The sequence below is a fragment of the Heterodontus francisci genome, chromosome 10, assembly GCF_036365525.1.
Source record: "Heterodontus francisci isolate sHetFra1 chromosome 10, sHetFra1.hap1, whole genome shotgun sequence".
Lineage (NCBI taxonomy): Eukaryota > Metazoa > Chordata > Chondrichthyes > Heterodontiformes > Heterodontidae > Heterodontus > Heterodontus francisci.
Window position 1 is genome coordinate 90,916,435 of NC_090380.1, and position 72,089 is coordinate 90,988,523.

General features: G+C 41.9%; 2 protein-coding genes across 3 annotated transcripts; one reads left to right on the forward strand and one right to left on the reverse strand.

Annotated features, from left to right (window-relative positions):
• Nucleotides 1-2,658: 2,658 nt before the first annotated feature.
• Nucleotides 2,659-30,651, forward strand: LOC137374628 (charged multivesicular body protein 2b-A). Of its 2 annotated transcripts, none has more exons than XM_068041041.1 (6): nucleotides 2,659-2,911; nucleotides 6,416-6,507; nucleotides 11,317-11,511; nucleotides 18,738-18,840; nucleotides 23,294-23,400; nucleotides 25,740-30,644. In XM_068041041.1, the coding sequence occupies exons 1-6, from the start codon at nucleotides 2,878-2,880 to the stop codon at nucleotides 25,848-25,850; spliced, it is 642 nt and encodes a 213-aa protein (XP_067897142.1). In that variant the 5' UTR covers nucleotides 2,659-2,877; the 3' UTR covers nucleotides 25,851-30,644. The 2 variants fall into 2 exon arrangements, with proteins under 2 accessions (XP_067897142.1, XP_067897143.1); XM_068041042.1 differs by lacking the exon at nucleotides 2,659-2,911 and adding an exon at nucleotides 3,217-3,271 and having other exon boundaries at nucleotides 25,740-30,651.
• A 567-nt stretch (nucleotides 30,652-31,218) lies between these two features.
• pou1f1 (POU class 1 homeobox 1) lies at nucleotides 31,219-52,163 on the reverse strand. Its single transcript, XM_068040007.1, has 6 exons — nucleotides 52,148-52,163; nucleotides 49,979-50,137; nucleotides 43,933-44,178; nucleotides 41,485-41,649; nucleotides 37,633-37,693; nucleotides 31,219-31,432 (listed from the first exon to the last, which is right to left on the reverse strand). The coding sequence occupies exons 2-6, from the start codon at nucleotides 50,082-50,084 to the stop codon at nucleotides 31,219-31,221; spliced, it is 792 nt and encodes a 263-aa protein (XP_067896108.1). The 5' UTR covers nucleotides 50,085-50,137; nucleotides 52,148-52,163.
• Between the last annotated feature and the right edge of the window lie 19,926 nt (nucleotides 52,164-72,089).

Below are 72,089 nucleotides of genomic sequence, written 5' to 3' on the forward strand. Positions count from 1 at the left end.
CTAGCACACAGTCCAACATCCAAGCAACTGTTAAAGAATCTTCCAGAATTAGCTCTCTTCAGGCGGCATTGAAAAGCAATTAGCAGGCCTTCTCGAAATGCAGGAACAAGATGAAATGACACACACTGAACTTCACAGTCTTTCAGGGAATTTTGAGAAAACGAGCTGGGTTGTAGTCTTCTGTTCTTCTTGGAACTCTCTCCTTTTTCAGTCCTTTTTTGACACTTTAACAGCACTTGACTTTTGTCTCCTTCCAGAAAGTATCTCACACACATGCACTGACTGACAACCAAACAGCTTGACAGTTTTCTGCCCATCCAGATGTTCTCTGTTGCTCCTGGGCTAGTCCAATCAAAGTAGTGCTTGTCAATTTCTGCCCCTGTTGCCATGGCTTCTGCTCTAAGTCTAGTCTGAGCCAGCTGACAAACAGAATCACTGTTACCAATCGGCCCTCACTGTCCTCTTGATTAAAAAAACATTTATTTAGCCTAACTATAAATTCCTTTAATTTTTTTTTAACAAAACCGAGTCACTTTCATAACAGAGGCAACAACACCATTAAGGACTTTGGCGAGGAATAGGAGGTTGGAGTTGGGGTGGTAGTTTGTGAGTACAGAGGGCTCAATGGTGGGTTTTTTTTGGGGGGGGGGTCATGACAGCTGATTTATAGGAGATGGGGACAGTACCTGAAGAGAGGGAACTGTTAACAGTATCAGCTAACATGGGGGCTAGGAAGCAGAGTTGGGTGGTCAGCAGTTTGGCAGAAATAGGGTGGGTCTCACGGGCAAGATGAGCTCAGAGAAGCTATGAGGGGAGATAGGAGAGAAACTAGAGAAAGTTGCGGGTTCAGGACTCTGGCTGGGGGTGGGGGGGGGGGGGGGGAAAGACGGGCGAGTTGAATCATAGAGGAAGTTTGGCTTGGTGGACTAGGGGAAGGGAAGAAAGTGACAGAAGCAGGTTAATGGTTGGTCACAATTTTAGTGACAAAGAAGTCCTCAGCCCTCACACTTGAGAATGGAGGAGACAGGGGAAAGGGGTTTAAGAAGATGGTTTGTTATGAAGAGAAGCCGGGGTTATCTTTGCATTCCAAGATAATCCTGGAATAGTGAGCAGTTTTGGCAGAGCAGAACAGGACACAATAGTGCTTTATGTGTTTGAGGGAGATATGGTGATGAATGGCTAAACCTGTTGTTCACCATAAGCATTCAAGGCTTCATCCCCTGGAGTTAAGAAAGCAGAGATAAGAGCCGTACCAGTAGATTAGCCAGGATGAAAGAGAATATTGTTTCTGCTGGGGAACAAGGGCATCAAAGGTGCATGTGATTGAGCAAGTTTGGTAGCTGCAGGAATGTTTTGTGAATGGAGGGCCAAAGGTTAATTGAGGTGTACAAAGTTATGAACGGCCTATATAGACTGTAGACCTGTTTCCCCTAGCGGAGAGGTCAATTACCAGGGGGCACAGATTTAATGTGATTGGTAGAAGGATTAGAGGGGACATGAGGAGAAACCTTTGGTGCTGGTGAGTGTCTGGAATTCACTGCCAGGAATGGTGCTGGAGACAGAAACCCTCAACTCACTTAAAAGGTACCTGGACATGCACCTGAAGTGCTGTAACCTGCAAGGCTATGGACCAGGTGCTGGAAGGTGGGATTAGATTGGGCAGCTAGTTTTTTCGGTCAGCACAGACACGATGGCTGAATGGTCTCCTTCTGTGCTGTAATTTTTCTATGGTTCTATACTTCAATCTCCAATATTTTTATAACTAATTAAAGAGAGTATTGAGAGACAATTGAAAATTTTTTTTTAATGCCCTTACAATTTATCTTGGTTTGTTTGCAGTAGTGTCCAGAAGATTAATCTTTAATTCCTGGAGACTTCTAGACAATCATGTAATGTTGAAATCAATAAATGAGGCTGTTAGTTAGAAATGCAACTGTAGGCCTGACAGATCTGAAGCTGTGCATGAATTTCGTCCCCTTCTTTATCAGTAGTCAGTCATAACAAGCAGTGGGCCTGTGTCAGGGCATGTTAATCGATCAGAGTAGGAAATACCAGTGACCCTGAGCCTGGACGGATGAATCAGTGATTTCAGGAAGAGAGCGAAATTATCTGTGGCAGAAGAGAAAGGAGAATAAGTTTGGAAAAAGATGAGAATAACAACAACAGCAACTTGCAATGAATATAGTGTGTTTAATGTAGTAAAACATCTCAAGACGCTGCACAGGAGTAATTTCAAACAAACTTTGACACCAAGCCACATAAGGAGATATTAGAACAGATGACCATAAGCTTGGTCAACGAAGTAGGTTTTAAGAACCATCCTTAAGGAAAGCGAGGTGGAGAGACGTGGGATGCAATTGCAGAGTTTAAGGCCTTGGTAGCTGGAAGGCATGGTTGCCAATGGTGCTGCAATTAAAATTAGGGATGCGCAAGAGGCCAGAATTGATTAAAATTGAGGGAGGTTATGTAGTCAAAATGAACTACTTTTGTTTCCGTAAATTAGTCAAGGTGAAGGGTGGGTGGAGAGGGTGTAAAGAGGTTGCATGACATTGGAGTGTAGAGGTTTAATGACATGGAGGTGCAATGTGTCCCCTGGCTCCAGGTGAGACAGCGAGCCTGTTTCTGCCTGTAGTCCTCCCTACCGCTGGGGGCGCGGTAGCCCGGCCCCCAAGTTCCGAGCCAACTGCGGCTGGGAGATGAACAAGGAAAGGTGAAAGGGGAAAAAGAAATATAGCAGAGCGGAAACAGGAAGATATATATAAATATATAAAAGAAAATAAATGCAAATATTTCCTCCTTTCGCTCACCGTGTGGTGTTCTGACTGCGTGTCGCTGGGCTCGCCGTTTCCAAGGTGACAGGGGCAGACGGAGCAGAAAATGTCGCTGTTCGGGAAGAAGAAGACGGCGGAGGGTGAGTGGCAGCATATCTCTGACACGGGGCAACCTGAGGTTGGGCCCGGCAGGCTGAGCCTAGGCCCGGGAAGTCTCACACCAACTGCTTGCTCATAAGGGATTTTTGTTTCTTCATTATTATGTCAAGATATTCACAAGTGTGGGTAAATTCCTAATAGTTTGGTCAGCAAGTGTGTGACAGTGACTTCTCTTGAATTTATTTGTTGCCTTATTCATATTTATTTGAAACTTGTTAATTAACAAATATACATGGTGTGGAATATTATGAAAAACTTTATCTTGGGATCTAGGGTCTTGCTTTTGCTGGTAGCCGTGGCAATTTCCGAAGCCACACAGATTTGGAGCCCCTGAGATGCAAGTATGTGTTGGTGGTTTTTGCATATATGTAGTAGAATATGTCTTGTATTAAAAGTTTTTATCTCATTGTCTTCACTTTCATATGACTGTCTATGCCCTTATGCTGCTATAATCCTTATGTTGGTCACTATTTTTGCTCCAGTGTCCACCTTTTCTGGCCGCCTAACCTCCACCAACAAAACCTAGTCCAAAACACAACCACTGATATACTGCAGTAAGTTCTACTCGCCCATCACCTTTTCCAGCCTTATGCATCATCCTGTTTGGTTGTTCTGACTTTGACCTTTAATTCCCTTCACTCCATTGTTAGTGTCGGAGCTCTTCACTGCCTTGCCCCCACTCCCTGGAATCTGCTCCCTGAGCTCCTCCACACTTCTCTTTTTTTAAATGCCTTCTCAAAGTCCATTTTTTTGATCAAGCTTTTACGTGTGCCTCCTGATCTTTCCCTGCCTATTTTTCTTTAAACTTGTGATTTTATTTGATGACTCTATGACTCTATTGTAACTCTTCCAGTTGCATAAGCTAGCACAACAGGATCATTATTTTTGAAGTTGTTCCAGCTGTAGTTCCAAAGGACCATAGGCATTTCTCTCCATTAGAGAGAGACAGTTGGTAATGTATAGTTTGAGGGGCACCACTCCTCAAGCGTGGGACAAGGCAAGAAGGCAGGCCTCCGCAGTTGGTATGGGGATTGAACCTGTGCTGTTGATGTCTTTCCTGTATGCACTCTAGCCGCCTAGCCAACTGAGTGAAAAATACATTTTGATCTTGATTCTAAAGGATTGCTTTGTGATTTTTTTTTTTCACTGTGTGGTGCAATGTTACATAGATTTGACAAGAGTTGACTCATTGTGGGGTGAGTCACTGGCACACTGATACACCCAACTGTGTGATGTGATTGAGACTGTTGTAAATGAACAAGAACAAAGAACAGTACAGCACAGGAACAGGCCATTCGGCCCTCCAAGCCTGCGCCGATCTTGATGCCTGCCTGAACTAAAACCTTCTGCACCTACGGGGACCGTATCCCTCTATTCCCATCCTATTCATGTATTTGTCAAGATGCCTCTTAAACGTCATTATTGTACCTGCTTCCACCATCTCCCCTGGCAGCAAGTTCCAGGTACTCACCACCCTCTGTAAAGAAATTGCCTCGCACATCCCCTCTAAACTTTGCCCCTCTCACCTTAAACCTATGTCCCCTAGTAACTGACTCTTGCACCCTGGGAAAAAGCTTCTGACTATCCACTCTGTCCATGCCGCTCATAACTTTGTAAACCTCTATCATGTCACCCCACCACCTCTGTCGTTCCAGTAAAAACAATCCGAGTTTATCCAACCTCTCCTCATAGCTAATTCCCTCCAGACCAGGCAACATCCTGGTAAACCTCTTCTGTACCCTCTCCAAAGCCTCCACGTCCTTCTGGTAGTGTGGCGACCAGAATTGCACGCAATATTCTAAGTGTGGCCTGACTAAAGTTCTGTACAGCTGCAGCATGACTTGCCAATTTTTATACTCTATGCCCCGACCAATGAAGGCAAGCATGCCGTATGCCTTCTTGACTACCTTATCCACCTGCGTTGCCACTTTCAGTGACCTGTGGACCTGTACGCCCAGATCTCTCTGCCTGTCAATACTCCTAAGGGTTCTGCCATTTACTGTATATTTCCCACCTGCATTAGACCTTCCAAAATGCATTACCTCACATTTGTCCAAATTAAACTCCATCTGCCATTTCTCCGCCCAAGTCTCTAACCGATCTATATCCTGCTGTATCCTCTGACAATCCTCATCACTATCCGCAACTCCACCAATCTTTGTGTCGTCTGTAAACTTACTAATCAGACCAGCTACATTTCCCTCCAAATCATTTATATATACTACAAACAGCAAAGCTCCCAGCACTGATCCCTGCGGAACACCATTAGTCACATCCCTCCATTCAGAAAAGCACCCTTCCACTGCTACCCTCCATCTTCTATGACCGAGTCAGTCTGTATCCATCTTGCCAGCTCCCCTCTGATCCCATGTGACTTCACCTTTCGTATCAGTCTGCCATGAGGGACCTTGTCAAAGGCTTTACTGAAGTCCATATAGATAACATCCACTGCCCTTCCTTCATCAATCATCTTCGTCACTTCCTCAAAAAACTCAATCAAATTAGTGAGACACGACCTCCCCTTCACAAAACCATGCTGCCTCCCGCTAATAAGTCCATTTGTTTCCAAATGGGAGTAAATCCTGTCCCGAAGAATCCTCTCTAATAATTTCCCTACCACTGACATAAGGCTCACCGGCCTATAATTTCCTGGATTATCCTTGCTACCCTTCTTAAACAAAGGAACAACGTTGGCTATTCTCCAGTCCTCTGGGACCTCACCTGTAGCCAATGAGGATGCAAAGATTTCTGTCAAGGCCCCAGCAATTTCTTCCCTTGCGTCCCTCAGTATTCTGGGATAGATCCCATCAGGCCCTGGGGACTTATCCACCTTAATGCTTTGCAAGACACCCAACACCACCTCCTTTTTGATAATGAGATGACTGAGACTATCTACACTCCCTTCCCTAGGCTCATCATCCACCAAGTCCTTCTCTTTAGTACCTCGCCCATTTCCTCTGGCTCCACACATAGATTCCCTTCTCTGTCCTTGAGTGGGCCAACCCTTTCTCTGGTTACCCTCTTGCTCTTTATATACATATAAAAAGCCTTGGGATTTTCCTTAATCCTGTTTGCCAATGATTAATCCTGTTTGCCAATGAATAGAAATTCAATTCTAACGCTCATCAGCAGGTGTATCTTCCGGAGCCAATTCTAACCTGAAGAATCACTAGTTATCTTTTCTCTCTCTCTGTCTCTCTCTGTCTCTCTCCGAGAGAGTGAGTGAGAACCATCCAGATTCATAGCTAAGGATGACTTATTTGGTTTTGTAATATTTTCGAAAAGTGCATTTTTTGAAATCAGTTTGTTATTTTGTATGTATTTCAAATATGTATATTCCCTTTTTTAATTATGAACTGTGGCTTGCAAGATCAGTGATATTTAGTTATGACAGTAAATGACTTGATACAAGCCAGTTGTTTTTTGTACAGTACAACATTAATAATTTTGGTATAGTATTTCAATCGCTCTTAATTTCTCTCCAGATATAATAAAGGAACAGAATCGAGAGTTGAGGGGAACTCAACGATCTATAGCTAGGGACAGAGCGGGCTTAGAGAAACAAGAAAAACAGCTGGTAAGTTGGTCAGAAATCACCTTGATGGAAATTCCAGGCTGAATTAGAGTCTTGATTGCAAAAAAACGCAGTATTGAAAATACTGTAGATTCTGGAAATCTGAAACAAAAATGGAAAATGCTGGAAACACTCGTCAGGTTGCATCTGTAGAGATGATGATGAAGATTCAGGTAAAGATCCTTTTATCAGAATTGAAAGATAATACAGATTAATAGTATTTAAAAAGGAATGGTATAAGGGGGAAGAACACATACACACAAAAAAATAAAATTACCTATAAAGAGCTTAGATGGAGATAGTTAAATGGCAGATGTGATATAAATACGAGGCAAAAGAAGCTATGAAAGAAATCAAAAAAATTCTGAGACATACTGTGTGTGAATAGCTAAATGGATGAGGGATAGGAAAGTGGAAGCATGAAAAACTGGCAAAGTGGAGCCAAGAACTTGGCAAGAGTAAAACAGGTTGACACTAAGGGTGCAGGCCACTGTGCTCTGACTGAAGCACTCCACTTCATGCAGTAACCTGTTCTGCTTCGTATGACTTCAATAGAGACTGCTAACTTTAAAACAAAACATATGAACTTCCCAGTGACCGATTGAAGAATTACATAAGATTTCACATTTGAAAACTTTTACTATAACTGCTAAACTAAAAATCAACATTAACTAAACAGTACTTAGTAGGTAGCTAATGCACTAGATTACGGAGAAAGGTATTTCCCATTAACTTCCTAACACGCTCGAAAATCCCACGCCAAGTTTATATGTTACAGTGTTCTTGTCAAACAGGTATCCTTGCAGTTAAAAGTCTCAAACTCATCCCAGCTGCGATGGGTTGGATTTCTCAGTGCCCCTCTCAAAGCCGATGTTCTCTTCACTCATTCTTCCGTGCACATTTGACTGGACGTCCGTTAATAAGGCAATCTCTGGTGACCCCATTGGTCTTCTCTCCTCTGCAAATCCCGAACCTTTGAACTGAGTTCAAATCTAAGCAGCTTTTTGTTGTATCGGTGATCTGAGAGCGGTTGTCTGCTGGTCTTAATTTCTTCCTTTCAGCCCAGACCTAGGGAAGCCCCTTTGAATTTATCCAGATCAAAAGTCAACAGTCATTTTCCTTTTACAATTCTCGAGAGACCACAAGTCTGACTACAGGCAAACGACCTGGGCCTTCCTTTGTTTCCAGGTGTTAAAAATTGCAATCGAATCTGCATTTTAGAGCCTCTGGCTCCCTGTTTACAATCTGAGAGTCTGGGAGAGCGAAACCCACTGTCCGTTAGGTGTTTCAACCTTGCACGCTGCTTTTAGAATGGTCTTTGATCTGGGTTTCTTGTTTTCATGGTAACCGAGACCCCTGGCTTGTCTCTGGGCAGGTTTTGAATGAAGTCACATGTTTCCTCCAAATGTCCATTTTACACTATTAAAGATCGCAGCTTTTAAAACATAACCATACTAGAAAGTCCAGCATTCATACCACACTCCAAGTTGTGAATGCATTATTCAGTGCACTACGGAGGGATCATTCCATTGTCACATCTACCATCCTTTGAATTAGACATTAAGCAAAGGTCTCATTTGGGTCATGATTGTGCAGAACATTTGTGACAACTATTTGAAGAAAAGTAGGGAGTTCTTCCAGCATCCTGGACAATCTTCCTATTTCAATGAGCACCACCCAAAAAATATAAAAACATTCATTCATATTGTTGCTGTTTGTGGCGTCCTGTGAGTAAAATGGCTGCCATGTTTGCCTATTAGTGCCTGCATTTCAAAAATTATTGCATTATATGTGAAATATCTTGAAGTGTTTCTGAGATGCGATAAGGTGTTCTATAAATTCTTTTGCTCGTGTTGCCACATTCACTTCTGTGTATCCCAAGTCATTGGAACAGAAGTAGGCATTTAACCCCTCCAGCCTGTTCTGCCATTCAATGAGATCACTTTACATCAACACAAATAGCAATTTAGCTTACTTTAATACTGAAATTTTATGAATCAGTTTTAGTTGCCACAATTCCCATTCACTTTATTGCAGCAGGTAAAGATGTTCAAAAATTCAGAAACAAGAACAGAAATGCTGGAAATACTCAGCAGGTCAGGCAGCATTTGTGGAGAGAAAAGCAGAGTTAACATTTCAGGTTGATGACCTTTCATCAGAGCTGGCAAGGGATAGAAATGTAATAGGTATTGAGCAAGTGGGAGGGGAGGAAAGAAGGGGAAGGTCTGTGATAGGGCAGAGGGCAGGAGACATTAAATGACAAAAGGTTTCATGGTACAAAGCCAATTAAAAAAACAAAAGATATGTCTGGATGAGGTGTAGATGGCAGTATAGCATCCGTCTAAAAACAAAGTATAGGGATGAAGAAAGAAACAAGTTGGGGGTGGGAAAAACAAACAGCAAAAAAAAATCGAGAAAAGAAGAAAAACGGGGGGAGAGGTTATGATCTAAAATTATTGAACTCTATGTTGAGTCCGGAAGGCTGTAAAGTGGCCAGTTTTAAGATTAGGTGCTGTTCCTCGAGCTTGTGTTGAGCTTCACTGGAACACGAGCAGACCAAGGACAGAAATTCCGATTCAAAAATTCTGATTCAGAAATCATACCAAAGGTTTGTTGAGAAACTGTTCAATCCAGTTCCTCCCATGAATTCTCTTACTACAACTTTAAAAATACCGGCATTGTTTGAAATCAGTTTTAGAAACACTTCCTTTGATACTGAAAGATCTCAGGTACTTTCTTTTTAAACATTAGTTTATACTACCTCTCTGCTTTAGCATTTATCTTTAAATAAAGTTGTGGAATTATACATGGCCTGCCAGAACCTCAGGATGTCCCAAAGTGCGTTGGAGATAATTAAGTATTTTTGAAGTGTGGTCGCTATGGTAATGCAGGAAATGCGTATCCAATTTGCTTATAGCAAGGTTCCACAAACAGCAATGAGATAGTGATCAGATAATGAAGTGGTGCCGTGTGATCTTTTGCGTCCACCTGAGAAGGCAGACAAAGCTTCAGTTTAACATCTCTTCTGAGAGATGGCACCTGTAACAGTGCAATGTGCCCTCAGTGCTGCACTGGAGTATGGGCCTATATTTTGCACTCAAGTCTCTGGAGTGCAGCCTTGAACCTACAACCCCTGATTTGACACAAGTGTGCTACCACTGAGCTGCATTTGATATCTTACAACAAATTATTACAATGCCTTTGCACATTTGCTTTTAAACCTACCACAATAGCTTGCATTTATGTAGGATCTTTTAATATCATAAAATGACCCAAGCTGCTTCATAAGAACAATTATCAAACGGAGACGTTGGGAGAGGCTTGGTCAAAAGGGTAGGTTTTAGGGAGTGTCTTAAAGGAGGGAAAAGAGGTGGAGAGGCAGAGGGGTTTCGGTAGGGAATTGAGAGCTTGGAGTCAAGCAGCTAAAGGCACGGCTGCTAATGGTGGAGCGAAGAAAATCAGAGATGTGCAAGAGGACTGAATTGGAGAAGTGCAGAGATCTCGAAAGATTGTAGGGCTGGAGGAGGTTACAGAGATAGGGAGGGATTCGAAAAAAAAAAATGAGAATTTTACAATTGAAGTGTTGCCGGAGCAGCCAGCATAGATCAGTAGGCAGGTGATCGGTGAATATGACTTGGCATGGGTTAGGATGATGGCAGCAGTGTTTTGGATGAAAACAAGTCTACTGAGGATGTAAGATGGGAGGCTGGCCAGGAGAGCTTTGAAATAGTTGAATCTAGAGGCAACAAAGATGTGGTGGAGGCTTTCAGCAGCAAATGAGGTGAGCCAGTGGCAGGGACGGGTTATGTTAGAGCTGGAAGTGGGTGTTCTTGGTAATGGAGCAGACATGAGGTTGAAAGCTCAGCTTGGAGTCGAATAGGACATCAAAGGTTGTGAACATTCTGGTACAATAGTGGCCAAAGAGAGGGATGGTGCCAGGCAGTAAGTAACAAAGTTTGTGGTGGGTTCGAAGACAATGGCTTCAATCTTTTTTTAATTGGAGGAATCTCTGCTCATCCAATACTAGATGTTGTTTGAACAGTGCAACAAATCAGAGGCAGTGGTAGGGTGAAAAGAGGTGGTAGTGAGGTAGAGTTGGGTGCCGTCAGCATATGTATGAAAACTAGTGTTTTCAAATGATGTTGCCAAGGCGAAGCATGTAGAGGAGAAATAGGAGGGCACCAAGAAAAGATCCTTGGGGGACTCCAGAAATAATGGTGCAGGCGAGAGACAAGAATGTCATTGCAGGTGATTCTCTGGCTACGACTGGGTAGGTAAGAATGGAACCAGGCGAGTGCCGTCCCACCCAGTTGGATGCCGAAGGAGAGATGTTGGAGGAGGATAGTGTGGTCAACTGTGGCTGCAGACGGGTCGCGAAGGATGAGGCAGGATAGTTTACAATGGTCACAGTCACATTGGATGTTATTTGGGTCTTTGAGTGCTCTTTCATTGCTGTGGCATGGGTGGAAATTTGATTTTTGGGAAGATGGACACAGACTTTGGAGAGGAAAGCAGAGTTGGAGATGTGGTCATTTGCAAGGACAGTGAGGTCAAGAGTGGGTTTTTTGAAGAGGGAGATGATGATGGCAGATTTAAAAGGATGGGTCAGATATAAGTATTAGTTTCAAACCTTGTTGATTCTATTTTTGTGAGCAGATGAAAGCTTTTATACCCAAAGCATCTTTCCTTGTTAGAGGTGTTGATGTATCTACTGTGCATTTCTAGCATTTCCTGTTTTTATTTCAGATTTCCTGCATTGTAAGATTTTTTTTTTTTCTTCCTTCTAAATTATATTTATTTGTACTTAATCAGGAAATGGAAATTAAGAAAATGGCCAAGGCTGGCAACAGGGATGCCTGCAAGATTCTTGCAAAGCAACTCGTGCAGTTGCGGAAGCAGAAGACCCGCACATATGCTGTGAGTTCGAAGGTCACTTCCATGTCCACTCAGGCTAAATTAATGAACTCTCAGATGAAGATGGCCGGTGCCATGGCTACCACAACAAAGGTACATTTAAAAAATGCTTTTGCATTTTGAAGCATTGATTAAAAGCATGATTAATTTGTCAATAAATAGCCTAGGGAAGACTTTGTATCTGATTAAAGTAAATGTAACTTATTGACTGTGCTTAAAAACAGTCTGATTTTAATGAGTGGGATTAACTGCAAGTTTGTTGATTGTGGGAGAAGGCTACACTTCATTACAATTGAGTTATGCACCTTCGTCCTGTTAGTAGTGATATTTATATTCACCCACTTGTAATAGGGTTCATTTTCCTCGCTTTACAATTTATGGATCTATTAGCCATATAGTTTGAGGCTAATGATACTCTTTTGGTCTCCTAGAAAACTGTCCAGAATAGATAGATGTGAGAGCATGGATAGGATTTTTGCAGTATTATATTTTGCTGGGCACAACCTTTGCAGAAAGTGGGGATTGAAGAAGCACATTTTAAAGAACATTTTATAATGCCGCATACAGATACTTCATTTTATAGTCGTATTTAAAATATATACTTTGGCTAGAATTTCTATCAAGAGTTACAGAATATTAGCAGTCATTATTAAGGTACGCTTGAAACTAAATTATTCTCAGCCCAAAACCAATAGCTCCCCAAACTTTCATTTTGGATGGAGAAAGCTAAAATTTAGCTCCTGTCAAAATCTGGTACAATGCTTGCAGACATAAGCAGTCCTGTATTGCAGAACATTTATCAGGCAACATACCAGTAGATTTGATCACAAAACCTTTTAAAGATTGCCACGAATTGTGATTAACTACAATTAACAGGATCAAATGACTGTTTATATTTTTATTTGTAATATTAGTGACTTATAAAATTAACTTGAAACTGGCTCTGTGACATTAAAATAAAATATTAAGTTAAAGGTTTTACAGATAACGTCACGGCATATGGGAATCTAATTCCCTCTAGTTGAATAAATGATGCAGATTTTAAAGGGAAGAAATTTAAAATTCGGTGAGAATGTCTTTGTTTTTTATCCTCATTATAAATTCACCAAATGCCTGACTCAAGGATGATTACAGTGAGCTCTATTATTGTTATTGCCTCATTGCAAATGCTTCCTTGTGGAAATAAAATTTGCTGCAGAGTAGCAATAAAATTATTTCAAGTTAGCAGTTGAATATTCTGCTTGTGGAAATTTTTTACTGCATGCATGAAACAGATAAATTCCCTTAAATTTCTTACTGCCGCAAGGAAATAAGTCTATATGTCTCTTCAATGTGTTCAGTATGTTACCAGATGTTAGGAGACCCTCAGGAAAAGTGTGTGTGCATGCACGAGAGAGAGAGAAACTTATTAAATGAAGATGATATTGCATAAAATTAAATCAAACTGAATAAAAGCATGATATGTGCCCCCCCACTTCATATGTATCATTTTTGCATGAGTTCAATTACTTTATATGAATTAGAATGTAAATCAAATTTAGGGAATGTCCTTGTGATGTGTATGGAATATTATTCCTGTAGCAACTACTGATTGAAAAATGAGTTTGCAGTCAAATTACAGAACAGATGCAATACCCATTGACTTAATATAATCTGTCTCCTAGAGACTAGATCCCTTGCTTTAAATGTAGTATTCTGTAGAACTGAGGCTACCCTTGGGAAAATACAACAAATTATTTGGCTATTAACTAAGAGTACACAGATCTGAGTATTTTTATTTCTAGGATTTCCCTGGAGAGTTTCGTCATGCAAGTGCAATATTTTTTTTAGAAAGATGGGGCTGGAATTTTAGGTCCCGTTGGTGGTGGGAATGGAGGTCGGGCAGGTGCTGAAAATAGGGGCACTGGCCGGTGTGCAGGTTTCCTGTCGCCTTTCCCGCCACTGGTGAGTTTCATCAGGGTAGGGGAAGGCTGTCCCTGAGAACCTGTCTGATTCAGTAAAGTGACGGAAGGTGTCATCAACAGTGCCATCAAGCAGCACTTGCTTAGCAATAACCTGCTCAGTGACGCTCAGTTTGGGTTCCACCAGGGCTAGTCAGCTGCTGACCTCATTACAGACTTGGTTCAAACATGGACAAAAGAGCTGAACTCAAGAGGTGAGGTGAGAGTGACTGCCCTTGACATCAAGGCAGCATTTGACCGAGTATGACATCAAGGCAGTATTTGACCGAGTATGGCATCAAGGAGTCCTAGCAAAACTGAAGTCAATGGGAATCAGGGGGAAAACCCTCCGCTGGCTGGAGTCATACCTAGCGCAAAGGAAGATGGTTGTGGTTGTTGGAGGTCAATCATCTGAGCTCCAGGACATCACTGCAGGAGTTCCTCAGGGTAGTGTCCTAGGCCCAAACATCTTCAGCTACTTCATCAATGACCTACCTTCAATCATACGGTCAGAAGTGGGGATGTTCGCTAATGATTGTACAATGTTCAGCACCATTCGTGACTCCTCAGATACTGAAGCAGTCCGTGTAGAAACACAGCAAGACCTGGACAATATCCAGGCTTGGGCTGATAAGTGGCAAGTAACATTTGCGCCACACAAGTGCCAGGCTATGACCATCTCCAACAAGAGAGAATCTAACCATCTCCCCTTGACATTCAACGGCATTACCATGGATGAATCCCCCACTATCAACATCCTAGGGGCTACCATTGACCAGAAACTGAACTGGAGTAGCTATATAAATACTGTGGCTACAAGAGCAGGTCAGAGGCTAGGAATCCTGTGGCGAGTAACTCACCTCCTGACTCCCCAAAGCCTGTCCACCATCTACAAGGCACAAGTCAGCAGTGTGATGGAATACTCTCCACTTGCCTGGATGGGTGCAGCTCCAACAACACTCAAGAATCTCGACACGTACAGGACAAAGCAGCCCGCTTGATTGGCACTCCATCCACAAACATTCACTCCCTCCACCACCGACGCACGGTGGCAGCAGTGTGTACCATCTACAAGATGCACTGCAGCAATGCATCAAGGATCCTTAGACAGCACCTTCCAAACCCATGACCTCTACCAACTCAAAGGACAAGGGCAGCAAATTCATGGGAACACCACCACCTGCAAGTTCCCCTCCAAGTCACACACCATCCTGACTTGGAACTATATCGCCGTTCCTTCACTGTCGCTGGGTCAGAATCCTGGAACTCCCTTCCTAACAGCACTGTGGGTATACCTATCCCAAATGGACTGCAGCGGTTCAAGAAGGCAGCTCACCACCACCTTCTCGAGGGCAATTGGGGATGGGCAATAAATGCTGGCATAGCCAGCGATGCCCACATCCCTGAATGAATATATAAAAAAAAGTCATAAATAAAGCCAATTTAGGTAGTTAAAGAGCTCATTGAGAGCTTGTAGAGGGCAAGCTTGTGATCTTGATGGGGGCGCACGGACAGCACGCTGGGTCGGGCACATCAGGTGCATGGAGGTGGCAGCACAACAGAGTGCCAGTCCTGGGCACTCCAAGGAATTAGGTGGGCTCATAAAAGGGAGAACGGCTCAGAAGGGCACTCAGCCATTGGCACACAGGCGCCTTCGGTTGTGTGCAGATTGTAGTGAGAGTATTGAATATGTGCTTTGGCAGTGCAGGGGATCGTCACCTTCCTGGCATCACGGGGGCATAAGAGAAGGGGCAAGACTTCCAGACACAATTGGGAGTCCACTTGGCATGAGGAAGACAGTAGCTGGCAATGGGAGCACAACTCTTCGATTTCAGGTCCAGTGGAGATGAGGAGCAACATCCTCCGCAGGAAGGCCAGAGCCCTGCGGATGAGGAGGACAATGGAGCCAGACGAGGGATCGGAAGGCCACAGAGGCCCTGCCCCAGTCGCAGGAGCTACCTTGAGATGACTGAGAACCAGTGTCGCAGGAGACTGTGACTCTCCAGGCAGGTGGTTGCAGAGATTTGTGCCCTCGTGGCAGAAGATCTCACACCTGGCAGCATGACCTGCTATCTCCTGCCAGTATCCGTGAAGGTCACTGGAACTTCTTTGCCTCTGGCTGCTTCCAAGGATCAACTGCAGACCTTGGTGGCATCTCGTGAACAACTGCACAAACTGCATCTCACAGGGCACTGCCCTATTGGCAAGCGCTGGACAATACAGCACTGGATTCCAGACAGATGCGGCCTTGCAAGGGCAAAGGGCGTGGGTTTCGCCTCCATTACTGGATCCCCCAGATGCAGGACGACATGGATTGCACCCATGTGGCCATCAGGGCCCCCAGTGAGTTTCATCAACAGGAAGGGTTCCACTCTCTAAATGTTCAGCTGGTCTTCGACCACAACAAGAGCTTCCTCGATGTGTGCACTCACTTTCCTGGCAGCTGCCTTAAGTCCTTCATCCTCCATCTGTCCAGGGTGTGGCAGCTCTTCATCCCATCCCCCAAACTAAGTGGATAGGTTCTAGGGGACAAGGGATATCTGTTGAAGAGTTGGCTACTCACCACTTTATGGGGCCCTGCGACAGAGCCACAGAGGCACGTCAGCTGGAGCCATCTGCTTACAAGGACCACCAGTGAGCAGGCCATCAGGCTTTTGAAGATGCAGTTCCGGGGCCTGGACCAATCGGTGGCATCTTGCAGTATACTTCTGCAAAGGTCTCGTGCATTGTGGTGGTCCGTTCCGCTCTTCAGAACATGGCTCTCCAGAGAGAGGTCTGGACCTGGAAGAGGGTGAAGCGCTAGAGTGACACCGCTCATTGGAGGAAGAGGAGGAGCAGGATATGGAAGAAGAGGAGCAGGAGGAAGATGCAGAGCACGCAGATGGTCCGGCTGCACAGGGAGGTGACTGGGCCCAGCACAGTACTCCAGACTCTCGTCAAGATGCTGTTTAACATCAGGGATCATCTGAGCCAGGAATGCTTCAACTGAGCCCTTCTAACCCAGGAGGTTGGCATGATCTGGAACTCACTTTGAGCTGTCTGTGAGAACACTTCCATTGAAGACACGGCCTGGAATAGATCCACTCTTACCACCAATGAAAGATGTATATCTGTCCAGAGGTTTCACTGTCCCTGTTCAAGGACCCTTGCTCCCCTTAACCACTTCATCCCTCTTTTATTTTTCTTCTCGCCATTAGAAAAAATGGACGTTCACGTATCTGGCGTCATGTGAGATAAGAAATTTTTTTACTCATTGGGTCGTGAATCTTTTTGGAAATCTCTTCCCCAGAGGGCTTTTTTTTTAGAATTAGAACATTACAGCGCAGTACAGGCCCTTCGGCCCTCGATGTTGCGCCGACCTGTGAAACCATCTACACTATTCCATTTTCATCCATATGTCTATCCAATGACCACTTAAATGCCCTTAAAGTTGGCGAGTCTACTACTGTTGCAGGCAGGGCGTTCCACGCCCCTACTACTCTCTGAGTAAAGAAACTACCTCTAACATCTGTCCTATATCTATCACCCCTCAACTTAAAGCTATGTCCCCTCGTGTTTGTCATCACCATCTGAGGAAATCCATCCGAGGCTGTGCAAGCTTAGTCACTGACTATGTTTAAAGTAGAGATTGACAGATTTCTAAATATCGATGACATAAAGGGATATGGAGATAGTGTGGGAAAGAGGCATTGAGGTGGACGATCAGCCATGATCGTATTGAATGGTGGAGCAGGCTTGATGGGCTGAATGGCCTACTCCTGCTCCTATATTCCTAATATTATACATGGTGTTGAAAAATAGAAAAAGTGTACGTTTACAGGTGAAACAAATCGCAGTGCTCTGCCCAACGCGGTGATCTCTGCCACTTCTATATGGTGCCCCCCTTATGGCCTCTGATGAGGTGGAGGCAGCCTGCTTGTTTGTCTTTGCTTGCAGCTGAGATGCATATAGCAGTTGTCCTCATTGTGAAGGCTCCTCCAGAGGCTGCTGTACTGGCGTCATTGCCTCTGTCACTGGGCCTTGCGGCATAGATGGTCGATCTTTCAGACGGATCAAGGAGGCCGATGATGGCATCCTGTGAGGGAAAAAAAGACTTGCATTTATATAGTGCATTTCACGACCACCGGACATCTTGCAGCCAATGAACTACTTTCTAAGTGTAATCAGTGTTGTAATGTAGGAAACACAGCAGCCAATTTGTGCACAGCAAACTCCCACAAAAAGCAATGTGACCAGATAATCTGTTTTTGTGATGTTGATTTGAGGGCTAAATATTGGCCAGGACACTGTGAATAACTCCCCAGCTCTTCAAAATAGTGCCATAGCATCTTTTATGTAAACCTGAACAGGTAGATAGGACCTTGGTTTACCATCTCACCTGAATGTTGGCACCCCCTAAGTAATGCACTGGAGTGTCAGCCTTGATTTTTGTGCCCAAGGCTGACACTGTAGCTGAGGCAACTGGCATCCACTCCCATCATTGCCACTGGCTGATCCAGTATGGCCTGCATTCTGTGAATGTCTGTGCGCAGTTCCTACGTAAACTCTTGAGTTCTGCCGCATATGGCTTTCCATGAGGTTGGTCACTTAATGCTTTGATGCCTTCGCTGCTAGCACTTACCCCAGTGCCGACGCAGGTATCTGTCCTTCCCTTGTGACGATTGAACCTGAGGGAGACACAAGAAGAGATCATGAGAGCAAGCCTTGGGGAGTAGAAGCTTCTGTAGTGCTGAAGCTTCCCAAAGTAGCTGGGCCTTTGGCATGCTGCTGTACAGGCTGGAATGCACTGCCTCCTTGAGGCAGTGAAGGAGAGGAGGGAGTTCCTCCTCCCAGAGGGTGGCGGCAAAGGGCCACTCTCCCAAACCAAGCAGGCCTTTATAAATAAAAGCAAAATACTGCAGATGCTGGAAATCTGAAACAAAACAAAAAGTGCTGGAAATACTCAGGTCTGGCAGCATCTGTGGAGAGAGAAGCAAAGTTAGCATTTCAAGTCTGATGAAAGGTCACTGACTTGAAACGTTAACTTTCCTTCTCTCTCCACAGATGGTGCCAGACCTGCTGAGTATTTCCAGCACTACTTGCTTTGTTTCAGGCCTTCATAAAGGTGGTTTTCCCAATTGACCTCCTTCTGTGCCATAATGACTGACATTTTGGGTGCCTGCACAATATTTTAGAAAATAAGAGATTAACTTCTGGGTTTCTAATGTGAATTTTGGTTTGTTAGGGCCTAATATAATCTCCAATCAATGGTTACTGATGATGCAGAAGGATTGAATTACTATATTAAAATTGCCAGCCCTTCCCCCACAGATTTTATTAAATGACATGGTACTGAATTAATAGCTTATGCTCGAGGGGAAAAAATGCTTTATATTTTAGACGATGCAAACTGTGAACAAGAAGATGGATCCACAGAAGACCTTACAAACTATGCAGAATTTTCAGAAAGAAAACATGAAAATGGAAATGACAGAAGAAATGAGTAAGTATACTTTTACAGAGGAAAAATTCTGTTTAAAATTACTTTTTTTTAAGTGCTTTGCTGAATCATTTATGCAAAAGATGTTCAAATTCAAGCTTCAAGATTTTCTATACCATATAAATACTTGCGAGGTGAGGATAAGGAATTTTAAACTGAAGAGAAATGTTGTACGTCATTGGGATGAGTACTTCCAGATGTTTCCCTTACCACCCTCACCGCCCCCCCCCCAAAAAAAAACGTTCTCCTGATAGAGGAGTTACGATAAAATTTTCTGTACCTTTTTTATGTTCCCGGAGTAGAGAGGAGGCACAATTTAGAAGCTGAATTTCAATATAACTAACTTTAGTTCTGGTTGGTGAATTCCTTATTGCCTCCCCTCTCCATTGTGGTTCTGTCCCTGCTTTTACATTAAACCTGGAAATAAACGTTGCTTTTTCATATTTAGTCTAATTTGAAATCTGGTGATGCCTTAGTTCAACAAATGGACAGGGTATAGGGCTCAATTATCGCCTCCGGTGGAAAACTGATTAAAGTTATGATTTCCATGTGAATAAGCCCTCATTTGGTATGGAGTTGGAGTTCCTGTCCAATTCAAGCCAGTGCGGTGAGAAAGGAGGTGGGTCAAATGAACTGGGGGACTGATTTAGACTCCCCATGGCAGCCATCATTGAGGCTGCTGGTTGTCCTGAGGGAGAAATCTGCTGATTGTCAAAGCCTTCCACTGCACCAGAGGGAAGGGTGTTGTCACAGGAGAGCCAGATGCCTGGCACCCAGGGCAGGGCTGGTCCTTGTTTCATCGATACCTATCTGGATCTAATGCTGGAGGCCATGAGGGAGAAGAGAGAGATCCTTTTCTTGGAGGGTGGCGGGAGGAGGCCACCTCGTCATGCAGCAGGGGTGTCTCTCTTTTCAGTGTCAACTACTTCTGCTTCCTCCTCTTCCTCTCTCAACTCTTGCTCTTCCCCTGATAAGCTGTCTCCTTCAGGGCTTCACCACAGTGACTGAGAGCCTGGCAGGAAGGTATTGGAGAGCACCACCTGACTGGTCCAGACACTGGCATCTCATCTTCAAAAGCCTGATGGCCTGCTCAGTGGTCATCCGACTGAGCAGGTGGCATTGGTTGTGTCGTCTCTGTCTGGGGTTCCTGTAGAGGGGTCAGTAGCTATTTATTTAAGGGATATCCCTTGTTCCATAGGTTCAATCCATGCACCCTGGGGGTTGGAGTAAAGTAGTGTGGACTGCCAGAGAATGAAGGACTCATGGCAGCTTCCAGGAAAGAGAGTGCACACAAGAGGAAGCTCTTGTTGTGGTCACAGACCAGTCGGACATTGAAGGAGTGAAACCCCTTCCTCTTGGTGAATCTGAATGGGCACTCATTGGGTGCTTTGATGGCCACAAGGGTGCAATTTATGGTTTCCCCCACGTGCAGGCATCAGCGATGGGAGTGAAACCCAATGCCCTCTTCTCTGCGTGGCCTCATCTGTTGTGAAATGAATGTGCTATCCAGCTCTGGTAAAGAGGACATCAGTGACCTGCGAGATGCAATGGTGTGCAGCTGTTTGCAAGATGTCACTAAGGTCTGCAGCTGATGCTTGGGAGGAGCCAGAAGCAAAGAAGTTCAAGGCCACAGTGACTTTGGTCACTGGCAGTGCATACCGACCAGTGCTGTGAGGTCTTCGGTGACCAGGTCCCAGATGTCTGTGACCATCTGCCTGGAGAGTCGCAGTCTCCTGCAGCACTGGGTCTCGGTCATCTCCAAATAGCCCTATCTTGGGCATTAGATCCTGTGTTGAGGGTATGGCCTCCCTTGCCTTTCTGCCCCCCTTTGCTCTTCCGTGCCCTCCTGCTCGGGGCTCTGACTTTACAGCGGAAGGTCTTGTCCTTGACAGCCATTTGATCCCAAAATCTAACAGTGAGTGCTCACTCTCCCCACCACCTGTGCATTGCCAAGGGCACCTCCGTACCAAATTCCAAGCCCCCTTTTGTCCTGCTGACCCTGTTGTGGGGCTGGCGCAGAATTGACTGGTTCCCCACTCTACCCACCTCCCTTCAGCTGATCAGAAACTAACAGCTCCTGAAAACTGTGCACCCCTGTAAGTATTCCACCATCCGGCTCCAACAAAACCTTTACAAGCTTTTTAACTAATTTAATTGGCCTCAGTAGGGAGGAGAATGGGATCTCTGTCCCACCCTCCCCTGACCCTGGTGAATATTGCTGGCGCCGGGAACAGCATCCTGAAACTGACACGCCAGTATTTTCGGGTCACCTCCTCCGTCTCTGTTTCCCACTTTGTTGGAGGCCCAAATAATCAGCCCATAGTCTTAGACAAAATTGTCCACTTTAAAAGTTGGAAAAGCTTTAGCTTTCAGCAGATTTTGTAGTGATGAGCTTTCATGTTGAGTAATGTTAGATGATCTCCGGTGGCATTGCTTACTGACCAAAAAGGTCCTCTTCGAATAACTGCCTCTCAGCTTGTCCCTCCACTTGCCTATCTGTGAAGCAAAATTGAAGATCAAAATCCCCGATCTTTACAGAAATGATCAAGTCTCCCTGTGGGAATAGGGAGCTGAGGTGTACATCACCTTTTTGCCTTCATGTGAGGAAGTGCATTGGGCACAGAAATGGATGGGGGGGAATCAGGCAGTCAGGGTTTGGGAATTGGAAGAATTAGAGTTTGGTGGATGGGTTCTTGAGGGACTGGGTGACCAGCCCCTGGGGTTCAGGCTTGGTTGCAACAGGGATTAGGAGGGTTGGGCTACAGAATAATAGTTGTGATGTGACAGGAATTAATCCCACGAATGATGATGCATTAATGGTTAGCATCGCTGGAGAAGATCTGTGGGATATAGTGCGTAATGGTGGGCTGTACAAATGGTGGTATTAGTTAAACTTTATAAGTTATTATGTGTATGACTAGATCATTAAATGCATCACGTCTAAAAATTCTATCTTAAGTGAACTGAACTGAGTAAACTCAGATTCACCTAGATCATAAATCTGATAATGGCATTGAAGGAAATAAACAATGCCAAAAATGTTAATAGCATTTATATAGTTATCTAATGTTTACTCTTCACCTGCCTTCAGGGTTGAGTGGAATCTGTGAGGCACGTTATATTCTGAGCAGAGTTAGATAGAGGCTGGCTGTTGCATTCAGGATAAGGTTAAGTTGGGAAGGGAGCTGCTGATTTGTGAATGGTTAGGTCAGGTCAAATAGGGATCAAATTGGGTGGGGAGTTGCCAATAGCACTTGGGGTCAGACTGGCCAGGGAACTAGCTGCTGCACTCAACTGGGCTAGATGGGGAGCCAGCTGCTATACTCTAGTATAGAAAACGCTGTAGCCGAATCTGGAATAGTAAATGTGGCCCTCAATAGGAGGGAGGAATTGGGAGTCCGAGTACACTGGTGTGCCCAAGACTAGGAAAAAGTTAGTGCCTGGAGTATTTGGCTAGGCCTGGGAGGTGGTTGGTAGAACAGAGAGCTGGGGAGGGAGGGTGAATTATCATGGAGGGTGAAAATGGATTGAAAGTTACTTTCCAACAATATGTTCCATGCTAACTATGTGATGCTGTAAGCCAATTAACAACATTGGAAGGCTGACTGCAACCCTCCAGTGGTTCAAATACAAGTTTGCTTAATATGTGTGTGTTTTTAATTGCATTTTATTTTTTGAATGTTTCACATCACCTCTGCTCAAGTACCAAGTTCAGGATTTTAATAAGATCAGTTTGCTTGTGTATTGCTTGAAGAGCACATCGAAGATTTTAAAAAGTAATTTGCATCTCTTTAGTGAAATGGATACAAGCAGTATGCCACCTGTACAGATGTGGGGGAGGATGTGGAAAGAAAAGTTGCTGTTTTGTTCTGTGTATAGACTTACTCCATGTACTTCCTTCTGCTAATGTTTCTCATATTACTTCATAAAAGCTTCTAGACTTTAGATTAGAGAATCAAGGAAATAGTATTAAGTACGAACTACCTACATTTAAATGATGCTATTGTTGAAAGTGGCAGCTCCGAAATGTTGTATTGAACAATGTAGTTAACTTGTACAACAAAACACTGGTGCTTATTATATAAGTTATTGCCTAATGAATCATCCTAGCCAGAATGTTTCCTGTTTACCCTCTTGCAAATCACCAATGAACTTCTCATTCTGTGATACAAAATTTTGCAGTCACAGTAGATGCTGAGATTTCTCTGCATCATGCACATCAGGGAAGAAATGGTTGTGTATCAAAGGATAGCCAAATAAATACTTGGAGGGGATCGGGCAGGAATGTGGAGCTAAGCTAGAAGAATAACCACGATCTTATTAAACGGCACAGCAGGCTTAAATGGCCTACTCTTGCTCTTATTTCTTATGTTCTTGTAGTTTGCAGTTTGAAATGTAATGTTGTTCTTCTATTTGATAGCATGTCTAAAAGAAATAAATATATGGTTTCTTCCAGTGAATGATACATTAGATGACATTTTTGATGAGTCTGGAGATGAAGAAGAAAGCCAAGATATTGTGAACCAGGTGTTGGATGAAATAGGAATTGAGATTTCTGGAAAGGTATTTATCTGTTTTATTTTTAGAGTTTTCATATCCATTTGAGGATTGCAGATATTGTCCATTGGCCAAAAAAGGCATGTTTTATTTGCTTAAACTGAACCCTAAAAGGAAAAAAAATCCCTGTGTTTGATTTGTAATTTATATTTCTTTTCTTTCACTAATGCATATCAGAGGAAAATTCTAGTGCAAAGCAAGCTGGGATTTCAACAATTAAAATGATGGATTCTAATCTCTGGTTCTGACTGATAATCCAGATAAGATGCCATCAGACAGAAAATTTGCAATCAATATTTATCTCAGTATAATAAAATCACATAATTAAAGGGAAATAGGCAAAGGTACAAGCAGATTTCTTATCTTTACTTGGATTTTTATAATGTTGGCAGCATAATCTCTTTGTCCAGCAGTCTGATTTTAAATGTAAACTAGTTTCCTCTGCGCAACGCCCTAATAAATTCTTGGGCGGGAGGTTTTTCCTTCACCACATTTTCCTGATTTTTGATGAAAAGCATCTGAAAGCTTAGCTAAAGCTCCAGATTTAATGAACATGACAAAAAGTAAGTGCTGAAAATGGGTGGTTGATGGTCGGCACAGACTCGGTGGGCCGAAGGGCCTGTTTCAGTGCTGTATCTCTAAACTAAAAACTAAATCAAACAAGCAACTGCAATTAAAATTATTTATTCCTTGTGAAAGGAAAACAATGAAGGGAAATATTTTTTTTTCATGTAAGGTAATTTGTCATTTGGAACACCAGAGCTAGATCTAAATACTCTTACTTTTACTACAAATTACATGCTAATTACCTTTTATTTGAAATTCCAGTATGGTTGAAAATCATTACAGCTTGTAATTCTTAGAAAAGATAGAACTTCCACTATTAAATCTGGTTTCAGTTTCATGAAGAGTTCTTTTCTAATTCAATATGGATTCTAAACTTGAACATAGATTTTTAAAGTAAGTGCCAGAAGGATTAGAGGTGAGTTGAGGAGATTTTTTTTCACCCAGAAGGTGGTGGTGTTCTGGATGTTGCTGCCTGAAAGGGTGGTAGAGGCAGAAATCTCATTGCATTTAAAAAAAATTCTTAGATATGCACTTCAAGTGTCAAAACCAAGAGGGCTACGGACCAACAGCTGGAAAGTGGGATACAGCTGGATAGCTTTTGTTTTGGCTGGCACAGACACGATGGGCTGAATCTTTTCCATTCAAAGAGCCTGATATTTCTTGTAAGTGGACCATGTATGTTGCAATCTAAATTTGCATCTTTCATTTTCTACCTAGTAGAACTACTCTATCCTGTGTCTAATAATTTGATTGTATGAACCTGTTTACTGAAATTTTGCAGAAGGTGGAAAATTTCCACAAGCTGAATTCACTTTGCCCAGGCTAGATCAAATCAAATTTGCTTACAACTACATAATTAGAGCAGAAAAATATTAGGCAAATAACACTCTAAATATGTATAAAAATCTTAAAACAATCCACATGCAGTCATTTTCTCCTTTCCAGCTTCAGAATTTATCCAGTTAAAATATTTTAAGTATTTCTTCATGATAAATAGAATTCTGTATTCCTTACATTAGAAATAATCAGGGAAATAATCAAATCCAATACCTGCAGAACCCTTCAGTCTGAATAAACTTCAGCTTTTGTAACATGGGTATTGTGTAATTTTATATTGTAATGCTGCTGACTGGCATTTTAAAGTGTCAGCTCAAAACTAAATGGAAACTGGTCTGCAACACATCAGTTCTAAGGGTACAGGCTAAGAGGAAAGGTTGCACAGGTGAACAATTGGAATATTGTCTATAATGATTTGTCAACTCTAGCAATCATTTAGGCTGCTGCCATACCAATCACTAAAGCTAGATACTACTGTAATTCAGTAGAAAGGAAATAAAGGGACAAATTAAACTTTTTCCTTTGTTTTAGGGGAAATACTATTATCTTCATATGCCAAACATCCATAAATGAACTAATGCAAATTTTACAGTTTATGATACAAGCATTCTAACCACACGATTGGAGCAGCAAGCCTTGTCTACAGACTAATACTAAAAATAAAAAGCTGAATATGTTGGAAATTTGAAATAAAGTGAAGAATACTAGTAATACATAGGACTTGTGTCAGCTTCTGAAATGTGAAAAGGACTGGGTAATGTTTTAGGAGAATTGGGAGTTCTGGTGAAGGCTTGCTACCCAAATTGTTTCCTTTTTTTTCAGATTCTGACTGATTAGCAGTGCGTTTGCAGAATTTTTGTTCATGTTCTATCTTTTTAGATGGCTCTAAATGGCAGAATGTCCACTTTGTATGTGAGTGAAACTTGTTGTTTTCCCCACAGATGGCTAATGCTCCATCAACGGCCAAAGGTCTACCTACAGCATCCACGTCTAAATCTCGTATTTCAGATGAAGAAATTGAACGGCAGCTGAGAGCTTTGGGAGTGGACTAATTAATCTGGCTGTTATTGGGGGAGGAGGAAATCTCTTTCTGTTCACCTGTGAATACCTTTTACCTTAACTACTCGGATCTACTTTAAAGGCAACATTGGATAAGTAATGGGAGCATCATGGATATTGTTTATATAACTTTAACAAAAAATGCTCATTTCCAAGGCCAGAATTTAAAGCCAGATTCTGCCTACTGCGGTAACATATTGCTGCTTTAAAACTAATTTCTCAAGGATTTTTGGAATTAAAATAAATAGTATGTATGGTTAGTAATGTTTGTACAGTATGATTGACAGATGTATATCAGAGCTCGGTGCTTCTGTTTAATTTGTTTAGCTCCATTTCTTATGTAACACACCATTTGTTATGGTTTCCTACTAAAATCCAAAAGAAAAAATGTTTGCCAATTACAATGTTTTAAAAATATTCTGGTATAGTCTGTATTGTTTACATTTCAATGGGCAACGCTTAATATTTTCAACACTTTCAAATAAACTGTTAAACAATTGAAATGACAGTTTATTATGAGTATCAGGTCTCATTGAGATCTAATGTACTAAAGTTGCTGTTATAAACTACTTTTAGATTGATGTGCAGTTGCATCTGCACAACTCAAAAGCAGCACTGTAATTCAAGAGTTGGATTCTGATCTGATTCCTGTCTGTACTGAAGTGGTGCAAGACCACCTTTAGTGGATAGTCTCCAAGTGCCTGATCTCTTGGGCTTCATGCTGGATGTAGAATAATAGCAGCCTGGAGCAAATCCACATTACAAAAATGTTCAGTAGTCCATTGCATGACCTGGCCACTTTTATAAATTTAGGATAATTTGTTTTAATCGGAGTACACACTGTTGCCTGTGCTCTTCTAACCTTAAAAATTATCTCTACATGTCTCCAAACATGCATGTGCAAGTAGCCTGCAGCTAGGTACAGCTGGCAGAGTAATTCAGCTTTACTAGTTGAACATCACATTCTACAGATAGCTGACTAAGTCTGGTATCTACAGTGTAACAGCAGCCTAAATAATTACCTGGAGCTCATTATAAGGCAAATTAAAATTAACACTTTACAACATCCCTGCTCTGTGCTAAGGGGCATAAAAACCTCACTGTCGTTCAATAGTGACAGTAGAGAAAAAATATATATATATAAACAATTCCTTTACAATAACCATGACTTGACAAATATATAGTGCCTGCAACAAATAAGTCATATATGTGAAAATGCCTCTTCTAAAGAATTATAGAAATGATATATGTGTCTTTTGGGCTGGTCACAAATTCGTTGAAATGATGATGCTTAAATTCTTCATTTACTGCAGCTTTAATTTGATGTTGCAATGTTATTTTTCAAATAAATGGTTATTAAATATGCATACAGGTCACATTAACTTAGCCAGTCATACACATTGTTAGTTGATGTGAGCTTGCTGGTATAGTAATTTGACCCTGCCGTGATTATTTTCAATACTTATTAAAATAAAAGATGTCTGTAGGGGAAAGTGTTTTCCATTTTGAGTACCTAGTTACCTTTCTCTTCCACAAGTAATTTTATTAACATCCATCTGCGAGGGTGAAGCTTATGGTAGAAGGCTATTCTGTATCTAGCCAGAGAAGACAGAACAGTTACTGACAGAAAATGCACTTATGTGATGTAACAGGCTTTTGTATATGAGGGTAGCTGTCTCGCAGAATGGGGTTTGGTATGCAGCTTTCTGTTCTTGGTTGCAGACTGAAAGCTGCTATTTAATTCTTACATTAATAATGACCAGGAATATCTGCTATGAAGAAGTCTGCTGCAAGGAAGAATTTCTTTCAGCGAGAGCAAGATAATTTGTGGATGCAAAAGGAGAGAGTAAAAAGTCGTAAAATTACAAACCAAATACCTTTTTCTGCTTTTACACTAAAACCAGTATCTATAATGGTGGAATTTGAAAAATACAATATAACAGTGCTTTGGGAAAAAAATCATTATTTCTCTTAAGTAGGTTCTTTAATTATAATGTACCTCACCTTTAGAAATTGCATTTGTAGCATCAGGTATTTTATTATTATTGAAATATTATTATTGAAAAGGGCACAAATCCATCCTGCTCTGCATGTCATTTTTTTTTTGTAAATGTAACTTAGGCCATCAGTTTTTTTTTGTTCAAAGATTTCAAAAGGATTGGTCATGAGGAAACACATTTTAAATCACATGGTTGAAGTTTTAAAAAGTTTCACATTTTTCATTAAATCTTGAGGAAAACTATACTTTCTCAAGATCACAAGATAATTATGGATGAGGAAGGCCATTTGGCACATCTTAGTTCATCCATCCAGAAAGGTCAACTTTATTTTGTCATATTCGGACAAATATTAAGTGTGCCTTTTTATCGAAGCAATTTTTCCAAGGACGAATATTTTCAGGTTAGCCAGCTGGATACTTTTCTTACTCTCTCCTTCCTTCCAATTGGAAAATAATTGAATTGGGAGCCTACGTATAGAAGACCATGATGTTTTTGGACTCCTAAGTCACAATATGGCAGGCATTTTTGACTCGCTGTGCAAATTTGTATTTTGGCTATGATCAAAGCTGCCTTCTATTATATAGATGTATAAATATGCATATTTATTTAAAATTACGTACACTATTATTAGTCATGCTTTTTTCTCCTGAAATAGAATTTCTGGAACGTCCTTGCCTCAAAAGTTCTAATCATTGTTTGACAGAACTGATAACTTTGTTAAAATTATTGGGGCAATGAAATATTTGAGAAACATGAGTTCTGTTCCTTAGTTTATAGGTTTATTTTCAATGTTGGAATTATTTATGGACGTTATTTGAAACTTAGATTAAATTAGTGTTAATTCCAGTATAGGTTGTGGTATGATCTCTTAAAACTGGCATAGACTTTCAGTTCATCAGCCTTAAATAATGCTTTTCCTCTGGCCATGATATTTGCATTGTAGGATATTCTTTTTAGCAGTAAAACATCTGTGCAGTATTGAGGTACATAGTTTCCATTACTTGCATAATACATACTGAAAGCGACATATTACTCTGACCTATTATACTAAGACTTATCAGATGCGTAGTCTTCTTTGGTTGCTATTTTGTAAGTGCCTACTAATAGGTAGGTGTGCTTTTTTGATAGCTCCTAAACTTTACCACCTTTTTCCCCCCCCCCCTAAAGATACAATAGAATAGTTTTCTACATGGGCTCACTTAAGTTGCCAGCTAGCTTATTACAAGAACAAATGGTAGTATTAATACTTTGTAACACTTGGGGAGGGCATGAAAATGATATCTCTGCTGATTTTGTATTTCACACTCGTTCAAACCAAAGGTTGAACATAACCAAGATGGCTGCAATTCATATGACAGAAGTAAAGGGAAGCGGAAAAAGCAAATACCCACAGTTAAAGCAATATGCATTCTACTTTAAGGATTTTCAGGTCGTTTTTGGTGTTTATTAATTTTGCATATGTTTTTAGCTAACTGAAGACAGTATTTTTGATAAGCTTATAACTAAAAATGTTTTTCAAGCATTTGTGAGTAAATAAAAGGTAATTTAAAAATCTGTGCTTTACCTTTTGTATGTAAAAGTCAACATTTATTACTATGTTTATCAAATTACAAACTTGACTTTAAATGTTTTTTAATATACTGCAGTGATGGTTTTTAGTTTCTATTAACTATGGACAGTCTTCTCCAGTGATCCAACCAGTGATCTTGTCAGTAATAATTGATGGCATTTTGTTGCTGTGTTGACTAATTACAATAGTGTGCTGCACCGTTTGGAATGTTTTCTGCTTTTTATTTAGTAATTTACTGTTAAAACTGTTTAAAAGAGCAAAAACTGGGAAAAGAAATTGTATACGGACAAAGAGATACAAGTGCACCAGCTCATTTGCAAAAATAAAGCATGTATATGAGAAATCTTGAAACCTACACAATCATGTTTTGCTTCCAATTTGGATTGTAGTCTCATTCTATCTATCATTCTCATTTTTTTGTGTGCTAATTCTGTCACCTCTCTTCCTCACTTGTTTTCTCATTTGTCTTCTCATTTATCTTCTCTGTCTCATTTTCCATTTATATACCTGTCTAGCCTTGTCTCCGCATCTTGTACTACTTCCCTGTCCATCATTGCTCCTCTTTAACTTCCTCTGATCTGTCTTCCCTCTTTCCTTTTTTCTTGTCCCACTCTGTCTTGAATGCCATCTCATTCCCCCATACTGTTTGCCTCGTTCCCCTTTCGCAGTCCATCTGTTTATTCATTCCTTTTACTTCCAATGTCCAAACACTGCTGTGGTGCTATTAAGTAGCTGGCAATAAAATTTAGAGTTTAACATTTTATTTAATGAAAATTAATTTTTATGTTAGGAAATTATACATTCTAGCCATTGATCGTTAACCATAATCACTTATCAATGTCATTTTTGCATGTTTTTCAGAGGTATATAAATATCTTGTTTTCCTATATTTGACACAGAAGTACTGATTGCGTGCTTAATTGAGCAGGTCTCTTTCCCCAACTTTGAATTACCATTCCTCCTTTTGGGTTGCAGCTTCTCCATTTCCACTATTTCCCATTAATTCCACTTTTGGGAGATATTGGTGCTCTATTAATTACTAACATTTGAAATTTCTCAAAATGCTCAGGATTCTGGTACTCTCAATTGGGTTATTAAGTAAATACTAACATCAAACAAATATTTAGCTTGATTAATTCAGGATTATAGTTTGATTTTCTTTTTAAGTTTTCAAATCTGAAACATGAACTTTGCAATAAAATGCTGAGTTGTAAAATGAGCTCATATCTGTCTAACTGAATTCTGCAACATATTAATGCAGATTATACTTCTTTGAGTGAAAAAGGCCAAATAACAAATGCAATAAAAATAATTTGCATAAGAATTGTCTGGCTTGGTTGGTAAAGTCAGTGAGTAGCTGAGCTGCACAAATCAGAAGATTTTAGTTTTGATATCCAGTCTGTTGAGTTAGCTGATGGTAGTAGAACTGCCATAAGTGTCTTCAGTGCCAGGGTTTCCACTCAGGAAACTGGTGAGGAGGACAGGATGAAAGGATTGAGCTCTATTATAATGCTGCCACCACGACCCAAACACAACCACCACCCTGGTGAAATGGATTGGCAGCACTCCGTATAGAGGCACATAAATTAACAGTGGCAACTTGGGCAAGGTACTTGAGAGAGAAGTTAAAAGTTTACAAAAATTACATGGTTATCATCAAAAGTTTGTGACCCAATTCCTTTTGCAGGAAGAAAAAGCTTGTTTTACCAGATCTGGAGCAATGTTGTTAGTTTTATAAATGCATTTTGATTCACAACTTTCTGTATATGTTCCAGCACTTTGGGTCAAAGGTTATCTACAATCAAGGTGTTCTTTGAAGGGAAACTGAAATGAATTGTGGTGCAGGTTTGTCTTCACTCGTTTCTCTCTTTGCCGGCGGTTACAGAACCAGACTCTTACAACTTCTTTCTCCAGGTTTAGACTATGTGCCATCTGTATAATCTCCTGTGAGGAAGGTTTACTTTGGTGTCCAAAGTGTGTCTCCAGAGCTTCTTTAGCCAGCAGGCTAATGGTGCAAAACAAATTCAGCATTAATGCAATTTCTGTTCTCTGTGCAATTTAATAAATTAAATCAGTGCCTACATTTAATTTGTACTTGGCAGTTACCTGGGAGGCAGAAGTGGTGTAGTTTTTCTTGTGAATTTGCATTTCAAATTGTTTTTTTCAGTGGAATGAAGCTTTTAGCAGACATTTAAAATTAATATATTCATAATATGCTAAAGGACAAATACAACAGTGGAAAGGTAAATTGCAAACAGGTATTTTTCTGGTTTCTCATGCCATTGCTTTCTTTTTGAATTTTGCTCAACTTAGTCTTGCAGCACAAAATCGAATGGGTAGCATCCATTATTTGGGCATGATGGGTGCCATTTCAGGTCCAGAATAGTGTTAGAGGGGTATGTGCACGCTTAAAAGTCAAGTTGTGCTAGACACCATATTGGTGAGTTGTGAATGGCCACTAAAGTATGCAGAGTATAGAATTATAGAATAGTTACAGCACAGAAGGAGGTCATTCAGCCCGCTGTGTCTGTCAGCTCTGCAAGAGCAATTCACCTAGCCCCACTCCCCTGCTTTTTTTCCTGTAGCCCTGCAAATCTATCCTCTTCAAATAATTATCCAATGCTCTTTTGAAGGCCCCAATTGAATGTGCCTCCACCACACTCAGGCAGTGCGTTCCAGATCTTAACCACTTGCTGCGTAAAAAAACTTCTTATGTCGCCATTGCTGCTTTTGCCAATCATCTAAAATTGGTGTCCTCTGGTTCTCGATCACTCCCATCAATGGGAACAATTTTTCCCTATCTGCCCACACCCCTCATGATTTTGAACACCACTATTAAATCTCCTCTTAATCTTCTCCGGGGAGAACAGCCATAACCTTTCCAATCTATCGACATAACTGAAGTCTCTGATCCCTGAAACCATTCTCGTGAATTTTTTCCTGCACTCTTTATTGCCTTCACATCCTTCCTCAAATGTGATGCCCAGAATTGGACATGGTACTCCAGTTGAGAACGAACCAGTGTTTTATACAGGTTTATCATGACTTCCTTGCTTTTGTACTCTATGCCCTTATGTATAAAGCCCGGGATCCAATATGCTTTATTAACTGCTTTCTCAACTTGCCCTCTCACCTTCAGTAATTTGTGCACATATACCCCCAGGGCCCTCTGCTCTTGCATTCCCTTTAGAATTATACCCTTTATTTTATATTGCCTCTCCTATTGGAGTTAGGCAGGAAAAGTGGAGCTGAGTCCACGAACACATCAGCCATTATAGAATGGCAGAGCAGGCTTTATAAATAAGGGCTGAATAGCCTACTCCTCCTAGTTTTTATGTATATATGTTCCCACCAACTTTACACTTCCCTGCATTAAATAACTGCCCATTTCACCAGCCTGTCTATGTGCTCTTGAAGTTTATCACTATCCTCCTCACAGTTCACCATACTTCCGAGTTTTGTATCATCTGCAAATTTTGAAATTGTGCCCTGTACACCCAAGTCTAAGTCATTAATACAGAGCAAAAAAGGCAGTGATCCTATTACTGTTTCCCGAAAAACCCCACTGTATACCTTCCTCCAGTCCAAAAAACAGCCGTTCACCACTACACTCTGTTTCCTGTCACTCAAGCCAACTTTGTATCCATGCTGTTACTGTCCCTTTTATTGCATAGGCTTTAACTTTGTTGACAAGCCTGTTATGTGGCACTTTATCAAATTCCTTTTGGAAGCCCATGTACACCACATCAACTGCATTACCCTCATCAACCCTCTCTGTTAGCTCATGAAAAAACTCAAACAAGTTAGTTAAATATGATTTACCCTTACCAAATCCATGCTGACTTTCTTTAATTAATCCACATTTGTGCACATGACTGTTAATTTTGTCCCAAATGATCATTTCTAAATGCTTTCTCACCACTGAGGTTAAACTGACTGGCCTGAAGTTGATGGACTTATCCTTACACCCTTCTTTGAACAATGGCATAACATTTGCAATTCTCCAGTCCTCTGCCACCACTCCTATATCCAAGGAGAAATGTCCTGGAGTTCCCACATGAAACAGCATGCATGCACACTCCATGCCACTGAGGTGCCTTGCCATTCCTATATTTATTGCACTACTAAATTTACCACTTAAATAAATAAAGACTCGGCAGGTACTTGCCAATCAGCTGCTTCTCCTGTGCTGATACTATTTTATAGGGAGGTTTACTAAAATGTTTTTACTTAACTCTTAAAATCTAATATATGTTCAGATAATTTACTGAAAAATCAAAACCCTTTTGTGTTACTGTCCTATGATTTTAATTTTAACTATCGCCTAGATCTGATTGATTCATTGAGCACTGATTTTAATTACATGATCGATTATAAAATTGGCTTTAGTTTTTACATTTTATACTCGATCTTACTTAGCAATATACTAACCCCCACGTGACTCGTTGTCCTGTGACATTTCTTCCTGATTTTTTCCTCCCTTTCGGTTCAGACTCAGCATGCCCTGATCCCGGCTAGTTTTACGCTGCGCTCCTCCACTCCAATCCCGGACAGCTTTGTGCTGTGCCACTCGGCTGTCTGTCAACTTTATGCTGCTCCGCTCCAACCATGTTCCAGTGGCTATGAAGGTGACTGTGGAAATGAAATTTAGGCGTCTGTTTCCTTCCAGACTGGAGCTGGAGCTGTTTGCAATATCTGAGTTTGCCGTTTGCTGCTGTGTAAGGGATGTTGCTGACACTCCTTGTTCATTGAGCACTAACTACATTTCATTTTCTCTTGCCAGAGTGAAGGAGACTGGGCAAGTACATGGCTTCACTAGAATTGCAAGCTTACCCATGGTGCAGGATGCCATTGATTGCATGCATAATCGCTTTGTGGGCACCTTGTGTTAACTCTGCTCTATACCTTGACCCCTCCATCACTATCCAGCTGGTGCGTGACCATAGTAGTGAATCGTGCAGGTTAATACCCTGTAGACTGCCAGCAGTCATGATGCCTTCATTCTGCAACTGTCCCCTGTGCATGTTGCATTTGAGTTACCATGGTAAACCAAAGGGTGGCTATTTGAGTGACGAGGGTTATCTGCTGACCACATGGTTGATAATTGCGCAATCCATGCACACGTGGATAGCTTGCATGCACTGAGAGCCATGCTGCCACACAAAATAGGATGCAATAGAGCAGACCATTGGTGTGCTGAAACAATGCTTCCGCTGCTGTGGAGGAGCCTGGCAGTACTTGACAGATAGTGAAATAGCACAACCTCACTATCATGAGCAGATTGTCCTCGCCATCAGCTATATGGCGAGCAGCTCGTGTAGGAGGAAGAGAGGAGGCAACATAGACAGCGTCTTTCTGCCCAGGCTATCCATGAATAACTCATCCGAGTGCATTACCAGTAACTGCAGCCCCAATTTCCCCATTCATCAACAGTCCCACATCTTACTGACCATCACAGTGTCTGCTTGGGCACATTGCAAGAATGAAAGGCAGCATAAAATAAACATTCCAACCCAAATTTATAAATCAAATCATTTCACATTGCGTACAAAAGTCAATTAATGACCTTTGTACATTCCCTTAGTGCCTGTCGTGAACTCCTACGCCGTGCTATCCCGGTGGCTGGAGGAAGGATGCTGATTTTCAGTGGAAGAGACTGCAAATAGCCTTGGAGGATTACCTTGAGCAACTCTGGGCCTGGAAGGCCCAGCTGCAGATTGGACCATTAGGCATAGGCACCACAGCAAGAGTATGGGATAGAGTAGCTGGAACGGGAGAACAAATGCTGTCTTCCTGAGACAGGTTCATGCTCTATGGTGCCACTGCCTTTTCCTGTGCAGTGCCTCACCAGTCCCAGTAATTTGTTGGAGAACAGATTGCCAGATGGTCATGACACCCTGCAAGCCTCTTTGTGCACTGTAATCCATAACCATGATGGTAGCAATCTGAGCTTGCATGACAGAAGTTTGAGCTTACATTGCAGCTCCCAGACTTTGGGTGGCTTCTACTTTTGCTGCAATGGAAGCTGAGACATCGGCCATCAGATGCTACAGCATGGTTGGGATCATAAGTGTGCTCATGGAGTTGGCCACTACTTCTGTGCAAAACCCTGTGCGAGTTGCTGCCACGTTCCTCCATGCTCCTTGACGTTGCATGCAGGTTTTCTGGCAAGTCTGCTAATTCACCAAGCGTTGTCGGCTGTCTCTCGATTCATCTCAAGGTCACTAGTTTCTGCCGTGGATCTTCCGGTGACTGAATAGGCTGATCCTCAACCAGCAGATCTTTGGGCACAAGGGACAGGCTATCCCACGAGTTAGTGGGATATGGAGTGCAGCATTTGCTTCCTTTTCTTCTCTGCTGCCACTCTGCCTCATCATTAATGCGTTTGGACTCATAGCACGATGCAGCTTAATTCACCAAGCATTTTCTTGTGCATAACCACCATCCTTCTGTATGTTGTGCCATCAAAGTGCTTATCTGAGCTTTCTGCTGCAGAACTCGGGTCAACCTCATCCTTGCTGGCACCTACATTATCTTTGCCCCTGCCCTGGCTGCAGGTCTGATGTCTCACCATGTGCAGGTCCTGCCTCTTAATAACGCTGTAAATTACACAGTGTCAGTATCTGAGCTGGTAGCTGCAAGTGTGAAATCAAGTGACCGTGCTGTGTCTTCATCACTCTCTTTTTGCTGTTGCTGCACTGTCTGGCCAGGTTGCACTTCTTGGGTATCTGAAAGGAAAAAAGGTATAAGGATAAATGTGTGATGAGTTGTGGTGGGGGTGAAATAAGAGGTGCATGCTTACACCATCTGCAGTTTGCAAATCAGAAGGCTGTGTACGACTGAGCGGGTGGTGGGATGTGAGAAAGAGGATGAAGTATGAGGGTGCCATCTTTGGTTTCGTTGCCTCTGCTGACCACAGCCTCAGTAATGAGCATCTGAATACTGTCCTCCTCCAGTTAGCGCCTGCCACCTTGGTTTGTGTGCACTACCTTGTCTTGCAAGAGACAGGGAAGTGTGTTGAATGCCATGAAATCTGTTTGGCTGAAGTAGCTGTCCTTGTTGAATAAAGGGCAAGCTGAGAGATGTGGGTGTGAGGTTTGCAGCAGTGAAGTGTGTGAGGGTGTGGTGTAGCCTGTAAATGTCAGGTATGAGTCCTGATTGATAGAAATTGTTAGTATGTGGATGATGGGGCTGTGATAAACAGAGCAGTGTTTGAGGACAGTGGTGCAGCTGATAGGATATGACATTTAAAGATGCATTGACTGACCTTGACCACTTGTGTGAAATTATTGAAATTTTTGCGGCACTACACCGTGCTGCATCCAAGCCCTTGGGGCTTGACTCCTGGCATTGACCTCCATGGCTATCTATTTCCAGCACCTCCCAAGTGTGTGTCTTCAAGGCCTCCTTGCAGATACAGGACATCTCTACTTTGCACCTGTTCCACCAAGGCCTCCAAGACTTTGGAGTCTGCTCTCTCCCTTGTTCTACCATTCTTTCTTTCCCAGGTTAGAATCAGGTGTAGAATAACTTCCTGCACCTGCTGCAGCCACAATGCACTTCCCCTTTAAGTGATGCAGACTAGCTTTAACCAGTGCTCGCTTCTCCCTCTTGCTGAGGCCTACAACCACTCAGTGAACTTAGCTCTGGCTGCATGCTGCAATCATATATATCAGCAGAGAGCATGAAGTTGGCATGCTGCCTACATCACATTGAACAAGCATGGGCTAGTCATATAGCGCATATAGCCCTTTTTCAGGGGCTATCTATTTTAATCCCCTTAGAGTTTGTATCAGTAGTTGTTTAATTCATCTACTGTGGACATTTAATGCTTCATTAATTTTCTGCCAATTTTAGATTTGTGTGGAAAATTAATGTCAAATAGTCAACTTCTACAGAATACTGTACCTGTTTTCCACAGTATGGCATTAGTTTTGCCAAGTGTCTCACTGTATAGGAAACTTGCACATTTGCTGTAATTTTCTCACAAATAGCAAAAACATTCAATTTCTTTCTAATGAATTTACACGCTTATCCTAAATGTAAAATTTTAAATATTATTGTTGACGTGTCACAACAAGAGTTCCAAATAGTACCAAGAGGCTGATGATCATAATCTTGTGCCCTGCGAGCAATCTATTTTCATTACATTTAACCATGCACTTCTCTTCCATAAATATGCTTAGCTATTGTTGTCATTCTCACCTGATTGTAGTTCTTCGTTTTCTTTTTCTTTCATTTGTTCCAACTCTTTCATTATTTAAAGCTGCAAGGAAATGTACAGTTACTAAAATTCATACACATGGTGAATTTGTTTCCAGCTCTTCAATTAGTTTTCTCATTGAAAGATATTTAATTGAGCAATAATTTACCTGAGTTAGTGATCTAGTTTACTATAAGGAAACTAGATTTCAAAGGTGTAGTAGGCATTACATATTTGATTTTCTGATTAAATACCATGAATATTTTCATATATTTATTGTTACAGTTAGATAAAGCTTTGGTTAGGCCCCATTTAGACTACTGTGCTCAGTTCAGGCACCACATCTCCAGAAGGATATATTGGCCTTGGAAGGGATGCAGCACAGATTCACCAGTGCTATACTAGGGCTAAAAAGCTTAAATTATGAGGACAGGTTGCATAGTCTAGATTTTGTATTTCCTTGAGTATAGAAAATTAAGGGGTGATCTAATTGTGGTTAAAAAAGATTGAAGAATTTGATAGGATAGATAGAAACTATTTCCTCTGGTGGGGTTGTCCAGAGCATGGGGGCATAGCCTTAAAATTAGAGCTAGGCCATTTAGGGGGTAATATCACAAAACACTTTTTCCACACAAAAAATGGAATTCTCTTCCCCCAAAATACTGTTGAAGCGAGGCCAATTGAAAATTTGAAAACTGAGATTAATAGATTATTAGGCAAGATATTGAGGGTTAAAGAATCAAGGCAGATAGATGGAACCAAGATAAAAATCGACCAAGATCTAATTGAATGGCAGAACAGGTTATAGAGGATGAATGGCCTACTTCTGTTCTCATGTTAATCTTCTAGCTCGAGGACTGTGGGCTCATTTAATTAGTGTGAACTACCAGTTATTGTGTAGTTTATCTGCTAAGAATTCGAGGTAATCCTTTTCATGGTTTTGGGGGCATAGAAATGAACAAGTTTTGTGCAGGGAGGAATGTCAGTATTGGAATGATTTCTTTTGTTTACCTTTGGCATGCACTATCTACAGAGAACACTTCCGTGTCAATACAACATAGGCCAAATGCTGAATATATTACTCTGGATAAATCATAGAATTGTTACAGTGCAAAAGGAGGCCACTTGGCCCATCATATCTGTACCAGCTCTCCTAATGAGCATTTCACCTAGTGCCACTCCCCCACCTTCTCCCCGTAGCCCTGCACATTCTTCCTTTTCATATAACTGTCTAATTCCCTTTTGAATGCTTCAATTGAAGCAGCCTCCACCATGTTCTCAGTGCATTCCAGACCTTAATCACTCGTTGCATGAAAAAGCTTTTCCTCATGTTGCTTTTGCTTCTTTTACCAATTACTCCAAATCTGTGCCCCCTCGTTCTTGATACGTTCACGGGTGGGAACAGTTTCCCCCATCTATTCTGTCCAGACCCCTCATGATTTTGAATACCTCTATCAAATCTCCTCTCAGACTTCTCTTAAAGGAAAACAGTCCCAACTTCTCCAATCAATCTTCGTAACTGAAGTTCCTCATCCCTGGAATCATTCTCGTGAATCTTTTCTGCACCCTCTCCTACACATTCACATCCTTCCTTCCTAAATATTGTGCATTCATCACCATTTTTCTATCCCCCAATGCTAAACAGCATGGTCTCTATAACCTGCCTTGCAAATTTAGATTCTGTGCCAAGATGAATTAATGACACAAATGTGGCTAAAGGGTGACCAAGGTTGGGAAATAAATAGTCCAGTTAGTTGACCTTTAGAAAAGACAGGCAAAATGGAAAAGGTGGTGAGGTAGCTCTAATAAAAGGATGAGATGAAGGCAATAGGAAAAAGAATCTTAACCCAGAAATTGAGGAAGTAGAATCCATATGAATGGAACAATAAATAACAATGGGCAGAAAACACCAGTAGGGGTAGTTTTAAGACCCCCAAACAGGAATAATTGTGTTGACGGTGTATAAATTAGGAAATTAGTGGAACATCGAACAAGGGGTAATGCAATAGTTGTGGGGGAATGTAATCTTCTTAAAAATGGGAAAACCAAATTAGCAAAAATAGCATGTGGGATCAGCGATCTCTCTCCATTGTGGGTAAAAAACTGGTCGTGAGGTGCGAGGCGCTCATGTTGTTGCTGTATGTGGCGTAAGACTGGCCCATACCCCACTCCTGCGCTGTGGTTGTCACCCGAGCCATTTTCTGCTTTATCTGAAGATCTAAAATGGACTGGATCTGGAGGGACACGATGTTCAAAACTCTGGATAAGGGAGGGGAAAATGTACCCAATGTCACCCTCATCCTGATGACTACCTTCGTGTGCGGCTGCATCAAGCTGTGCATAGAGCCCCAGTACGCAAACACCAAGTGTCACTACATGCTGAGGTTCTATCTGTCCCTGGTGTTATGAAGGATGGGTCTGGTCACATTGCCGCAGAACGTTCCATCCAGTTGGACCGTTCCGTACCACCTATCCTCTGTGGGAAAGTTTCTGCGGGAAAACGCCTTTGACCACCAATCCATCAGGCAGTGGTCTGCACGGAATGTCCTCAAGGTCCTACGGGAAAAGGAGATGGTGGATCCGGTCGGATGGTTCCTCGAGCAGTCTGCCAAAGTCATTTGTCAGAATGCCTCATCACCAGAACTTTCAAACAAGCACCAAGACGTAGCTTGGATTGGTGGTGAGAAGGGCCCTACCTGCAAGATCCTTCCTGCACGCCCGGAGTCTCGCCCCCTCCACACGCTGCCTTCAAGGTGGCTGTGGTGGGGAAGAGACAGTTGCCCACCTCCTTCTGGAATGTGTCTTTGCAAAGCAGCTGTGGAAAGAGATGCAGTGGTTTTTGTTGAGGTTCATCCCAAGCAGCTCTGTAACACAGGACTCTGTGCTCTTTGGGCTGTTACCAGGGACGCACACCGAGATAAACATCAACTGTTGCCGGAGGACCATCGATTTGTGAAAGACGCTCTTTGGTCTGCCCAAAACCTGCTGGTCTTCCAGCGCAAAGAGTTGTCCATGACCAAGTGTTGCAGACTGGCATATTCCAAGGTACAGGACTACGTGCTGAGGGATGCACTAAAGCTTGGGGCAGCTGCTGCAAAGGCTCAATGGGGAAAGACCACTGTGTAAGGGCCTGCCACCAAATGGATCCATGGGAAGCCAAATATGGGTTTGCTGTAAAATGTACATGGCATGTAAAATGGAATGGAAGGGTTGTGAGGCAACTCACTCCTGTATGGAAGAAAACTGATTTCCTTTGCACTTTTTGGAATGTCAACTTGTGCTGTTTTGTAATGCATTTTTTTTTTACAGATTTTTATGAATAAAGTATATTTTTGAATAATAAAAAAGATAGTCACATAAATCCAGTAGGAATTCAGGAGAAACCTCTTTGTCCAGAGAGAAGGATGGAACTTGCTCATGTGGAGTGGTTGAGACAAATAGCATAGATGCATTTAAGAGGGAGCTAGATAAGTACACGAGGGAGAAAGGAATAGAAGGATCTGTTGACAGGGTTAGATGGAAGGAGGCTCCTGTGGAGCATAAAGCACCTGCACAGACCTGTTGTGCAGAAAGGCCTATTTCTTTGCTGTAAATTCTAAAGTATAAATGAAATAAAATATGAAATTAAAAGTAGAAGTTATTGCATCACAATTTACAAATGTTAAACTCCATAGATCCAAGAGAATGCCAATATCCATAACAATTTAAAAGTGAAAAAAAATTCTGAAATCAGTTTATGGAAAAACTGACAGGTTTTATGGAAGATTTATATTTCTCGTACCTATATAACAAATATTCCTGTTAATCAATGTTGGATGGAACATTAATGATGCTGAAAATTGACAGATACATACCTCCTGCTTGTTCTGCTTCATCTAACCATTTGGAAAGGATTGACTTAAGCTTACAAGCATTTTTAAAACTGAGCTGTAAATTTTCAAAGCGGCAAATTGTTGTTTGACTAAATTCTGAGCCGTGTACAGCAGCAAGAGCCTCTCCAACATTTGTTTGAGTATAACCTGTAGTGAGAGAGAGGGAAAGAAAAGGTAAAGTGTTCTAAGGGGACTTGGCTGAAAAAGAAGGCAATTAAATGTAATGGAGAATAAATCTTGCTCCTCCTTTTGGAACTGAAGTTTATTAAATTTTGCTTGAATCTGGTTGGTATTGCAAGCAACAGAAACAGGTTCATTTCTAATTCACTAAGATTTGCATTTTGGTGATCAGATGGCATTGTTGTCTTGCATAGGTAAGGATATTGTTGGTTTTGTATACACTATCACCTGATTCATTTATAAATAGGTAAATATAACAGCCACAGAAAAATGTGTGTATTTCACACCTAAATTGTAGAGCTTTCAGTTGAATGAAAATGACAAAAAGATTAAATCCCACTTGAATGAGTTTCACCTACTACTCATTATGATCCAGACAAGGTAATGTAGATTACTATATAGTTACTGTTCAGATTTTTATCTCTGCGTGAGCAGTGCGAAGCTATTTTGGTTGGTTATATTAATGACTAGCTACAATGACTAGAGGCTATGCAATCAAATTAGGCTGCCTTTAAATATATATTGAATGAACTTGAGTAGATTGAGATGTGGTAACAGTGCCGATGAATGGAACAATTTCCTACTTTTGCTATCCAATCCACATAACGTAAAGCAGAGAGCAAATACAAAGTAAAGTTCCCTTGTCCTGAACAATGCACCTTCACAATCATGTCCTTCTTAAACTCAAAAGTGTTCCCATAGAAAAGTTATACTTTATTTCATTTTTAATCTCTTGTCCTCCATTAACTCCCTCACTCCATAAAGATTAAGTGTTCCTGTATAAATATTGCAGGTGTCATGCAGGCCCCCACCTGCCAAGAATGAGGCACATTAATTTTGCCACATGGACATTACATTTCAAGTTGTTGCTGGGAAGAAAAGGCCTGTTACAAGGAATTGCCAGGCCCCTGGCCAGAAAGACATTTTTGCATATTAGCAGACAGTGTTGGAACAAAGGAGTTATCCTCTGCTCCCATACAATATGCAGAAAAGACCTGGTCAAACCAGTCATCATGTGACCACCCTGCTGGCCAACTTGAGGAGTTTTAAATTGGAGAGAGTGTTTGAACTGAAAAGGCTCTTGGCTCCTGGATTGAAAAGAACCTCTCCTGTCTGCTCCCATCTCTCTTGCACAGAACTCCAAAAACCAACTGAAGCCACATGAACCCCAAGAAAGAAAAGTCTCCAACAGTGAACAAGGTTTAAGAAGAATACTGGGCCCCAACGAAAAGCAAGACCATACCTTCAACAAAAAGACTCTACAGTGAGCCCGAAGCACAGTAACAGAAAACCCTCCTCAGTGATTGTCTCAAACTTTTCCACTTTATCTTTTCTTCTGCTCTTTTATGTCCCTATCTGCATATGTGTGTATAGCATATGCATATCGCATATGCATGCCAGCGTGGGAGCATCGTGTATCTGTAGGTGGTAACCGAAGTAGAGTTTAAATTTAATAAATTTCACTTTTCTTCTATAAACTTAAGAAAGCCTGTTTGTGCTAGTTTCTTTGCCTTATAATTGGAAAGTGATGAATAAGGATTCACCAAGGGGGAAGCTCAACACACAGTGTGTTTAAAAATAAAACCCTGTTACAGTAAGATCAGGTGAAGGCTGAGAGGGACCCCAGACACTTCTCTCACCTGGTCGTAACACATGCATTTTGTTTGCAGCTTGCTCTGAGGATAGTGTTATGAACTACATCAAAAAGGTAGCAACAAAAAATGCTATTATGATTTTCTTCCTAACGAAATGATTTTCTTTGGAAATATCTACATGACAGATTTCTAATTGTGCTTATCACTGTTAGAATTTCTCTGCCTACAACATTCCCATAGTCTTAATCTCACTTTGTAGTGATGTTTGACCTTATTTTTGAGGTGTTTAGTCCAATATTGTTTGAGATTGTGAGATATGTCATAGTATAAGTATATATGAAATTATTGCGGATTCTACTGCAGGTTGTTTTAAAATTTGGTTATGTTTATTTTCAAAGGGTATTCAAGTAGAACCTCAGATATTCACCAACACTTTTCTCCCCTAGTAAGCCCACAAAAGCATCTTAAGCACCATTTTCAATAGAATATCTGATCATCTGAGTCCATACCTAACCCAGAATTATATTCAACTCTTATTTTGATACTTTTTGGAATGTTTTTCTAATCCTGTAGTTTATGTTCAAATTGTTGGTATGTCGCAGAAGTTTAGCAAAGGAATGTTTCTCATAGCTAAGAGCATAAGTTCATCATTTACCTAACTTTATTCTTCTTACTTTAAATTGATTTGCAAACATTTCCAGCTCTTTGATTTCTGGAGAATCCATACCAACTGGCTCCTCTATAGTTTTATTCTTTTTTCGGAACTCCTGTTTGAAGTCGATGACAATGGATTCTTCGCTTAGGACTGACTGATGAATTGGAGCGAATCCATGTCCCAGGGTACACGAAGACGTACTCAGCGTATGGTCAGGCAGTTTGTACAGACATGGAGCAAGCCCATCTGTGTATATAGAGGCAATACGGCAGACTGTTAATGGCATACGATTAACACACATGGAAACAAGGTAGTGCATGCACGGACCTGAGGAATGTGCCATTCACACATATTGTGCTAAGATTCAGGGCGTACACAAGAACATTTTAGGCAACAGACATATAGCGAAGCAGCTGCACATTGTTCACAGTGAATGTTTTGGATTCCCTGCAAAATTCAGAGATTTATTCATTTGAATAGAAGTCTTGAACTTGATGTATAACAATTCCATATTTCCCAATTTCATGGAATATCAGTGATTCCGTGGTCAAATTAAATGTGAAAATGTAATGCTTATTGTCTGGACTTCATCCATGGAGCAGCAAATGTTAATGTTTCAATGATTTAATAAGATGCATAAAAATGCTAATTTGAACATGAGAATATTAATATTAAGATAATTTTAACAGATGGTTACTATATAGTTTTATCCTGGTCTATTTGTTTAATCAGTTATGGTGATCCAGTTCAGTTTCTGGTCAATGGTAACCCCCAGGATGTCGATAGTGGGGGATTCAGCGATGAACATTGAACATCAAGGGGAGATAGTTGGATTCTCTCTTGTTTGAGATGGTCATTGCCTGGCACTTGTGGGGCATGAATGGTACCTGCCATTTATCAGCCCAAGCCTGGATGTTGTCCAGGTCTTGCTGCATATTGACTACTTCAGAATCTGAGGCGTCGCAAATGATGCTGAACATTGTACAATCATCAGCGAACCTCCTCACTTCTGAGCTTATGATGGAGAGAAGGTCTTTGATGAAGCAGCTGAAGATGGTTGGGCCTGGGACGCTACCCTGAGGAACTCCTGCAGTGCTGTCCTGGGACTGAGCTGATTGACCTCCAACAACCGCAACCATCTTCCTTTGTGTTAGTTAGTACTCCAATCAGCAGAGAGTTTTCCCCTGATTCCCATTGACTCCAGTTTTGCGTGGGCTCCTTGATGCCATACTCAGTCAAGTGCTGCCTTGATGTCAAGGGCAGTTACTCTCACCTCACCTCTGAATTCATCTCTTTTGTCCATGTTTGAACCAAGACTATAATGATGTCAGGGAGGTGAGTGGCCCTGGCGGAACCCAAACTGTGCATCAGTGAGCAGCTTATTCAGAAAAAAATAGAAAAAAAGCAAAAAAATAAAAAAGGGGTTAGATAGAGAATAAAGTTCCCACGATACTGTCCGCATCAAACATTCCCAGAAAAAAAAGTGAGCAGCTTACTGCTGAGAAAGTGCTGCTTGATAGCACTGTCAATGACCCCTTCCATCACTTTACTACTGATCATGAGTAGACTGATAAGCCAGTAACTGGTCGGGTTGGATTTGTCCTGCTTTTTGTGCACAGGACATACCTGGCCAATTTTTCACATTGCCAGGTAGATGCCAGTGTTGTAGCTGCACTGGAACACTAGGGGCTAGGGGCACGGCTACAGCTGGAGCACAAGTCTTCAGTACTATTGCCGGAATGTTGTCAGGGCCCATAGCATTTGCAGTATCCAGTGCCTTCAACCATTTGTTGATATCATTTGGAGTGAGTCTGACTGGCTGAAGACTGGTATCTGTGATGCTGGGTACCTCAGGAGGATGCCGAGATGGAACATCCACTTGGCACTTCTGGTTGAATGCTGGGTACAGATGCTTCAGCCTTGTCTTTTGCACTGATGTGCTGGGCTCCCCCATCAATGAGGGTGGGGATATTTGCAGAGTCTCCTCCTCCTGTTAATTATTTAATTGTCTACCATCATTCACGACTGGATGTGGCAGGACTGCAGCTCTTAGATCTAATCCGTTGGGGTTACTTTTGACCTGAAACTTAACTGGACTAGGCACGTCCATACTTGTGGCTACAAGAACAGGGCAAAGGCTTGGTATTCTGTGGCGAGTAACTTACCTCCTGATTCTCAAAAACCTGTGCACCTTCCACAAGGCACAAGTAAGGAGTGTAGCTCCAAAAACACTCAAGAAGCTCGACACCATCCAGGACAAAGCAGCCTGTTTGCTTGCACTCATCCACCACCTTAAACATTCACTCCGTTTACCACAAGTACACAGTGGCAGCAGTGTTTACATCTACAAGATGCACTGGAGAAAATTTTGAAGGCTTTCTCAACAGCACCTTCCAAACCCACAAACTCTACCACCTAGAAGGAGATGGGCAACAGCTGCATGGAAACACCACCACGTGCAAGTTCCTCTTCAAGTCACACACCATCTTGAGTTGTATATATTTTGTCTTTCCCCCATTTTCACTGAGTCAAAATCCAGGAACTCTTTATCTAATCACACTGTAATAGTACATACACCACCTGGACTACAGCTGTTTAAGAAGATGGCTCACCACCTTCTCAAGGGCAATTCAGGGATGGGCAACAGGTACAGGCCTTGTGATCGATACACATCCCATGAATGAAAAGAAAACCTACTCTGAAACATTAATAATGTAGATGAAAACTTTTTTAAAAGGTATTACTCTGTGTGATGTATACAGACTTTGCTATTCTCATAGAACGTGCGTTAAAATAAAACCTGTTATTACTATAACTTAAATTGTGCAACACTAACACTGCAGTAGTTTGATTTGAATGCAAAAAGATGTTGTCCACACCACTAATCTTCAACAAGTAAACATACCACTTCCTCAATACAATACTATTCGCAGCCAAGACTAACTACTAATTTTAGATCTAGTATTATGTAATGAGAAAGGGCTAATTAATAATCTTGTTGTAAAAGAACCTTTAGGGATGAGTGACCATAATATGATAGAATTTTACATTATGTTTGAAAGTGAGCTAGTTCAATTTGAAGCCATGGTGTTCAATTTGAACAAAAGGAAATTATGAAGGTATGAGGGGCAAATTGGCTGAGATGGATTGGAAAAATACCTTAAAAGGTACATAGGCAATGGACAATCTTTAAAGAAATATTACATCGTTTACAGCAACTATACATTGCTTCAAGGCACAAAAACCCCAAAAGTAAAAGCAGTCAACCGTGGATAGCAAAGGAAGTTAAGGATTGTATAAGATTAAAAGAAAAGGCCTATAAAGTTGTCATAAATAGTAGTAAACCTGAGGATTGGGAGGATTTTAGAATACAGCAAAGGAGAACCAAGAAACTGATAAAGAAAGGGAGAATAGAATATGTAAGCTAGCAAAAAATATAACAATGGATGGTAAAAGCTTCTGCAGGTATGTAAAAAGGAAACATTTGGCTAAGACAAATGTGGGTCCATTAGAGGCAGAGTCAGGAGAATTTATAATGGGGAATTGGGCAATGGCAGAGAAGCCAAATGATTACTTTATGTCTGTCTTCACTGAGGAAGATACAAGAAATCTCCCAGAATTAGAGATCCATGGGGTTCAGGGGAATGAGGAATTGAAGGAAATTTGTGTTAGTAAGAAGGTTGTATTGGAGAAATTAATGGGGCTGAAGGTTGATAAATCCCCAGGACCTGATCTTCTGTGTTGAAAGAGGTAGCTATGGAGATAGTGGATACATTGGTGATCATCTTCCAAAATTCTATAGATTCTGGAGCGGTTCCTGCAGATTGGAAGGTCGCAAATGTCACCCCACTATTTAAGAAGGGAGGGAGAGAGTAAACAGAGAATTACAGACCTGTTAGCCTTATATCAGTCGTTCGAAAAATGCTAGAATCTATTCTAAAGGATATGATAAATGGCCACTTAGATAATAATGATCTGATTGGGCACATTCAACATGGATTTATGAATGGGAAATCATGTTTGATGAACCTGTTGGAGTTTTTTGAGGATATTACAGAATTGATAAAGGGGTGCACATGGTATACGTGGATTTTCAGAAGGCTTTTGATAAAGTCCCCCACAGGAGATTGGTTAGCAAAATTAAAGCATATGGGATAGGAGGTAATATACAGGCATGGATTAAGGATTGGTTGACTGGCAGAAAGCAGAGAGTAGGAATAAACGGGTCATTCTCGCATTGGCAGGCTGTGACTAGTGGAATACCGCAGGGATCGATGCTTGGGCCCCAGCTGTTCACAATATATATCAATGATTTGGATGTGGGGACCAAATGTAGGATTTCCAAGTTCACGGATTACACAAAACTAGGTGAGAATGTGTGTTGTGAAAAAGATGCAAAATGGCTTCAAGGGGAATTGGACAGACTTAGTGAGTGGGCAAGAAAGTGGCAGATGGAATATAATGTGGAAAATGTGAGGTTATCCACTTTGGTAGGAGGAACAGATATGCAGAGTATTTCTTAAATGGTAAGAGATTAGAAAATGTAGATGTACAAAAGGATCTGGGTGTCCTTGTCAATAAGTCACTGAAAGCTAAGATGTAGTTACAGCAAGTAAGTAGGAAGGCTAATGGTATGTTAGCCTTTATCGCAAGAGGATTTGAGTACAGGAGTAGTGAAGTCTTGCTTCAATTGTATAGAACCTTGGTTATACTGCACTTGGAGTACTGTGTGCAATTTTGGTCCCCTTACCTTAGGAAGGATATTATTGCCATAGAGGGAGTGCGACGAAGATTCACCAGACTTGTTCCTGGATGGCGGGACTGTCCACTGAAGAGAGATTGGGAAAACTGGGCCTGTATTCTCTAGAATTTCAAGAATGAGAGGTGATCTCATTGAAACCGACAAAATACTTTGGGGACACAATTTCAAAATAAGGGGGAAGTCACTTAGGACAGAGATGAGGAGAAATTTGTTTACTTAGAGGGTTGTGAATCTTTGGAATTCTCTACCCCAGAGGCTGTGGAAGCTCAATCATTGAGTATGTTTAAAGCAGAGATTGACAGATTTCTAAATACCAATAACATAAGGGGATATGGGGATAGTGTGGGAAAAAGGCATTGAAGTGGATGATTAACCATGTTCATATTGAATGGTGGGGCAGGCTCAATGGGCTGAACGGCCTACTCCTCCTATATTCCTACTAGTGTACTGAGTGGGGTGCCATATAACTATGTAACACTTGTGGATACACCATTGTTGATCACTCCAAAGCTGGTTGCAGACAGCACCAATTACTGAGCTGGTAGGAGAACTGGAGTGGACTACAGAATTTGACACAGACATCCATCAAAACTATACTGGCAAAAAGCATTCTCTCACTTTAACCAGTTCATTCTTCATGCCATGATTTAAAAAGGCTGCAACCCAGGCTCCCCTCATTTATGGAACTGTCCTCATTACTGCTTCCACTACTTTGCTGCATGCCGGAGCACTCCGACCTATGGCTGTTCAAGGTGATCAAGGACCAAATATGGCCGTTCGAGATGACAAAGGACCAAATAAGTATATGGGTGGTTGGGAATGGTGGGTGTTCAAATGCATCAAATGGGTATTCCCCAATCAAAAGGGACTTCCTTGCTTATCGAACTTAACTAACCACTTATGGCATTTGTGTAATGATTAAAAACAAGGGTTCATGATCAGTTCCAAAGCAACATTTTAGAGGTGATGCAAAAATATTGCTTCAATCACAGCATTGTAAAATATTACTGAGGGGCAGCTGCACTTTCTGAAAACGGTCTGAAAGTATCTGTGGAGTCCAGTTGTATATACTACAGATGATAGACTGAAGGGTGTTCCAAGGAGAATGTAAAACAGCTCAATTTTGAGATGACATTGATAGACTGACCTTCACACCATTTAAACACTTGTATCATGGACAACTCACCAGCCTATGAGTAATCTTTTTCATATATCATTAAGAAATTGAAACACAAAAGGAATTGCAATAGTAATTAATACAAAGAGAAAATGTGGTTGCCTCACCTGCCATCACCCCATAAGTGGATTGTTGGCTCCCATAATGACAAGATGGCATGGAGTAGTGAAGTCGAGCAGGTGGGTTGGCCAGAGACCCTGGGGTGAGATGCATAAAGGAACATTTGGGTGTTGACAGTGGTTGGATTGAAGATAACACCGATGGGACTAGTAGGAAAATGCATAAAGTAGGCAAAACTTGATTAGTTTGGTAATATTCACAAATAAATGACAAGAGCCTAGAAATTGCTACCCACAGTGCTTTTGTACACAGCATAATCTGATCATATAAGTTATCTTCCACTATTAAGTTTTACTTTTTCATTAAAATAATAGAAAAACAATTTGATATGAGCACATTACCTTTTGTACAGTAACTTCATCAGCAGTAATTTCTAGTTTTAGATATGAGTATTTTATTGAACAGCTGTTTCAAAATTGAAGGATCTACTGCATTTGATCAAATAATGAAACTTTTACCAAGAATTAAAACATTCTTTATATATAATTTTGGATGAATAATTGTGGCTAAAGTGGCAAGTGAATAATTGAAAGAGGTTTTGTATTTGTGGTAACATTCCCCTAAACCCTAAAAAAAATCTCTAGTTAGGAACATTTAGTGACATTTTACAATTTATTTAGTAAAATGGTTTATATATTTTCTATTTTAACCTTTTAAAGAGAAAAAACTTCTAAATTACATAACTCATTTTGAAAAGATAACTAGCACAATTTAATTAAGAAAATAATTTAAGAAACATGAACACTGAATTTGTAAAAATTGACATAACAAAAGTTAGATATAAAAGGAAAACACCTAAATCCTGGAGACATATTGAAATTATATGTTAGAATTTGTGAACTTGTTTTCTTTTTGTTTGCAGCATGATTCATATTTACAGAAAACATTTTTTTCTCAGCCAATGTTACTCTACTCATATCTGTTAACAGTAACTAAAATTAAACCACTGAAATTTGAGTTTATGTATTTTCTCCCACTGAAATAAGCCAAGTTTACTGCAGGTCTGTAAAGTTAATTGTGATATAATGAAACTTAATAGGGAAAGATTTTCACTGTTCACTCTGTGTAGCAAAATAGTAAATCAATTAATAAAGAATGGCTTACAAATCTATTCCATGTAGCACAGAGAAAATCTTTCCCAATATGTGCAAAGAACCCACAACAAAGTCCTAAGTAAATTAAAGACCCTCCAATTTTTTTTAAATCAACAATTTGCTCTGACACACAAGCAAAAACATTCTGATATCTAATGTGTTATTTTTGTAATATGTATTTCAGAAAGAACAACATAGCTAATGAAGCTAATTACAAAGTACACCTGGCAAAGGGCGCCTCATTTTACAATTTTTAACGAAGACTTGACATTCTTGCTTAGTCTGAACTGTATAAACACCAACAATGTTGCCTTCTGTGTCTGAAATTTAATCAGAGATGATCATAACTTGTACTATATTTAATGAGCTTGACGTCTTCTGTCATTGATCCAAAAATGAAAACTACAAGACACTTTAACCAGTTCATAAATAACTTCAAAAATCCTTGCATTTATCAATTCATGGCGTCGCCCCTCCCTGTCTTTGTAACCTTCTCCAGTTCTGCAACTCCCTCCAAATTTCCCCCTCTTCTGTCTCTGGCCTCTTGTTCCATCACCTTCGCCCTATCATTGATGGATGTGCCTTCAGCAGCTAAGCCTCACTACTTCTCTCTCCTTCTTGAAGACCCTCCTCAAAACTCCCTTTCTTAACAAAACCTTTGGTTGTCTCCCCGAACATCTTTCTTTAGTTTACTGCCCATTGTTTATATTATTGCTCTGCGAAGTGCGTTAGGATTTTTTCTATGTTAAAGGCATTTCATATTTATAAATGCAAGTCGTGCTATTTTGATAAACTTGCTAAAACACGAGTTTTCTTATTCCTGCGTTGCCTAAAATCTGATGACAACTTTCACATCTACTTCTGTATATTTTTGGGAATCGTGCTAAGACACTTCAGGCCCTGGTCACTCCTAACTTGTGAAGTCTTCCTCACTCTTGAAGTGTGCCAATATCCCTCATTGTGTACCGTCCTTGTAGCTGAATTTATTATTTTTAAAAATGTAATTGGCACAGTAAACGCCTGTTTTAAAGAAGAACAAAGAGTACTATGTTTACCAGTTACCTGTTGAAACCACACTGGAGGCTGAGAGGCATTCGACAGCGTTTGGATGGTGCATTGTCGGAGGTGGAGAAGAAGTCCCAATACTAAAACTGTAAAAGAATTCACACTTGAAAGTACTTGTTATGTTATTCCCCCGCATTAATTTTTAAGTAATAATTTTTTCAAAATTTATCTTTAGCTGATCTGTCACTTTTTACCTTTTTTCCATTTACTGAGACCAGAATGTTGCTATGACCGTGGCAGCAGACCATTTACATATACAAGTGTAAGCGGCGGCTGTATTGCACACGCTGATCGCGTGCTGGTATTTATAAAGCAATTTCACCCCTTCATTCATTTTAATGGCCTTTCCCAGGGATATTACTGTCCAACCCCTGAACCTGCTTCCAACATCTAATCAGGAGGGAGAAGAAACCTGAGACCTTGTTTGTAATTAAATGAGAAAATAGACACCTGCAAATCTGGGGACTGGTGTCTAGTTCAGATAACGAATAAAAACGAAAACAGTTGCTAAAGATATTTTTGGCTTGTCTTCGCAATGTATGCTATCAGATTCATGAATGTTTTAACGAACATTCTCAGATTAAATTTATAATATTTCATTACTATTTAAGAAACAGTTTAATAATGGAACAAGTTAAAGTGCCGATCTGTCATAGCAAAAAAAAAATGCCTGTTGAAGGCTGCTCGTTATGTTGCTTAGCCCAGACCAACTTTTCAAACTAATCCATAGCAAGCATTTTATGAATACTAGATTTCGAAATTAATACTATTTTTGTGAAAGTCTCCCATCACAATTGCCGTCTGACTGTGTACACACGTCCCGTAAGTGTATTGATCCCTTTAAAATAACGTTGTGGAATAAATATAACAATTTTACCTGTTAAAAATGAATAGTATTATACTAATTATCACCATTTAATTTTCATGATTTGCCCCGCTGTAGTTCTTAAAGACCGCAGTTATGCTTCAGCGTGGAGTGTCATGTGCTTTGGTCAGACTTGAGTTTAGAAACTCACTTCCTGACTCCCCGAAACCTTCGACAAGGCACAAGTCAGGAGTGCAATGGTATAGTCCCTTCTTGCCTGGATGGGTGCAGCTCCAACTACACCCACGAAGCTCAATACCATCCAGGTCAAGGCAGCCGGCTTGACTGGCAACCCATCCACTACCTTAAACGTTCACTCCTTCCACCACTGCGCATCATGGCTACAGTAAGTACCATCTAAAAGATGCACTGCAGCAACTCAGAAAGGCTTCTTCAACAAATTCCAAACCCGTGACCTCTACCACCTAGAATTTCCCCTCCAAATCACACACCATCCCAACTTGACTCTCTGTCTCTGTAATCTCCTCCAGCCACACAACCCACTGAAATATCTGTGCTCATCTAATTCTGGACTCTTGAGCATCCCTTAATTTATTGCTCCAACATTGGTGGCTGTGTCTTCAGTTGCCTAAGTATGAAGCTCTGGAATTCCCTCTCTACATGTCTCTGCCTCTCTACCTCACTTTTTACTTTTAAGCAACTCCTTAAAACTCTTTGACCAAGCCTTTGATCATTTGGCCTAATATCTCCTTATGAATGCTCTGGTGAAACATCTTGGGATGCTTTATCATGTTAAAAGTGCATAAATATAAGTTGTTATTGGAAATATATCACTTCTGTCATCGTCACTGGGTCAAAGTCCTGGAACTCCCTACCTAACAGCATTGTGGGTGTATCTATACTACATGGACTGCAGTGTTTCAAGAAGGCAGCTCATACCACCATCTCAACAGCAATTAGGGATGGGCAATATATGCTGGCTTTGCAGTGTCGCCCACATCCCATTAATGAATTTTAAAAAATGGTCTACCACACTTTGCAGTAGGTTGCACTGAAGCCGATAGCAAAGAAACTTGGCTCAGGCGAACATGGATTCACATTTCGTTTCCCAAGAGCTAATTTTTGATGTTATGAGTGGGCAGATAAAAGATTTCTTTCTCACCTAACATTAAAATAATTTCATATCATTTTTGTAAGTTCTGGATCGCACGGAGAGGGGTGTGCCACTTTGCTTGACTGTGTTTAGTTGTCATTTGGAATACAATTTCCCAGTTAAACTGCAACTTTTCTATTGATGAGATGCTGAAGATGGCTTTGCATTGGTGCAAAGTGGCAGAAAGCTGTAACCTAAATAAATCTGAACACTGTAAATTTATGATCACAAATTTAGGTGCAGCAAATCCCCACCCAAGCTAAAAGAATTGAGGAGATTCAGCCTTGGAACAGGTGCCAGCTTTTATTTCTAGAAATAAAAACAGAAAATGCTGGAAATACTCAGCAGGTCAGGAAGTATTTGTGGAGAGAGAAACAGAGTTACTATTTCTGGTCAATGACCTTTTGTCAGAACAGGATAAAATCAGAGATAATAATAGGTTTTAAGCATGTACAAAAACAGGAAAACAGAGGAAAGGGGAAAGGACAAAAAGGAAAGTCTGTGATAGGGTGGAAGGCAGGAGAGATTAAATGACAAAATGGATGACAGTGCAAGACAAAAGGAGATGGTAATTGGACAAGTAAAAAAACAAAAGGTGGGTCGAGAGGAAGTGTGAATGAGAAAAGCAGAATCATCAGCAACAGCTGCCATCCAAAAAATGGGAGCAGAGGTTAATATCTGAAATTGCTGAAATCTATGTTGCATCCAGAAGGCTTCAAAGTGCCTAATCAAATGAGTTATATGCTTTAGAGTCATTTACAGCACAGAAGTAGGCCATTCGGCCCATCGAACCCATGCCAGCTCTCCATGGAGCTACTCAGTCAGACCCACTCCCCCACTCGATCCCTGTAGCCCTGATAGTCTATTTCTTTTTACAGCCTCAAGCTTAGATCTTTATACTTTAGGAATCACACTTGGTGATGTGCTTGTTTTCTTCTTTATTAGACTTTGATCTGCCAGACAGTAAAGATGATACATTGGGTCAGCCTATCTGGTTGCTGCACCCTTACTAGTCCATTCCTCATTTCTTTCATTATGGGATAGATTTCAAACAGTTCCAGCAATTCAAAATTGGGCATCCATGAGGCACTGTGGGCCATCAGCAGCCGCAGAATTGTATTCAACCACAATCTGTAACCTCATGGCCTGGCATATCCTTCCACTCTACCATTACCAGCAAGCTGGGGGGACCAACCCTGGTTCAATAAATAGTTCATGAGGGTGTGCCAGGAGCAGCACCACGCATACTTCAAAATGAGGTGCCAGCCTAGTGAAGCTACAACACAGGACTACTTGCATGCCAAACAGTGGAAGCAGCATGCGATAGACAGAGCTGTGATGCCACAATCAACGGATCAGATCTAAGCTCTGCAGTCTTGCCACATCCAGTCGTGAATAGTGGTGGACAATTAAACAACTGACAGGAGGAGGAGGCTTGACAAACATCCCCATCCTCAATGATGAAGGAGCCTAGCACATCAGTGCAAAAGACAAGACTGAAGCATTTGCATCCATCTTCAACCAGAAGTGCTGAGTGGATGATCCAAATCAACATCCTTCTGAAGTCCCCAGCATCACAGATGCAGTCTTCAGCCAATCAGATTCACTCCACATGATACCAAGAAATGGTTGAAGGCACTGGATACTGCAAAGGCTATGGGCCCTGACAACATTCCGGCAATGGTACTGAAGACTTGTGCTCCAGAACTAGCCGTACCTCTAGCCAAGCTGTTCCAGTATGGCTACAAGATTGGCATCTAACCAGCAATGTGGAAAATTGCCCAATTATGTCCTGTACACAAAAAGCAGGACAAATCCAACCCAGCCAACTACCGCCCTATCAGTCCACTCGTGATCATCAGCAAAGTGATGGAAGGTGTAATCGACTGTGCCATCAAGTAGCACTTGCTCAGCAATAACCTGCTCATTGTCGCTCAGTTTGGGTTCCGCCAGGGCCACTCAGCTCCTGGCATCATTACAGCCGTGGTCCAAACATGGACAAAAGAGATGAACTCCAGAGGTGAGGTGAGAGTGACTGCCCTTGACATCAAAGCAGCATTTGACCGAGTATGGCATCAAGGAGCCCTAGCAAACCTGGAGCTAATAGGAAATGGGGAAAGCTCTCCATTGGTTGGCATCATACCTATCATAAAGGAAGATGGTTGTCGTTGTTGGAGATCAAACATCTCAGTCCCAGAACACAGTGGCGCAGTGGTTAGCACCATAGCCTCACAGTTCCAGCGACCCGCGTTCGATTCTGGGTACTGCCTGTGTGGAGTTTACAAGTTCTCCCTGTGAACGCGTGCGTTTCTGTCGGATGCTCTGGGTTCCTCCCACAGCCAAAGACTTGCAGGTTGATAGGTAAATTGGCCATTATAAATTGCCCCTAGTATAGGTAGGTGGTAGGGGATTGAGGAAAGGTGGGGATGTGGTAGGAATATGGGATTAATGTAGGATTAGTATAAATGGGTGGTTGATGGTCGGCACAGACTCGGTGGTCCGAAGGGCCTGTTTCAGTGCTGTATCTCTAAATAAATAAATTACTACAGGAGTTCTTCAGGGTAGTGTCCAAGGCCCAAACATCTTCAGCTGCATCATCAATGACCTTCCCTCCGTCATAAAGTCAAATGTGAGGATGTTTGCTGATGATTGCACAATGTTCAGCATCATTCACAACCCCTCAGATACTGAAGCAGCCTGTGTCCATATTCAGCAAGACTGGGATAATATCCAGGCTGATAAGTGGCAAGTAACATTTGTGCCAGGCAATGACCATCTCAAACAAGAGAGCAGCTGACCATTTCCCCTTGACATTCACTGGCATTACCATCACTGAATCCCCCACTATCAACATCCATTGACTAGAAAATGAACTGGACCAGCCATATAAATGCTCTGGCTACAAGAGCAGGTCAGCGGCTGGGAATTCTGCAGTGAGTAACTCACCTCCTGACTCCCCAATGGCTGTCCACCATTTGCAAGGCATAAGTCAAAAGTGTGATGGAATACTCTCCACTTTCCTGGATGGGTGCAGCTCCAACAACACTCAAGAAGCTCAACACCATCCAGGACAAAGCCACCTGCTTGATTGGCACCCCATTTACCACCTTCAACATTCACTCCCTCCACCACTGACGCACAGCGGCAGCTGTGTGTACCCTCTACAAGATGCACTGCAGTAATACACCAAGGCTCCTTTGACAGCACCTTCCAAACCTGCCACCTCTACCAACTAGAAGGATAAGGGCAGCAGATACATGGGAACACCACCACCTGCAAGTTCCCCTCCAAGCCACACAGCATCCTGACTTGGAAATATATCACCGTTCCTTCACTGTCACTGGGTTAAAATCCTGGAACTCCCTTCCTAACAGCACTGTGAATGTATCTACCCCACATGGACTGCAGAGGTTTAAGAAGGCAGCTCACCACCACCTTCTCAATGGCAATTATGGATGGGGAATAAATGCTGGCCTAGACAGCGACGTCCACACTCCCCGAACGAATAAAAAAAAAATCAAGGGGAATGAAGAGGTATAATGCACCATGATTACAACCATAGAACATGTCTCTGAGGCTTTGATTAGGACCAGTTTGATGCTGTACGTTATCCATAAATTTTCACATTAAAAAATGTGTTTTATAGGAGAAGATTTGGAAAATTCAGGCTCTCATGTATTCTGCATTTAGCAATATGGTGTGATTATTACTTTTTAAATTTTAATATTGAATGTCATCTTGAAGCATGATTTCACGTTACAGTTGTTTACGGTGTGGTTTAAATATGACATATGAAGCCACTGTTTCTGACTTTTTGCATAAAATATTTTCACTTATCTAAGCTTATTCAAATTCTTATCCATTGGTAAACTTTTATTTTTGATTCAATTGACTTTAAATCGAAATTTGACTTGCGGCGAGTGATGGCAAAAGCGTAAAGGCTGTCCATTTAGCACGGTTAGTCATGTAATGGTAGAAAGTAACCTCTGACAATTATGTTATTATGTTCACCTTGCTGCAGAGGAGTAACAGAATATAGAAAAAAAAACTGGACTCGGACTTTCAGCCCATAGCCGCCATGTAGCTCCTGGCTCAGTCATTCTGCTATTAATTCTACATCAGTATGAATGGTTAATACCTGCCAGTGATTGAAAAGATTTGCAAACAGTATCATCCGCCACTGCCAAAATGCAAGAACTGACACCAGTACCAATGTATTCATTCAGCCCTTGGCCAGTGTTCGGCTACACAAATCCGGTTTTAATTAAGTGTGGAATCGTGTCTGCGGCTCAGTTTGTCCTTGATGTTAACATCTGTAGAAATACACGCCAAGAGAGGATTAAGAGATTTTGATAGGGGACAATTTCCCATGGGCAAGAACAAATGGCATTGCATTGGGTGACGTGCAGTAAGTTTATTACAGAGGGATGGCCGCTGCCTCCCTCACTGTCGATTGAATTATTGAAAAAATCCAAAATAACGGCATTAGCGCTTCACAAAGCAGTGGAAACTAAATTAGAAAATAACGCCTATTTCATTAAACCCGCCTAAACTGCAGCAGATCATGTCTCTCAGCACCTGTCCACAGGATGAGAGAGGAGAAGGCAAACATCTCAATCGAGGATTTAAAGCAGCAGGAAGGAAACTGATTCCCACAAGTATCAAAAAACAATTGCAAACACTCTTTTAAAGGGAAATAAAAGCAAAATACTGCGGATGCTGGAAATCTGAAATAAAAACAAGAAATGCTGGAACCACTCAGTGTGCTCTCTTGCTCACATCTCTATCCTGGGATTGCTGCAGTGTTCCACTGAACATCAACGCAAGCTCGAGGAACAGCATCTCATTTTCCGATTAGGCACACTACAGCCTGCCGGACTGAACATTGAGTTCAATAATTTTAGAGCATGACGGGCCCCCCATTTTACTTTTATTTTTAGTTATTTTTTCTTTTTTTTTTACATTCTTTGGTTTATTTCATTTCATTGTAGTTTGTTCAGTTTCCTTACCCACTGTTTTTTTTTCCATGTTTGTACTTGCTGCTGCTCAATCTTCAGTTCGTTAACACCCTATCTGTACTAATGCTTTGTCTTTCAACACACGATTAACATATTGTTTGCCTTTGCTCCATGACTTCTTGGTCAGCTATGTGGCCTTGTCCAATCTACACCTTCTTTGTTATCTCTTGCCCCACTCTTTTAAAGGGGCCGTTCCGAGTTTACTTAAAGGGACAATACAATCAATTCCTCAGCTCTTAACTAACAATTACTAAATGAATTGCAGTCTCCTGCATTTCCTTTTTATTTGGGAGGAGTTTTGCTTAAAGGTTTATCCCTCATTGACTTAAGTGTTACCCAAATTCATAGAATCAATAGAAACTTATGACTGAGGAGGCCTATCAGCCATTCCTGCCTGTGCTGGATCTTTGGAAGACCCATCCTTTGTTTCTTTACAAGTCTAATTGCCATCTCTTTTTGTCTTATACCATCATCCCTTTTGTCATTTAATCTCACCTGCCTTCCGCTGGATCACAGACCTCCCTCCCTTTTGCTCTATCCCCCTCCCTTCTTGCCCTGCCTCTGTACTTGTTTAAAACCTGTTACATCTCTAACTTTTTCCAGTCCTGATGAAGGGTCATCGACCTGAAACCTTAACTCTGTTTCGCTCTCCACAGATGCTGCCAGACGTTCTCTGTATTTCCAGCATTTTCTGTTTGTATTATCTTTGAAAGAACGGTTTCACCATCCTGTATAATCCCATTTCCCTGTCCTGTTTAAATTTTTTTTTATATGTATTGAGCATCAGTTATTTTATTCAACGCAGAAGAAAGCAAAGATTGCCGTGTGGAAGGAGAGAGACTGGCATTGTAACCATATGTGTAAACAATGTTAGCTATACACTATTAACTATTTCAACATAGTTCAAGAGTAGACAGATCACTTTTTTTATAATATATAAATGTATATTTGAAGTGCAGGTTTGTTTTCCAAATTTGAATTTTCTACAAAACTTTAGCCATGTTTCTTTAAAATGTCAAATATAATGATCTTACTTCAAAATTTGTTCCAATAAGTAAACTCCAATTTTTATGTTTAACATGTCTTATTTTTTGCAGCCATGAGGTCAACATATGAGCCCCAATAATTACACTGAAATTAATTTTAGCTCTGTAAACTGAGAAATATTGGAGCAAGAAATTAACCAATATATAAACTAATCCAATTCTTAGGTTCATTTGTGTTATTTTTCCCTGAGATTTGATAGTTAGAAAATTAAATTGCAGAAAAAATATGGTAAAGTATCTTTTAAACAGGGCAGGGGAATGGGATTATAAAGGATAGGGAAATGGGATTATAGTAGATAGCTCCCATTGAAAAACTAGCACTGGCGCAGACAGGGTGGACAGGATTATATTTCGAACTGTAATGTATATGATTTTATAGAGTAACGACACTGTAAAGCGCAAATAAAAACACAATTACAAAATGGATACTTCGCACCAGTGTTCACTCCAGTAGACTATGCTCAGTTACCATTAATTCAATATACAGTGGACACTAAAGCCCTAAGTGTCAAAGTGGATGCAAATGCAATCCTGGAAAGAATAAATGGTCTCAAATCAGATTGAGCTGCTGATCCTGATGGCATTGACACAAGGGCCTTCAACGATATGGAACTGTGTTGTAAGTTCCTTGCTTATATTTTTAACAACTCAATGGATTGGAGGGGGGCTAATAGAATCATAGAAAGTTTAAGGCAGTGAGTTCCAGAACCCCACCATCCTTTGGGTGAAAAGGTTTTCCTTATCTTCCGCTAATTTTTTTTCTACCAATCACTTTACTGGCAGCAGCAACCACCACCTTGATGGCGCTGCTGAGTAAGAGAGCTGCCAGTCGGATGCTTCCTCGAGCAGACTGCCAAAGTTATTTGGCAGAATGCCTCATCACCAGAACTTTCAAACAAACTGTGTGTAGACCTCCAGTACGCAAACTCCAAGTGTCACTACGTGCTGAGTTTCTATCTGTCCCCGGTGTTGTGAAGAATGGGCCTGGTCACATTGCCGTGGAACGCTCCATGCAGTTGGGCCGTGCCGTACCACCTATCCTTCGTGGAGCAGTTTCTGCCGGAAAACACCTTTGACCACCGATCCATCAGGCAGTGGTCTGCACGGAATGTCCTCAAGGCCCTACGGGAAAAGGAGATGGTGGATCCTGTCGGATGGTTCCCCAAGCAGACCGTCAAAGTCATTTGGCGGAATGCTTCATCACCAGAACTCTCAAACAAGCACCAAGACGTAGCTTGGCTGGTGGTGAGAAGGGCCCTCCCCATCAGATCCTTAATGCACACCCGAAGTCTCGCCCCCTCCGCGCAATGCCCCTGCGTTGGCTGTGGTGGGGAAGAGACAGTTGCCCACCTCCTTCAGGAATGTGTCTTTGCAAAGCAGGTGTGGAAAGAGATGCAGTGGTTTTTGTAGAGGTTCATCCCAAGCAGCTCTGTAACACAGGAGTCTGTGCTCTACGGGCTGTTCCCAGGGACGCACACCGAGACAAACATCAACTGCTGCTGGAGGACTATCAATTCGGTGAAAGACGCCCTTTGGTCTGCCCGAAACCTGCTGGTCTTCCAGCGCAAAGAGTTGTCCACCACCGAATGTTGCAGACTGGCACATTCCAAGGTCCAGGACTACGTGCTGAGGGATGCACTAAAGCTTGGGGCAGCCGCAGCAAAGGCTCAATGGGGAAAGACTGAACCCATGGGAAACCCCTTGGGCTGTATACACCAAATATGGGTTTGCTGTAAAATGTACATGGCATGTAAAATGGAACGGAAGGGTTGTGAGGCAACTCACTCCTATATGGAAGAAAACTGATTTCCTTTGCACTTTTTGGAATGTCAACTTGGTGCTGTTTTGAACTGCATTTTTTTTTACTGATTTTTATGAATAAAGTATATTTTTGGGGAAAAAAGAGAAAGATTGGCCAGCAGCTCACAGTGGATGGGACTTCCGTGCCCGGGGTCCTTAATCCTCGGGAAGGCCTGCTGCTGTCCAATTGGCACGTGATATGGTGGGCCTTCCCGACAAGAAGCAACACTGGGCTCTTGCCAGCACTTCAGCTGGTGGCCAGGATCCCCATCACCTCCATAAAATATCGCCCCTAATTTTGCATTATTCCACAAGTGGAAATGTATTCTCTATGTCCAACAGGGTGTTGAGTTGATTAGCAGCAGAAAGAGTATATAACAGGGCTGCTTACAAATCAATATTGTAGTTGGGGATCAGCAGAAACAATTTAAACAGTTTAAGACTATCAAATCCGTACAAAAACTATTTGGATCAAACAGTTCTTTTCTTCTGCAGGCTGATTACAGCAGTATTTTTCCTTTATAATAAAAATCAAAAATTGCTGGACACACTCAACATGTCAGGCAGGATCTGTGGAGAGAGAAACAGAGTTAACGTTTCAGGTCAAGGACCTTTCAATCCCACTTTATAAATTAGCCTATTGTGTAAAAACTTGTCAAAACCTTTTTGAAAATCCAGATATGAGCTGAATTTTATTAGCACAACGCAAATCGCGGCGGCACATTTTGAAGTTGGCGACCTTCAAGCGCAGATGCGCCACCGCTGAGCCCCCATGATATTTCGCACGGGGGCGCATTTAAATAGTGGGGGGGGGGGGGGTGCGGAACGGATGTCAAGCCAAAACAGAGATCTCTGGCAATTTAAACTGAAGGAAGGGAAGTAGGGAAGTTACTCTGCGACAATCTTTTATCCCTCAAAAACTCTAAAGTCAGCTTGATTCCATTGAAAGTATTTGCAAGTCATTAATTGTTGAAATTCGCTGGAGAAGGAAAGCAGCATTCTGTGAGAACTTCAAGCAACATTCTGTGAGGACTTCAAACAACATTGGACTGTAAATTTGCAATGATTAATTTTTTCTATTTTAAATGTTGTTTATATCTTCATAGTGTTTAAGAATTTAGTTTTTTTTAATTAAACTGTTAATTTGTTGATTGAAAGACAACTGGTTTGGTTAGCCTCATTCGGGGGTTGATAGATGGTACAATTTGGCTGGGTCTTTCTTTAATTTGGAAAGTTTTAAATGATATGTTAGGCGATCTGTGGAGCGATGGGATTGAATTACCAGTACGTCTCTCCCACCACAATCAGAATCGTATATTTTGATTGGGGGGCTTTGTCAGGAGCGGTCGGTCGTAACAACTTCAACTACTCCATGTGATAGTAAATTTCATATTCTGAACACTCTTTGGATGAAGAGGTTTTTCCTAAATTTCTTGTTGGATTTATTAATGGCTATCTTATATTCATGACCCTTTGGGCTGGATTTTATGCTCTCTCCTGCAGCAAATTTGGAGGCAGGGAGAGCATTTACTCGGGCGGGATGGTGGCGGATCGGAATCCCGCCTCCACCCCAATTAAGTCCATGGCGGGAAGGCCTGCGGACAGACTTCCCACCCCGCCGCCATTTGAGGTCCTCAAGTGGGCAATTAATGCCCAATTACAGGCCTCAACCCACCGCCATTGGTATAAGTCCAGCGGCGGTGGACCAGTCGCCAAACAGGGAACATGCCAAGCAAACCTGTACAGATTGCTTGCTGGCTCCCGGGGCTGAGGGGTGGAGATGGGGGTGGGGGGTGTCCCTCGTTCTAAAGCACTGAGTACTGATCGAGGGACGCAGCATCCGGAAGGGGGAGGCCCACTGAGAGAAACTCCATGCTCTTGCTGCCAAACCCCCTATACCCCCCCCCCCCCACGACCCCCACTCCATGAAACCCAAGTGAATTTTTAAAGGGCCATTTCTGTGAATCATCTTTAAAAAAGTAATTGAAAGCTGGAGGCCCACCACCAATGCACAGTGGCCACAGTGTCTACCATCTGAAAGATGCACTGCAGCAACGCACCAAGGCTCCTTAGCACTTCCCAAACCTGCAACTTGTACCACCTAGAAGGACAAGGGCAGCAGATGCATGGGAACACCACCACCTGCAAGTTCCCCTACAAGTCACACACCGTCCTGACTTGGAACTATATCGCCGTTCCTTCACTGTCGTTGGGTCAAAATCCTGGAACTCACTTCCTAACAGCACTGTGGATGTACCCACACCACATAGACTGCAGCAGTTCAAGAAGGCAGCTCACCACCACCTTCTCAATGGCAATTAATGGGTAATAAATGCTGTCCTAGCCATTGACGCCCACATCCCATGAGCAAATAAAAAAAAATTGGCCTGTCAGGTCTGTGCCCGCTCTTTCAAAGAACAATCCGATTAGTCCCACTGTCCACCCCCACTCTTCCCCAAATCCCCAGAACTTTTTCTCCTTCAAGTAATTATCCAGTTCCAATTTGAAGGCTACTATTGAATCTTTACCACCACCCTATCAGGCAGTGCATTACAAACCCTAACCAGTAGTGTTAAAATAGTTTGCCTGTGGTACTTTAGCCAATCACTCTGTGCGCTGGATCCTTCAGCCATTGGAAACAGTTTATTTACTCTATCCAAACCTTTCATAATTTTGAAGACCTCTGGAAAATCTCCTCTTAGCCTTCTCTGCTCTAAGGAGACCGACCTCAGCCTCTCCAGTCTCTCCACATTAACAGTAATCAAGGATTGAAAAATACATGAATGTGTTTTGAGAAGGCAGTTGAAGAATTGTTCGGATACGGCGGTGTTTGGCAATGAAAAGCCCAGCAACGATTACGACTAACAAGTAGACAATATGTGCAATAGTGGAATCGAGGTTGAAAAGTCCTCATTCTACACATCAGTTGTTGGTCGGTCAGTATGTGAAGCGAGTGACCAACCAGGAAACAATGCGGATTGAAATAATTACTTAAAATATACCTTTTACCTTATAAAAAAAAAATTGTTTAAATACTTTTATCCCACCTTTTCCCGGGAGGAGGAAACTACTAACGGCATAAACTACATTGTACTATTTTGGTTGTCAGTAATTATTAGAGAAGGCTGACAATATCTCCTCAATAGCTGACAATATATGTCGCTGTGTTTGTGTTGAAACACATTTTCCTCTCCAGTAACTTTAAAATATATTAAATAGCGCACTTTCTGAAAATCTTGGCGAAGATGAATTATAAGGTGTGAAAAGATGAATGCAACAAGTTTGCGCTGACAGGGGATATCACGTATTTGTAGACATTCATCATATTTAAGAGAATATTTCTTTACGTTACTCTCAAATGAAGAGTTTTATTAAATTAATTCATTAGCTCGATGTCTGTGGGGTTAGCAGCCGAAAATAAAACTTGCTTCCAAATGTTAATCCATTCTTCATCTTCGCTTTCGACCCGTTACATTTAGTTCTGTTGGTTCATTAATATTTGTGTAACTCATGAAAAACACCGTCTGTTCAGCGGCTTCAGCAGGTTTGGATTTCATTGCATAAACACGAGCTGCAGTAACGACGGTAATTTCATCAACATATTCAACGTCCCATCCGCCGACAAACACAGGTCACACGCCAGATTGAATTTTGTTGACACCGTTTCATTCTGAACACCACACAGCTCAGACTCATGCAACAAAGAATAAAATACTGCAGATTTTGCCGACCTACTTCTCAAATCACCCCCAACAGCGCCATGAGAAGAAGAATGAGAGGGGATCTTATTGAAACAAAGAAGATCCTGAGGGGATTCTTGTGGGGCAGACTAGAACTAGGGGACACAGTTTAAGAATAAGAGGTTTCCTTTTAAAGACAGAGATGTCTCAGAGGGTTGTTAGTCTGTGGAATTCTTTTCCCCAGAAAGCAGTGGAGGCTGGGCCATCGAATTTATTCAAGGCTGCCTTAGATTTTTGATAGATAAGGGAGTCAGGGGTTATGGGGGGCAGAGAGGAAAGTGGATTTTAGACCACAACTGGAACAGCCATGATCGAATTGAATGGCAGAGCAGGCTTGAAAGGCCGAAAGGCCTATTCCTGCTCCTATTTCCAATGTTCTTATGTACCTATAGTTTCCTCTGTCACACCTTAGTCCACTCTTCCACCACGCCTAACACTTGCTCTCCTCCTCCCTCACTGACCCCCACAACCTTCCCCAGGGACCTCATTCCATTCACCTCCTCCCATGCCACCATAAAGGGCCCCCAAACACTCCCTTGGGGTAGCCAATTACATGTGTCTCTTCCAATCCACTCTCTATATAGGGAAGACCAAATATAGATTAGATGATTGATTTGCTGAACATCTTAGTTCCCTTTGTAAGCATGACGCTGAGCTCCCTGTCCCATGCCACTTTAATTTCAACCCACTCTGTCCTCAGTTAAGCTCAATATAGGCACTTCACCTTTCTGCTGACCTGAATATAGACTTCAACAGCTTCAAGCCATAACCACAACTTTTTATCTGAAAGTAGGTCCTGATAAAGTGGAATGGGTATACCAGCATTTTTGGGAATAGAGGAGGAGGCAGATGGGTGCTTGGGGTGAGGATCTCTCATAAGTATATCACTGGCAGATAGTTTGCATGCTGGAGATTTCAAAAAATAATCTGGAGGATGTGGGTGTCGCTGGCAAGGTTAATATTTATTGTCTATCCCTAGAAGGTACAACTGAGTGCCTTGTGAGATCATATCAGTGGGGTGTTAAGAGTCACCCATTAGAATGATATGTAGGTCAGACTGGGTAAGGGCAGCAGATTTCCTTCTCTGAATGCTATATTGAATCAGTTAGGTTTTTACAATAATCTGACAGCTTCATGGTGACTTTTACTGTTGCCAGCTTTTTCTTTATTATTTCTAGATTTTTAAACTAAATTCCAATTCTTAAACTGCCATGGTGGAATTTAAACTCACATTTTTAGGATTACATACAGGCCTCTAGATAACTAGTCCAGTCACACAACCACTACACCACCATACTCCAGTTGACTTCTATCAGTTAAACATCTCTTGGACTTCACCCAATCACTTAGCAGCTCATCTTTGAATTTTCTTCTGTATGATTTTCCCACCCCTTTCCCTTACTTTGTTCCTTCTTACAAACTGTTCATGTGTAATACGTTCTGGTTCTGAAATAGGCCAATTGCCTGAATCATTAACTTTGTTTCTTGCCACAGCTTCTCTACCTAATATGCTAAGTGTTTCCAGTGCCATCATCCACCAATGCCACACCCCACCAGCCCACCCTATACAGTTAGAATTCTGCTTTGTTTTGTTGTTACTATGGTGGGGGAGGCGGTGGCATAGTGGTATTATCACTTGACCGAATAACCTAGAGATCCAGGGTATTGCTCTGGGGGCATGGGTTTGAATCCCACCACGGCAGAAGGTGGAATTTGAATTCAATTAATAAATCTGGGATTAAAAAGCTGGTCTAATTATGGCAATGAAACCATTGTTGATTGTTGTAAAAACCCATCTGGTTCACTAGTCCCCTTTAGGGAAGAAAATCTGCTGTCCTTACCTGGTCTGGCCTACATGTGATTCCAGACCCACAGCAATGTGGTCGACTGTTACATGCCCTCTGAAAAGGCCTAGCAAGCCACTCAGTTGTATATAACCACTATGAAGTCAATAAAGAATGAAACCGGATGGACCACCCAGCATCGACCTAGGCACCGGAAATGACAATGGCAAACCCAGCCCTGTCAATCCTGCAAAGTCCTCCTTACTAACATCTGGGGGCTTGTGCCAAAGTTGGGAGAGCTGTCCAACAGACTAGTCAAGCAACAGCCTGACATAGTCATACTGACGGAATTGTAATATACAGACAATGTCCCAGCCATCACCATCCTCAGGTATGTACTGTTCCACTGGCAGGGAAGACCCAGCAGAGGTCACAGTGGCATACAGTTGGGAGGGAGTTGCCCTCGGAGTCCTCAACATCGACTCCAGACCCCATGAAGTCTCATGGCATCAGGTCAAACATGGGCAAGGAAACCTCCTGCTGATTACCACCTACCGACTTCCTCAGCTGTTGAACACCACTTGGAGGAAGCACTCCTCAGCGGCACAGTGGCACAGTGGTTAGCACTGCAGCCTCACAGCTCCAGCGACCCGGGTTCAATTCTGGGTACTGCCTGTGTGGAGTTTGCAAGTTCTCCCTGTGTCTGCGTGGGTTTCCTCCGGGTGCTCCGGTTTCCTCCCACATGCCAAAAGACTTGCAGGTTGATAGGTTAATTGGCCATTATAAATTGCCCCTAGTGTAGGTAGGTGGTAGGGAAATATAGGGACAGGTGGGGATGTGGTAGGAATATGGAATTAGTGTAGGATTAGTATAAATGGGTGGTTGATGGTCGGCACAGACTCGGTGGGCCGAAGGGCCTGTTTCAGTGCTGTATCTCTAAACTAAACACTGAGGGGGGCAAGGGCACAAAATGTACTCTGGGTGGGGACTTCAATGTCCATTACCAAGAGTGGCTCAGTAGCATCACTACTGATCGAGTCCTAAAGGACATATCTGCCAGACTGGGTCTGTAGCAGGTGGCGAGGGAACCAAAAGGGAAAAACATACTTGACCTCATCTGCATCAATATGCCTGCTGCAGATGCATCTGTCCATGACAGTATTGGTAGGAGTGATCACTGCACAGTCCTTGTGGAGACGAAGTCCCACCTTCACATCGAGGATACACTCCATTATGTTGTGTGGCACTAATATCATGCTAAATGGGATAGATTTCGAACAGATATAGCAATGCAAAACTGGGCATCCATAAGGTGCTGTGGGGCATCAGCAGCAGCAGAATTGTACTCAACCACAATCTGTGACCTCATGGCCCGGCATATCCCCCACTCTACCATTACTATCAAGCAGGGAGACCAATCCTCATTCAATGAGGAGTGCAGGAGGGCATGCCAGGAGCAGCATCACGCATACCACAAAATGAGGTGTCAACCTGGTGAAGCTACAACCCAGGACTACTTGCATGCCAAACTGCGTAAGCAGCATGCGATAGACAGAGCTAAGCGATCCCATAACCAACGGATCAGGTCTAAGCTCTGCAGTCCTGCCACATCCAGCTGTGAATGGTGATGGACAATTAAACAACTAACTGGAGGACATGGCTCCAAACATATCCCCATCCTCAATGATGAGGGAGCTCAGCACATTCAGTGCAAAAGATAAGGCTGGTGCATTTGCAACAATCTTCAGCCAGAAGTGCCAAGTGGATGATCCATCTCGGTCTCCTCCTGAAGCCTCTAGCATCACAGATGCCAGACTTCAGCCAATTTGATTCACTACGTGTGATATCAAGAAACGACTGAAGGCACTGGATACTGCAAAGGCTCCGGGCCCTGACAATATTCCGGAAATAGTACTGAAGACCAGTGCTCCAGAACTTGCCGCACCCCTAGCCAAGCTGTTCCAGTACAGCTACAACACTGGCATCTACCCTGCAATGTGGAAAATTGCTCACGTATATCCTGTACACAAAAAGCAGGACAAGTCCAACCCGGCCAATTACCGCCCCATCAGTCTACGCTCAATCATCAGTAAAGTGATGGAAGGTGTCATCAACAGTGCCATCAAGCAGCACTTGCTTAGCAATAACCTGCTCAGTGATGCTCAGTTTGGGTTTCGCCAGGGCCACTCAGCTCCTGACCTCATTACAGCCTTGGTTCAAACATGGACAAATAGATGAACTCAAGAGGTGAGGTGAGAGTGACTGCCCTTGACATAAAGGCAGCATTTGAGTGAGTATAGCATTGAGGAGCCCTAGCAAAACTGATGTCAATGGGAATCAGGGGGAAAACTCTCTGCTGGTTGGAGTCATACGTAACACAAAGGAAGATAGTTGTAGTTGTTAGGGGGTCAATCATCTGAGCTCCAGGACATCACTGCAGGAGTTCCTCGGTGTAGTGTCCTAGGCCCAACCATCTTCAGCTGCTTCATCAATGACCTTCCTTCAATCATAAAGTCAGAAGTGGGGATGTTCGCTGATGATTGCACAATGTTCAGCACCATTCCTGAAGCAGTCTGTGTAGAAATGCAGCAAGACTTGGACAATATTCAGGCTTGGGCTGATAAGTGGCAAGTGACATTCGCGCCACACAAATGCCAGGCAATGATCATCTCCAACAAGAGAGAATCTAATCATCTCTCCTTGACATTCAATGGCATTACCATCGCTGAATCCACCACTATCAACATCCTGGGTGTTACCATTGAACAGAAACTGAACTGGCGTAGCCATATAAATACCATGGCTACAAGAGCAGGTCAGAGGCTAGGAATCCTGCAGCGAGTAACTCACCTCCTGACTACTCAAAGCCTGTCCACCATCTACAAGGCTCAAGACAGGAGTGTGATGGAATACTCTCCACTTGCCTGGATGGGTGCAGCTCCAACAACATTCAAGAAGCTTGACACCATCCAGAACAAAGCAGCCTGCTTGATTGGACGCCATTCACAAACATTCACTCCCTCCACCATCAACGCACAGTGGCAGCAGTGTGTACCATCTACAAGATGCATTGCAACAATGCACCAATGCTCCTTAGCACCTTCCAAATCAGCGACCTCTACCACCTAGAAGGACAAGGGCAGCAAATGCATAGGAACACCACCACCTGCAAGCTCCCCTCCAAGCCACACACCATCCTGACTTGGAGCTATATCGCCGTTCCTTCACTATCGCTGGGTCAAAATCCTGGAACTCCCTTCCTAACAGCACTGTGGGCGTACCTACCCCACATGGACTGTAGCGGTTCAAGAAGGCAACTCACCACCACCTTCTCAAGGGCAATTAGTGCTGGGCAAGAAATGCTGTCCTAGCCAGTAACTCCCATATTCCGTGAATGAATAAAAAAAAATGTAAACATTAAACATACAGATTTTGCTAAACACCGGTTAGGTTAGATTGTCCTTTATATTGTGCTATTGACCTGAGCTTGGCAATTGCTGAGTCTAAAGTGCAGATAATAAGACCCCTGTTATAACTGCAGACTGAAAATTGTGCTCTGTTTGCTAGCAGAGAGTTCTGCAGTAATACAGCATGCACAGTGTTCTGCTCCCTGACTAGGACATTTCTCATGACCATGAATGGGGAGAGTCTTCACTTTCTGGACACATGAAGGGTGCATTCACATTGTGGGAAGCAGTGGGTAATGAAGTCCAGATTCGAGGGTCAGTCTGACTTGGAAGAGAAATGTATTTAAACTCTTGAGGATGAGGTTGTTCTCCAAGTCTTCCCTTTGATACTGCATGGAGTGCAAATCTAATGGTGTCAAAGCTAGCTTATAAAGTGCTCATGTATTGGACCAGTTGGGTACTTTGTACACCCACCTAATCTCATTTTAATGATTAGAGAGCATGGATTCTCCTATTTTCATTATATATATATTTTTTTTAGAAGATACAGCACTGAAACAGGCCCTTCGGCCCACCGAGTCTGTGCCGAACATCAACCACCCATTTATACTAATCCTACACTAATCCCATATTCCTGCCAAACATCCCCACCTGTTCCTATATTTCCCTACCACCTACCTATACTAGTGACAATTTATAATGGCCAATTTACCTATCAACCTGCAAGTCTTTTGTATATGAACACTCAATAATAACAGGCGGGAAAAGACCCACTCCTCTCTGCCCTACAACTTTTCCCGCCACTTGAATTTTTAAATGCTGGGAGACAGCTCTGTCCACATCTGTATCCAGGTGTGGCATTCTTCTGGGCAAGAGTGTTCTAGTTCCAGCCAGGCAGATGCCAAGCAATGTAAGCATGGTCCTGCCTGGCTGGTACCTTAGCTGCAGCTTGCAAGCACTTACCAGCACTTTTTAAATTCAGATTTCCACTCGACTGGAGCTATGTTCCATATGGTGTCAAGTGAAGGTCTGTGACAATTTTCTTGAGGGAGTCTTACACCACTTTGTTTCAGTGCATTTCTAGAGCCTGATCTGTACCTTCCTCCTGCGTTATGTTGCCACTTTGATATCAATGGTAGTATAAGTGTGGCCACAGTCACAGATA

What these genes read in the sequence shown, in the direction of transcription:
- LOC137374628 (XM_068041041.1), top strand. Translation starts at nt 2,878, where the DNA reads ATGTCGCTGTTCGGGAAGAAGAAGACGGCGGAGG. An exon ending in GAAGAAGAAGACGGCGGAGG is followed by an intron (nt 2,912 to 6,415) that starts GTGAGTGGCAGC and finishes ATTTCTCTCCAG; the next exon opens with ATATAATAAAGGAACAGAAT. An exon ending in GAATTGAGATTTCTGGAAAG is followed by an intron (nt 23,401 to 25,739) that starts GTATTTATCTGT and finishes TTTTCCCCACAG; the next exon opens with ATGGCTAATGCTCCATCAAC.
- pou1f1 (XM_068040007.1), bottom strand. Translation starts at nt 50,084, where the DNA reads ATGCATCTCACCCCAGGGTCTCTGGCCAACCCACCTGCTCGACTTCAC. An exon ending in AGTAAGAAGAATAAAGTTAG is followed by an intron (nt 41,650 to 43,932) that starts GTAAATGATGAA and finishes CTCTCACTACAG; the next exon opens with GTTATACTCAAACAAATGTT. An exon ending in AAACGAAGAACTACAATCAG is followed by an intron (nt 31,433 to 37,632) that starts GTGAGAATGACA and finishes TTGCACCATTAG; the next exon opens with CCTGCTGGCTAAAGAAGCTC.